Raw genomic sequence first — 72089 nt, 5'->3', positions numbered from 1 at the left:
AGATTACAAAACCGAGAGAAACGGAAAACCCGAAATGTTACACCGACCATATCTGAAAAGATACTCGTTATGCACATTTGAAAGGTGTCAGGGGCATTACACAAGCCAAAAGGAATTCGCCTAAATGAGAAAGTACCGTATGACACGTGAAAGTGGTCTTATGTTGATCATCGGGGTGGATAGCAATTTGATTGTACCCCGAGTAGCCATCTAAAAAGCAATAAAATTTCTGACCTGATAATTTTTCGATGAATTGGTCAATGAACAATAAAGGGAAATGGTCTTTAGATGTCACGGTGTTTAACTTTCGGTAGTCTTTTAAAAGAAAATTACACAACCGTTTTGTGATGACACTAAAATTTTTAATGAACCGTCGGTAAAATCCGGCATGTCCCAAAAATGACTGGATTACTTTAACATTTATAGGAGGTGGCAAATTAGATATGACATTAACTTTTGTCCGATCAACCTCAATCCCCCTGCTCGAGATGACGTGTCCTAAAACCGTTCCCTCTTGAACCATGAAATGACTCTTTTCCCAACTTAAGACCAGATTCGTTTTCACATATCTTTTTAAAACGTTTGTTAATTCGTTTAAACATGAATCAAAAGACGAGCCGAAAATAGAAAAATCATCCATAAAAAATTTCAAGTGATTCCCCGACCATATCTGAAAAGATACTCATCATGCACCTTTGAAAGGTGGCCGGGGCATTACACAAGCCAAAAGGAATTCGCCTAAATGCGAAAGTACTGTATGGACACGTGAAAGTGGTCTTGTGTTGATCATCGGGTTGGATAACAATTTGATTGTACCCCGAGTAGCCATCTAAAAAGCAATAAATTTCTGACGTGATAATTTTTCGATGATTTGGTCAATGAACAATAAAGGGAAATGGTCTTTAGATGTCGCGGTGTTTAACTTCCGGTAATCATCGCAAATACGCCACCCGGTCACCGGTCGGGCAACAATTTCTTCACCTTTTTCATTACGGGTTATCTGAATGCCCGCTTTCTTTGGAACCGCTTGCATTGGGCGTACCCAAGTACTATCCGAGATAGGGAAAATAATTCTCGCATCCAACAACTTCAAGACCTCTTTCTTCACAACTTCCCACATATTTGGATTTAACCGTCTTTGTGCATCATTTGCGGGTTTCACCTCGGGATCCGTGATAATCTTATGCATCACGATAGATAGACTAATTCCCTCAAGTACACAATCTTCCACCCAATTGCTGCTTTATGCTCTTTCAACACTTCCATTAAAGCCTTTTCTTGATTTTCTTCTAAATTTGAGGCGATGATGGCATGTAATGTGTTGTTGTCTCCCAAAAACACATATTTGAGGTGTTTTGGGAGTTCCTTCAACTCAATCGTTGGTGGACTCTCAAGTGTAGGCCTCAACTTGGAGCCAATGACGTACGATAGTTTCTCCACCTGTTGAGACCATGGCGGTTTACCGATACTTGCAGCATAAATTTCAACCTCTCTTTCTTCCTTCTCCAACTGATGTGAATGCTCAATTGCTGTCCTACAACACATAGCACACTCCTCTGTGGCATCTTCCTCATTTTTATGAGGATTCAACCCATCAATGATTTCAGCCTTGAAGCATTCATCACTCAGCAAAGGGTTAGACACGTTTGAAAAAATATTCAATCTAAGATTTTTATTTCCAAAATCCATGTCGACTACCTCGGTTCTACAGTTTATTAAAGCATTAGCGGTTGCCAAAAAGGGCCTACCAAGAATCACGTTCGGTTGACGTTTTGGGTCAACTATAACATAATCTAGAACAAGAAAGTCGACCGGGTAATAAAAATCCACGATCATAACAATCATATCAGTAACAATTCCCCTAGGAAGCTTAAGTGTCAAATCGGCTAACACCACGGTGGTGTCGGCTTTTCTAAGTGGACCAAAATCATTTTAGTCATATAAGCTTCCCGGGAGAATACTCACCCCCGCTCCAAGATCTAATAACACCCTCGTCATTTTAAAATCACCCACTTGAATAGGTATTATTGGCGTTCCCGGATCTTGTAACTTGGGTGGGATGATTCCCGTCAAAACCGAACTCACATTAGCCGTCAAATCGACCTGTTAGGGCATCTTGTGAGTTCGCTTTTGAGTACACAAGTCCTTCAAATACTTAGAATATGTGGAGACTTGTTTAATAGCATCAATGAGGGGTAGATTAATTTTTACTTGTTTAAAGACTTCCCACATTTCCTCCTGTCGCGGGCCCCGTTTTTTGGTGATAATGTTGCGGGATTCACCAATGCCTGAGAAAATGGAACAGTTTTACCCGTGGGCCCCGTCTCCTTGGTGATTGGTGTTCCTTTTTCTTTTACCGACTCCTTTAAATTTTTAGTTATTGACTTTTTCGGTTCATTTATTGGTATAATCTCCACCTCATCATCACGGTTCCCATTTTCCCCCAAATCTTTCACCATTCCTTCAACAAAGGAGGATGATGGATTTACCCTGTTATCATAAACCTTACCATTCCTAAAGGTACTTACCTGGTTAATGTAAGTATTCTTCCCACTTGAAGAACTATTATTCAGCTGGCTAGGATTCTTCAAAGTGTCACTCGGTAATTTGGATGGATTTCGCTTTCGGTTCGCCATTTCTTCAGCCAACTAACTCACCAATTTATCTCTTGCAGCATTTGCCTTCTCTTGAAGCTCCATTCTTCGACTAAGGTCTATCGACAACGTCATCTGATTTTTTTAACATTGTTAATACTTCTAAATCTTGAGCTGAATTTTGACCTTGCACTACTCCCTGACTTTGACCTTGCTGATAATTGTTTTGATAACCCTTTTTGTAACCCCCAGAATCTCTCTGATTGTACCTACCTTGACCATTGCTTGAACTGTTCCCATACTATTTCTGGTTTGACTGATAACATTTCTTCTGAGAACTGCCCTGAAAATTCGGGTTCTTTTGTGTGTTCAGGTTTCCATAACTAAAATTTGGATGATTTCTGAGGCACGGATGGTAGGTATTCAAACTCATGTTATTGTATTTCCTTTCACCATGCATATAATAAGAAGTGACCTCATCTTCCTCAGTTTATTCCTCTTGTGCAACCCCACAACTCGCAACCTCGTGCCCTAACTCACCACAACCTTCACATACCGGATATGTTTTTTCTGATTTCCCACTCCTTATACACCTGCAACCAACAGCCTATCCATCTTCTTTTCCTGTCTATCCATTCTGTCATCTGAACCATGACTTTCAACTGCTTTTACCACTGATCTTTTTGACATCCTGTTCGACTGTGTTTGTCTCTTTGAATTACTCGCATGTCTCTCCAAATGTCACGTTTTCATCATTTGCAAGAAAAGATCCATTTGTGGTGGCTTGGAGGTCACGAACATCATCATTTGAGAGGCTATCGTGGAATGCCTTTATCAATTCCCATAAGGCGATCCCATGATGCGGAAAGTCCTCAACAATCGTTTAAACCTTTAGAATGATTCATATAAAGTTTCGCCGGTGATTTGCTGAAAATTTCAAATGCTGTTGCGGGCCTCGGTTGTAACAACTTGGGTTTTCCAAATTAATACTTTTATTAAAATACCCGACTTGTTTCGATGTTCGGGTTATTTTATTTAAAATATTGTGTTTATCAAGTTATTTTTTATTATTTTAATTATATTTAATAATTCATATTATGTCTTTAATGTTATTACACTTTCTACCCAAAGTATAAGTTTCAATTATTTATGTATCCCATTTCAAACATCAGGGTCCAAATAGTAAATGATGTTATAACCCATTACCCTTATCTGGATAATCTGTTTACCCATATCATTATCTAAGTGGGTTTTCTTGAACCCGAATCCAATTAACAAATACTTGGACAATAATTTTCGTTTATTTGTAGAAATTGATCTTGCATATCTTTTGTTATTATCAATTTCGGCCTAAACCGACATCCTATACGAGTTAACAATATCAATTTTGATACGTTCTTCCATTATCAAACCGACAACCATAATCCCTAAATCTATATAAACGATAAAAAAATTTTCAATTAAATTCACACATACAATCTCAAAGTCGTCGCCTATCATAACCCTAAACTTAATTGCATAATCGTGTTCATTTGATCACTGTTTTTGACCTCCTCATCGCCGCCACTGTTCGGTTCAAATAACTTATCCCAAGACGTCGTTTGAGGTAAATGATTAGTGGGTTTTGATCGCACTATCTTGTAGATCAAAAGCCCTATGCTTAATTTGGTTAATTGTTACGGAATTAATTAATTCAATTTCTAGGGTTTATGTATTCATTTGTGAATGAACAGCTATTGTATATTAATTTTTGAAACAGTTCTTAACCAATTGTATATGGTAGCTCAGTTGGTAACGCACGTTCGTCAAAGGGGCAGGGGTCGTAGGTTCGACCCCCTGCGCCCGTTTTTTTGGAAAAATCTTTAATGTTATTCTTTTTAAGTAAAATTATAATTATATTAATAATAATAACAACTAAATAAGGTTATTTTAATAAACACCGGCTTTGTAATACTCGTTTAACGCTTGTTTTGCTCGTGTATATACGTTTAAACTCAGAGGTGTGTATATATATATATACTATAATTTAAATACTAATGTTTTTAATATGGTAACCTAATTTTATATATTTATAAAACTATAAATAATAATTATTAAGTTATGTTTTCATGGATCCGAATAATTATTTTACATAATAAAACCCTATATGTAATATTAAATTATTATAATATTGTTTATTTAGTGTTAATAATAAGTTCTTAACTTAGCGTTTTCGTTGGCTCTCGTTTCTCATTAGGCTTAACGTTCGCCGCGTGACCATTCTTGTTTTCTCATTATCTTAATCATCTTTTGTTCGTCTATCGAGATGAGTACCACATTCCCCTATTTTTCCTGTTTTTCATGTTTTGGGACATGTGCGTAAATTGTATTACTCTTATATACTTATACACAAAACTGAAACTTTGTCTTATGTGTTAACAACTTATACCTTACTTGTTTATGTGCTTATTTGCTTTGTATGCTTTCGCATTCGGAGAGGTCCAACATAATCTCAGTCTAGTATGATCATACGCCAGTCGTTATAGCTTTGTGTTTCTCGACATCTCAGTTATACTTGCTCATTTGGTTATTTTGTTATTCTCATATGACTTGTTGCAAATACATATTTTTATTTATACTTTGAACTGGTGTGTTGCTCACTCAACCTTGTGTTGACAAAACTATATTATTTTCAACGCATATGCAGGTATTCGTTTGATGTGAAGTACAAGATCACTTAAGGATTTATGCTAGGAGAATAACTTAATGAGACATGTTGTAATTGATTGATATATGTACTTGTGTATTTGAATTTTGTATAAATAATTGTTATTTGGAAATTTAATTAATAGATATCGATACTTTTAATAATGCATGATAGTAACCTTGAGAGCTGTGATAATCAGTTCATGCCCCGGCATTTCCGCCGTAGGTTGGGGTGTGACATCGGTGGTTCTCTGCGGAGTATAATACTCATCTAAAAAATGTTGTGCCAAGTCTCCCCAAGTGAAAATACTAGCTGATGACAACGATAGAAACCACTGTTTTGCCGCATCTTTCAAACTAATCTGGAAGACTACCATCTTTACCTCTTTCGTAGTAAAGCCTTGACTTGAGATAAGTGCGCATATCGAGTTAAAGTCACTCATGTGTATGTATGGTTCTTCTGTAGCCTTTCCATGAAATGTAGGTAACCCTGTCAAACTATTCTGCCTCACCGAAAAAGTCCTTCCACGTCTGGCTAGAACAATGATCGGTAGAGGATTCGTAGCCACTTGTGGGATGAAGTGGCTTTGAATCTCTTGAATGGTGGTGGAACAAATGCCATTGGGACTCCATCAGCGTGTCTTTGACGGTTTACTGGGGCAGATCTGATTGACAAGTTGTCATCCATGTTAAACTGCTTTTTGGGGTTACGGTTAACATCTCTTTGGTTGAACAGATTGTGGTTTCTGTCACGGTTAACGTTTTGGTTTTGTGGAACTGGTTGTTCTTGGTTATTTGGTTGGTAAACATTCAGGTCTCTTCTGTTTCGGGTACTCATGGTCTCTTCTTTTGGTGTTGTGACTTCAGGTATTCGGTTTAGTTTGGGTTTCTGAGCTTCTCGATTTCGCCTTTCTTTTTTCTCGATTTGTGGATCAAACTGTAACGGCTCTTTCTCACGGGAATACCGCGTATGCATCAACTTGTAAATTTATCTGCACAGACAAAAACACTAACACCCCGTGTAAAATCAATGAAGAAATAATTATAAACAAAAACTAAAAACTAAGCTAAACTAGCACTTTGAGCGTTGATTCCCAGGCAATGACGCCATTTTGATCGATGTCGAAAGGTCAATCAAAAACACTTATAAAATACCTTTACTAGCTAAGGCAAGTAAGGTGTCGAATCCACAGGGAATCAGTGGAAAGTGCAAGTGAAACTCAAATTTTATTATATAAATAATTAAAGTGGACAGGCGATGTCAAGCAGGTTTAGATGAGTAGTTTGTAAACAATGATATGAAAATAACCAGACTCTAGGGTTCGGGTTTTGAAACAAGTTAGGAAAATGATAAACTTCTTTGGACGGTTTCTTGTTAAAATATGTAAATCAAAAGACTTAACTATTGGCTATGTTGATTGTTAGAACTGAATCCGAACAATTGACACGACTTGATGAAAATCTAGTTGATAATCGGTTTTACTTGTCGCAACACAAAATCAATAATATGGTTAATGATAAACGGGTCAATGACAAAAGAACTTAATCCTAATTATTTATGACCACAAATCGATTAACTGACAAAAGATTAAGTAATCAATTAATAAAAACCGTTTAAGCACAAAGGCAAACACAAAGAATTGATCAACCGAATGATTAATCCAATCCAAATCCAAAGTTAAAGGTATAGAATATCAAAGCCTAGCATACAACTCAACCCTACACCCGGAGATGGTTATGAGGTCTTTAGCCTTGCATCTCAATCTTCATTCTCTTTATTATGACGTTGAAGAATGATTTCATCGATTAATCGTCTGATTAGAGTGTGTTATGGTGGTGTAAAGTGGCCTCCAAGAAGTCTCAAAATGGTGGTGAAAGAATAATTTCAACCTTAGGGTTTTATCTCTTTAAATATGGAAGAAAATAATCAAAACCCCTTTTTCCGTCAGACCCGGCTGTAGCTCCGTAAGCTACGACTGGTCTGCCATAGCCTACGACCAATGTAGTGTAGCTTACAGCTGAGCCGTAAGCTACGGATCTCATGTTCTGCCTTACGCCAACTGCCAGACCCAAAGCTACGGCCTGGAAGGCGTAGCTTACGGCTGGCCTTTCTCCAAAATTCCGTTTTCTCATTCTTTTTTATTCTCGATCGTCCGGTTAAGCTCCTGATCACCTCTCTTCGCATAATCTTGATTCTTCCATCCTTAAACACTCCAAATTAGCCCCAAATAAGCTCCATTAAGCTCCGCACACCTGTAACACAAACGCACTCAAAGTACTCGTGTTCACAATACTTAACTAATTCAAACACACGAAATTAAACGCTTAATGCACATACTTTTGCCCACACATCAAGTGCTCCCACAATGAGCAACCTAAATATAACTTTAGGGTCTAGATATACAAGTAATTGTGAATACAGATGACTCTTTTATTTATTTTTTATATCTCTAACTGGTGTAAAATATGATAACATGATGCTATAAAAATATTTATATATAACATTAAGATTATTCTTTCCTACATGTATTTACTCTTTGTTATGGGGGGCAACTCTATAGAACAGTAATCAAGTTTTGAAATTGTTTCAATTAGGTCACTCATATAATCTTTTATTCTAATCTGGTCACTAAAGTTTTCTTTATGTTCTAATCGTAGATATTTTACCTTGATAGCAGGTCATGTAGGTTTTTTATTTTATTTTTAAATAGTTTGACATTGCAAAACATTTTTTAAAAATTGAGAAAAAAAATTTTAAATTGTGAAAAATTGCAAAAGAAAAAAAATTAATAATCTGGAAAAATGCAAAAAAAAAAAAAGAAGGAAAAACTAAAAAATTGCAACAAAAAAAAGTTGGAAAATAATAAAAAAAACTTATTTTATTTTTTTCTTTTTTGCGAAAAATAATAATCTGGAAAATTGCAACAAAAAAAATGGAAAATTTGTTAAAATTTATTTAATTTTATTATTATTATTATTATTATTATTATTATTTATTTTGCATTTTTTCACAATTAATTTTTTTTCTCAAGTTTTACTAATTTTTTCACTTTAAAAAAAATATTTTACAATGTTAAACTATTTAAAAATAAAAAAAACAACAAAACCTACAATACAGGTAAAATATATAGGATTAAAACAAAAAAAAAATTTAGTAATCTAAATGAAATAAAATATTTTATAAGTGACCTGAATAGAACAATTTCAAAACTTGAATACTATTCAATAGAGTAATCACTTGTTATCGGTGACATAAAAGTGTTGGCACTATTTTTGAGTGAAAGATAGAAACGTTATCACTCCATTTATTATTATTTAAATAACTGGTGTAAATTCTCCTTGTATTAATTCCATGTCATCTTGTTTTATAATTTGGTGTTTAGCTTCGGCTAGCCTTTTTCTTGCATAATATAAAGTGTTATTTAAAAATGCATTCAGTCTTTGTTTTCTCTAAGAATGATGAACCTTTAGTTAAACCTTTGAAAAACTCTCAAGGGGGTCTGATATCACGAGACATGATCTACCTAGCGTTGCTTTACCCTAGAATATGAAACATTGCTTTACCCTAAAATATGAAACATGAGTGAGATTTGAATCCACATTATCATACAAACTAAACCGTTAGACGAGTAAGATTATTTTTTCCTACATCGTCTCATCTTATTCTTTATATTATTTTAGCATATCTAAAAAATATTCATTTTTATAAAAGTCATAATTACTTTATCAAAAAAAAAAATCAAAGGATTTTGGCGGCTATAAAAGCACAGCTCCATCTTTACACCTCCCCATTCCAAAACCTTCCAACTATATATCCAATGGCCACCAGTACTCTTGCTTCTCACCCTAACAATTACTATCTAATATATATCATCCTGTATATACGAAGAAGCATCAAGTCGATATGAAAACGAAGGCGATTTTGAACAACCGGAGGCTTAAGGAACTCACCACGGTCTTCCAATTCATGGAGACGTTTTTCTTCCTAGCTATCATCTCTAGGTTTTCCTCTCAGTTACCGTCCGCAGTCAAACTTACCGGAGATTACCTCCGAGAAAGCAGTTTCTCAATATTTAGCCCTAAGTTCGTCTTCGTTATCGGTAACGTAATAATATTGATTCTGTTTTTGAGATCTCTCAAGTCCCGTATCGATAATCAACACACAAACTAAACGAATAACTCTCGTTTATATTAATCAGAAAATATAACTCTAAAAACTGATTACAACTCTCAAACCCTAACTCGGTTTGACTCTTGATGAACCCTAACTCGGTTACATCTTGTGTGTGTTTCTTGGATGAACCCTAACTCGGTTACATCATACAACACATAATCTATAATGTCAAACCATGACATGTTTATATAGACTAACCTAACTTTCTAGCCAAAACATACCTATTATAATCACAATACAATTAGGAAACATATCATAACTGGGAAACATAACCAACTATGACTAGCTTGTTAACATTGGTCCCTCAAGTTCACCGACTTGTGACTTGGAGTACGAAATTATGTCCAACAATCATCCCCTAATTTCTGACTCGAAATATGTAGATCTTTGTCTCCAAACTTGTCTTCTTCACATGTCTGATTCGAACCATGACCTACCATCTTCCCCTTGATCTCCTCGGAACTTTTCTTGATCCACAGATGTGTTATTCGGTTCCCCCAAACTCGACTACCTCTGTGACCCTGTCCCCGACCATTCACTCGGCCGTATGAAAACGCATAACCACTCCTTTGGCTATGATTCCAGTCATCTAATCGAGCGAACAACAATCTTCCTTGATCTTCTTTTGTTCCCGAATCAAACACACGAGCACATCGTTCAAATCAAAATCTTACAAACTTGATTGCTTCACACAACCGACTCAATTTCTGATCAATCTGTCACAGATTGACAATTTTTTCTTCACCGGTATCACAACCCACCACCCGAGTCACTCAGGTAAACACCGGTATCACACTATACCACCCCGAATCGCTCAGGTAAATTTCACACCTCTCACAGGTGATCAATTTTTCACACAATCTGAATCGCTCAAATTGATGTCCCGTAGTTGCCTCGCACAACCCCCTTTACTCCACTTCGTTGGAACAATTAACAAACCAATCAATCCGTCCTGAACCTCTTTTCAAAACCAAACACGCTTGTTCAAACCTTGGTTAAAACCTAACTCGTTTAACCCGTATAAAGCAAACTCTAAATTGAACCTACTCGTTCAACCCAAATAAAACACAAACACCAGCCAAGCCACACTTGCTCAACCAAACTTGTTTGCTTGGAAACTTGTACTCCAAAGGTAATTAATTACTCAAAAATATTCTTTTCCTTTCTCCGTAATAAAAAATCGTAACTTTTCTTTGCAAAATAATTTCCCTTTTTATTCCTTTGACTTTGCAAAACCTAAGAGCCAATCAAAACAAGAATTCTTTTTCTCATTGCTTGCTGTTACCTCTCTTCACGAGAACCCAATTTCTTTTTTTTTTTAAATTCTATCGCAATATGTAGCAGACCACTATTCGGAAACCCAACTCGGTTCCGATACGCGTAGATTGATAGCTCCTCCTCAAGTCACCGTTCGCCGCTGACCGATTATCGATTTCTTGAACTTGGCTCTGATACCAATTCAAGTCCCGTATCGATAATCAACACACAAACTAAACGAATAACTCTCATTTATATTAATCAGAAAATATAACTCCAAAAACTGATTACAACTCTCAAACCCTAACTCGGTTTGACTCTTGATGAACCCTAACTCGGTTACATCTAGATGAACCCTAACTCGGTTACATCTCGTGTGTGTCTCTTGGATGAACCCTAACTCGGTTACATCACACAACACACAATCTATAATGTCAAACCATGACATGTTTATATAGACTAACCTAACTTTCTAGCCAAGACATACCTATTATAATCACAATACAATTAGGAAACATATCATAACTGGGAAACATAACCAACTATGACCAGCTTGTCAACATTGGTCCCTCAAGTTCACCGACTTGTGACTTGGAGTCTGAAATTATGTCCAACAATCTCGAGTCGTTGAAAACAACGAGGAGATCGGAAATGCCGATTTGTGTTACGAGTATGTTAAAACATGCAATCGAAGTTGTACTGATGTTGCTACGGACGAGAATATTGTTGTTAGTAGTGAACGGAGGATTTCGAGAAGCAACGGAGGATCCGGTAAGTGTGAAATGCAAAGAGGTTGAGAGTCGTCGGGAATTGAGGCGGTCGGTGATGGAGATAAGGAAAGCGGCGGTGGAGAAGAGTGAAGAGAGTTGTGAAGATTTCCGGCGAACGGTGGAGGCTTTTATTGCAAGAAGGCAGAAGATATTGAGGGATGAAGAGTTGTAATGTAAACCATGGTGTAGATGTTATAGTGTTTCTTTTATATTTTTGTGAAAAAGATATGAAAAAAAATATGTGTAATATCTTGTCGAAGGAATTCTGGATGTTAATGTGACCCTAATCTTCATTAGCAACAGGATAATGTATTAAATTGTCTAATTATTATTAGTTAAATATTTAGAATGCATGCATGCTATGTTAAAATGTGACTTGGAGTTGACTAAAAGTTTTAGTTGTATAAAAGGTGTTTAATAAAATAGCTATAGTTGATATTAAAATAAAAGCGTACAAGTATACATGTTAATAGATGCATGATTATTGTAAAGTGGATTGACCTTAATTAAGTGGGTGTTTCCTTCACTAGTGTTTGTTAAGAAATTAAATCGTTTTAATGGAATTGGAATTATTTACATGAAAAGTGGTCAAAGTAGTTGATTGATAATATAGGGGAAAAATGAATGTAAAAATCATACAAAATTGTCAATTAAATTTAATCAACCCTCTACCAATCTAATCTAACGACTCATTATTTCGTTAGAGCATCTCCATCGCTGGGATAGACGCGGATGAACCATGTCACCATCGAGTTTCTTTCGACTTCATCTTTTTAGTTGTGTTTTAAATTCATATTGTATTCGATCTAAGGTTTTGAATCATTGGTGTCTCTGATTGATGATTTCTTCAATCAGAATTATGCTAAATTCAGATTTTACAAGTAACCCGATAAATGAACCAACTAAAACAAAGTTACATGATTAAGCCTTTAAACTAATGGTGTTAATGTGTGTAAACCCTAACAATATGAAGTTATGATTTTAATAAGCCAATTACCCTAAACAATCTAATACTCATTTATGATCAGGATTGAATCTGAATATAATAATGTATTAGATAATTTTACAAAATATAATAAATAACACTTTGAAGTTATTAGAAGCATAAAAATATTGAAAATATAAATTGTTAGAAATGCAATTTAGTATTTGATATTTCATGTTGTTTTCTAGATGAATTTGAAGGGTTTCGGGTAATGGGCACATAAGATTATAAACGTATGGGTATACTTGGTACCTGCATGGTGACCCGATAAACTAGTTGATGATGAGTAAGAGGCACGCAACACGTATGAGACTGATTATGAAACCTAATTATACGATCCGTTTAGTACTAAAATTACCTAAGGTCCATAACTCTTGCCATATACCATCTAATCGTCTATTGGCATCCCTATAAGGCTATAATGGATGTGCAAGCAATTCATGCAACTTTAAAGCAAGACTATAGATACCAGACCCAAACAGAAAAAAAGGTATTATTATGTTACAACAACTTTTGACATAGGAATAGATAATGTTTTAAATTATTAAAGAAGATGCATTAATGCCTTTGCCAATACAAAGCATCCTGGAAACATAAAGTGAAAGTAGTTGGATCATAAAAATATGGCTACTGACCCTAACAGGCCTACACCAAGCCAACTTGTCATTGTTCCCTGTTGTACTTATGTTGTAATGTTCATACTTCCATACCAAGCCTTGTCCATTTTCCAAGAGAAAATGTATCTAATCCCATACAAACGAGCGGATTTGCATGAACCTTAAGGGTAATATACACTACGTTACACAACAAACTCGACTTTGGAAGACAACATAATCATGCATGTGTGTAAAATTGCAAAGGTTGTGTATCGTTAGACGGGTATGAAAGAATATAAAAAGTGAACCGATGCGTTTTCCATATTAAAAAAAAGTGATTATAGCACTAGATGGTGATGCTTTTAAACCTGAAAGGCAATAGAATTGATTCTGTACATTTATAGTTTGAAATGTGAATCCTTTATTCATGTAACTGCCACTAATGACAGTAAACGAATTTCAGTGGTCTTTGAATAATGTGGATTACACCAATGATATGCTTTGAAATATGAAATATCAAAGAAAGCATGAAATGAAAAGGGGATGCGAATAATTATTTTGCCCTACAAAAAAGTGCTAGAAAGCTCAAATGGGGACGGCTCAGGCGGGTCAAGCAAGTAGAAAGTTATCTAAAGTGAGTCATGTTATTCCAAACTTACGTTTTAAGCAATGCGTACAATCATGTTGTATTATGTATAAATAGTAAAACTGTATTATCAGGGCTGAACATGCAGTCACATTTACAAGAAGTATAAACAGACCATTAAAGGTTTGTCTTTTACACATGTTTTAGCTGGTTTAGGGCTAGTTTAGCCCTTTAGGGATGTTTCAAACCATTTTTATTTGTTTCAGACCGACTTTTTGCGGAACTTGGCCAAGCGTGAGTGCACTGACTACATAGATTAGTTTATCATTGTAAAAAACTAGCAGTATAGGTTTTAAACAAATGTAACACATCAATTATTTACAAAAAAAAAATTAAGAAAGTAAAGTGTACGTGGCTCGGCTTATCACGACAAGGCATATTGAACATATAAAAAGTACATATTTTGACATGTTACATGACACATCCATTTTACCACCTCTAGTAAAATTACAAGTTGAAATAAGAAGACAACCATACAAGACCACAAGGCGTAAATAAACGCTTTGATTTTGACAGAAAACAATTCATATTTGTCCTTACCAAAACCAGAAGATAGAAAACATCTCTAAACCGCCATTTTCATTTCTATTTTCTGGTGAGGATCATAACCAATAAGTTTAAAATCATCAGCCACAAAAGCATCTATATCCTTCTCAGCATTGATCTTCAAAATCTACAGCCAAATTTTCCACCTCTAAATTCAAGATAGAAGCAGCAAAATAATAAATACCATTAAAAATTATGTTACAAATGCTTACAGGAAAAGGTTTAGGCAACTTCTGAAGCTGGTCTTGCAAAGGTCTGACATGATTGCTATACACATGAGCATCACCAAGTACATGAACAAAATCACCCGGAACAAGATCTGCATATAAAGTATAATTTATTAAGAAGTAAAGAGCTGTATGTATTCTAAAAATTGTACCTAATCAATAACAAGTTTAAAATATACATACCACAAACATGCGCGATCATGCATGTTAATAAAGCATACGATGCTATGTTAAAAGGAACACCGAGACCCATATCTGCAGATCGTTGATACATTTGACAAGATAACTCTCCTTGATTTACATAAAACTGCAAAATATAACAGAACATGTTACTTTTAGTTTTAAAGTTTTTCTTTTTTCATTTTTTTTGTGTGTATGTGTACCTGTGCAAACATGTGACAAGGTGGAAGTGCCATTTGATTAAGATCAGAAGGGTTCCATGCTGATATTATTATTCGGCGATCGTTTGGATTGTTTTTTATCTTGTCGATAACATCTAGCAGTTGGTCAAATCCTTGACCAGTATAGTCAGCATGCATGTTGGTATATCTGTAATAATATCATTTTAGTGTTTGTTAAGTTGTTTATGAATCATTTTTAAGTGTAATAGATCTGACTGCAAACCTTGCACCAAAGTGTCTCCACTGAAACCCGTATACTGGTCCTAGATCACCTTCTTCTCTATCCACCAACCCGATACTGAAGCATAAATGCAGTATAAAATACATTAAAATAATAATAATAATAATTAATATAATAAAATTATGTCAGCTGCAAAAGGAGAGGACTTGCCTGTCTAGGTAGCTTCTGGATGCATTGCCATCCCATATACGAATGCCCTTATCTTGTAAAACCTAATAATCGAAACCGAACCAAAACCGGAACAACCCACTCATAATCAAAATGACCACTGATAACCGATATAACCAAACCGGTACTGGTTTTACATGTACCGAAAACCCAAAAGACCAAACCAAACCATACAAAGCAAAAAAACTGACTTTTATTATTGAATTAATGGATTGTCATTTTTATTTTTGAATTTTTATAAAATATTAACAAATGATATAGCCAAAAAATTTTAGACCCAAATGTTTGATAATCAACTAATCATTAATTAACATAGAAAAAATGGGCACAAAGTTTGAGGTCACAAATTTCAAGCACAAATGAAAAAACCGAACCAAAACCAATGAAAACCGAAAAACCTGAAACCAATGGTTTTCAAATGCTCAAAAACTGATATTTCGGTTTTTGGTTTGGTTTGGACCCAAAACGGACCCGTGTGATGAATTTTAGTATTTTACCTTGGCACTTGTTGACCCACTGATGAACCACAAAAGTTCTTCCACAACTCCATGCCAAAACACTTTCTGTAGAAACAAATAATAATTTATATGCGAGTGAATACATATTTACCCATCAAAAAAGCTCATCATCCAGTTTTATGTAATTAACAAGTTGTATACGGTTTAAACAAATGTGCATACCTTAGTTGTAAGAAGAGGAAAAGACTTTCTCAGATTGAACCGCATCTAATCACATATGGAAAAAAAACCCATTAATAACTACGGTTTGGATCAAATACAAATGACTTTTATCATGAGAAGTGTACAAATAACTAGAGTAATTATGTTAACACTAGAGTAAATATTATTACACTATTATTTTTATAACATAATTACTCTAGTTCAACACTATAATTACTCTAGTTATTTGTATGTTTAGTATGTTAATTTTATTTGTATCGGATCCCACCCCTTAATAACTATTAGTCTAACCATTTGAAAAAAAGAAACTTGAAACTACCTGACAACCGAATTTTGACAAGGTACCAGTTCCAGTACGGTCACCCTTCAAAGCACCATTAGAAATAATATCTTTCACCAGGTTCAAGTAAAGGTACTCTTCATGCTTTTCAAATATTATTTTGGGCAGGAAAGCAAACATCCTTGCATCAAAGCCATTAATATTATTATTGTTGTTGTTGACTGGTTCAACTCCAGGAGCCTTCACACGAACATAGGTAGTGAAACAATGTCGAATTCCATTCTCGATTTGTGGGAATGACGAGTACCATGGTTGGAATTGCGAAGTGTCAATAGCAGGGATAAAAGTGTCACAATCAATGTCGGTTTCGATTTCAGTAATATGGATAGCATCACATCCAGAACTGTTGAGAGACTCCCTGCAATAAAGCTGGTAGTTAAGTACAGATATTATACAAAGAAATAGGCCTGTAAAGAAACCAGACAAACACAAACGAAGCATGTTCATGTTCGTTTGTAACTTTTACCGAACAAACGGTCTAAAATGAACAATTAAACGAGCGTGGTTTTCTCGTTCGTCTTCATTCGTTAAGAAAATGGATGTGTTTAAGTTCGTTTATCTTCATTTGTTAAACGTAAACAGATGAACATAACTGAGCATACACACATTAAAACTAGACTAAATTGTGATGGGCCTAATACATATTAATGAATATACTAACAAACGATCGTAAACAAATATAAACGAACGTAAATGAACAAACATAACGAACTTAAATGAACAAACGTTCTCGAACATCAATAGACAAATATAATATGTGTTCATGTTCGTTCTTATAACAAAACGAACAAAAAAAATTGTTCATGTTCATTAATTAAAAAACGAACATAAATGAACCTTCCGCCGAACGGTTCCCTAACGTTCAGTTCATTTATAGCCTTACAGGCCAACCAAGAAACCTCAAAATAAATATAGTAGGGAATCTGTAAGGGTCGTTTTGAGCTCAAACAGAAAGTTAGGTTTTTGAGGTTTAAAAGACCTTTTATTTGGTTATTCATATTTGTCATTTGGGTTTGAAATTTCCGGTCCGAAAAAAGGCCCCAAATAATGAATTTGAACCTAAAACTTTTTGTTAACTAATAAATAAATGATTACTAAATGTTTAGGCCAAAAACTATGAGCTACATCAATTATTATTTTTTTATATATTAATTAACATTCCAAATGTTAATATTGTAATCCAAAAATTTGATAAAATAAGGTTGGTTTTTCAGTGTTTTCGGTTTCCACAGCATGCAAAACCAAAACCATAACTTGGTTTTTCAAAGGACATAGAAGATAAAGTCATAAAACCAAACAGTCTGTTTTGAATTGAGTTCAGTTGTTACTGTTTTGGTCATGTAAGTTATTTGGGCTACGGGGGTTGGTTACTTTGGTTTTGTGTACGCCCCTAATTAACATACAAGTAAACAACAACCTTTATACTAACCTTAAGACCTCACCACCACCTATAACAAAAACCTTCTCAATATAAAGACAATACGGAGACGATGCCAACATTTCCAAAGCAGAAACCAGACTCCCGCATGTCAAAACATCCTCAGTATTTGCAATGTCAAGACTCGTTGAACGAGTTAAAACAACATTGAGGCGACCAGTTAGTGGTCGATGTTTGATAGGTATGCTTTCCCAAGTTTTGCGTCCCATAATAATAGCATTCTTCTTTGCTGGATCTGATGTGGCCAAGGTGACATCTTTGAAAAACTTCATGTCAGAAGGCAACTTCCATGGCAGTTTTCCATCTTTACCGATTCCCATAGCACGAGTGGTAGCAACCACTACTTGATAAGTCCTAGGTGACATGCTGAGAGTATCGGTGCATGTCCCCGCAAGGGTTTCACCAGCCATGAATATATTATGAGTCTAGGATGGAATTAACAACAATAAGTGTCAAAAATCAAAACGCCTAGGGAAAAATATTGGCCATTACAAGTTAAACATAAAAAAATTCTAGCATTCTAAAATCTTCAAAGAGCAATTGTTTAAACCCAATAAAAACCCCTTTTACTCAAAGACCCAAATTTTTTTCTTTAAAAATCTTCAAAAAATCTTTCGATTGTTGTCGGCCCGAACTAAAAAAGATATATATATATATATATATTTTCTTTAAAAAGATGTATTCTTATTGTTTAAACTCAATTACTCAACTCATTTAAGCCCATTTTTATTAAAAAAAAAAAAAAAAAGTTGCACGACCCAAACCATAAACAAGTAAGCCAATTTAAAAAAGTTAATTGTTTAAACCCAATAAAAACCCCTTTTACTCAAAGGCCCAAATTTTGTTCGGAATTTTTAACGATTCTCAGAGACGCCCCGCTTATATTTATAGATCTAAATGACCAAGACATTACCATATTAATCATATTATAATTAGGAAGCTTAACCAACTTGATCGACTTGTCAGCCCTTCCATATTCACCGACTCGTGAGTCGTGAATATGGTCCGGAATTACCAACAATTGGCACACTGACACGAATAGAGAATAACTAGCAAATTAGTAACTTATAATATCAAACAACAAAATTTATATAACTAATCATCTTTAAAGTTCCACATAATCAGAAACAAGTTACACCTTAGGCTTCTGAATTCAGATCTGTGGTAAGTAAAGTGTGACGATCGGCGAACGGTGGAGGCCGGGCCGACGATCAACGGAGCAAGATCTCTTGTGTTGGTGCCTGCCGGCGAGTGCTGAGCAGGGGCAGCGTTTTTGGAGGGAAAATAAATGAGAGAGTTGGCGGGACAAAAACATCACAGATTTATCATTTTAGGCCATGTTTGTTAGTTGTTTACAAGATGGTATTTGAAGTATTATTTGACTTACGGTTTCAGTCCTTGACTTTATAATCTTTGGTTTTCGGTTTATACCTTCAAAACCTACAAACAGTTTTGGTCCACATTTAAAAATCATGTGCGACCTAGAGAGTCATACCAACATTCTCCGTGTGTAGAGTTAAATCTTATTTTAGAAAAACACTATATTATCATTTGAATACGGTCGGTTCTTACATCGAAAAGATTTTTTTAACCTATAACTTGAATTGTTATTCGGGCGTTGTGACGGAGCACGTTGGTTTCATCTTAAATGGCCCACAAACCATATGAAGATGCATGATAGTCTAACCGCGGACCATCACACCAAATCATTTCCTAAAAGTTTTAGAAGCGATTCGGTTAAGCGTCAAAATCACCAAGATCACCAGCATCACAAAATCATTTACTTGACAGTGGTATTGATATGTGTGATGCCTCTCCAGTCCACCAATAGCAGAAGAGATGTCACTATCGTTTTGTTAGGTGTCAAAATCATTAAGATCTCCTATAAGCCTATAAATAGGATTATTGCCAAGATCCCTGCAAACTAGTTGATCTAGGAGATGCACAAAGTTTTATGTGGTATTTTTACAAAACGGATGGCAGAGAAACTCATTTGTAAATGGTTGTTAGTTAATAGGGCTCAAATGTAATATTTGTTAATGAGGACTTGATTCCGAAGGCACTAACTGTTTGTGGTTAGTCGTTCTGACTAGTCTTTAAGTAGCTATCGTTCATAGGTAATAAACAGTTGATTAGTTGAGAATTCTTCTTCTATTTCTTGTCATCTTCTAATTGTAACAGGTATCCATGCCACAACTAGAATAGTTGGGGCAAAGTTAATGAACACCATATACTACTGCCCAATGATGCATGTTACTACATAAGAAGAAATCCAAAGATGTCAGAGCTGCCAAAGACGTGCTCCACAACCTCTAAGACCCAAAAATAATTTTGCCCCCGATAACATCATTGTGGCTCTTATGGGGGTTAAAAATTGTGAGGCGCGCCGCACCTAAATTGATATCCATGCAACATTGGAGGTGCTACACAAAACGGCTACGGTGGACATGGTTACTTTATCTGAACAACAAGTTGTAGATTGTGATAAATCCTTTAACTTTGATGGATGGAATGGTTGCAGCGTTGCACATGCTTACATGTTTATTTTGATAAATGATGGAGCTAGCTGTGACCATGACTACTCGTATACGGGTCGTAGAGGAAGATGTCATCGTATATTGGTCTTTATTTAATGCCACAAATGTTTTTTTATTTAAATTGCTTAACTTCATTTATTTATTTTGCTATCTTTTTGCAAAAGAAAAAATCTACACTAGCAATTGAGAGATTTCCTTCGTCCGTAAGAATGATGAGAAGGCATTGAAAGCAACGGTAACTAAACAACCTGTGACGTATATTGATCTCGCAATTCTACTTTAGATACACCATGGTATAAAATCTTATCTTATATTTCAAATGCTATGGATTTGTTTTTCGCTGAATAATAATAATCTTTTAATATTGTAGGGGATATGTGAAAGTGCAAGTTAATTTCAACAACAAAAAAACACCACCAGCTCGATCATGTCATTACCATTATAGGATATGGAAGTGAAGGTGGGATTGACTTTTGGTTTTGTTGAAACTCTTGGGTTCCTGAGTGGGAAGAAGATAGAAATTTCAAGTTTAAAAGAAATGTAAAAGATTGGTGGGGTGGGAGGAATCGCGATGTACCCTTGTTACCCCTTCAAGGAGGGGGTCAATGACCCTTATGACAAATGAAGAAGATTAGTTGTTTTTCTGTCATTGGACTGTTTGGATTAAGTTTGGGGAAACTGCTTTACTGGACTGTTTAACTACATTTCAAAACTACTTTATGTTGCTTTTGTTGGATTGGGTTAGCTACATTGAGGAGCTTCTTATGCTTTGGCAATGCAAGTTAGGGGTATTAATTTTGGTTACATGTTTGTTGCTACTTTTGTTCCAGGTAAGGGTCAGTCCAGGTTGGTTCTAGTATGCTTTTGCTCAAACCTATACTTTTCTATATCTATATTTATATATAAAGGAAGAGTGATGGGCAACCAAGGTAATTTCACAATTACACGACACGAATAAAATCGACATTTCATAATTGGGTATAAAAAGTAATTTGCTAACACTTGAATCCATTCTTAAGCATTTGGTACAACCAGATGAAGCTTTGGTCGTTGTGAAATCACTCTTCCGTCCTTTGGAGATACAAAAAGTTTATTGTCTTTTAGCTAATATTTAATAATAATTGCATTAACTACATATAAGAATGCATAAGTAATTAATTATATTATATTAAGTTCATATAATAATGCATTCTTAAAAATAATGATAGTGATAATTATTAGTAAATATAGATAGTAAAAATACCTACATATCTATATAATCTATCCATACATCTGTACTATAATATTATCATTATTATATTACATTATATTATATTATTATTATAAAGCATGAGATAATGATAGGGTAGTGTAAGAACCATTTTCTTAGAGTTTTACATGATATTTTATGCATGTTGTATAATTTTATGTAATGGTCTAAAAGGCAATCTATTGTGATGTGAGTTTGTTAGTTTTAGTGATAAAGATCGATATCCTTATTAGATCACATAAGTAGCACTCTATAAGAAGAAATGGTGGTGAAAAGGCATAAGGATTTTGTTCTAATTTTGAATTTTGAGAGTGGTAGGTTTGACTTTGACAACCTTGACGTGAAGTTAAAAATTTGATGTGATAATGTTTAGTTTGTATCAAGATTTATAACTCAACAAATTCATACATGAAGCAATTCAAAGTTTATATTATATAAAGTAAGTGCTTTACCTGTCAAACATGCTGGTTTCTACTTTCAAGGTTGGTGTGAATGATATATTGATGCAAAGATTGATTTCTGTCAAACCTAATGGCTCTAAATTCTAATAGGTTAAAAGTTTGTATCAAAATTTTGTTTTTAAAGTTTAAAACACCGATTTTGACTTTTACCAATACAATGGTGACTGAAGAGCAACCACATGCAATGTTGATACCCATAGAATATTTACTAATGGGGTATGGGCTTTATAGACCGAGCTCGTCTACTGGCAAACCGAGAAGCCTGTTAAGCCCATCATGCATCACCATAGAGCTTTTCTCTCCTGAAAGCATGGGATTAAAGCTAAAACCAATAAAGACCCGAGTGTAATCACCTAATTCTAATACCATCGGAAGGTAGAAATTGTTTTTCGTGTTAAAAAATAAAAGAAATCGATCACGATGCTCGCGTACACAGTTTGTTGGTAATTTTTGTCATTGGTTTGTATTTGTCATCAAATGTAGATATACACGTATCTAATATATGTAGATGTAGAGGAGAAATGGGACAAATATTTTTTTTGGAACATTGGACATATTCATATATTTGTAGGATTGGTGACCATAAAACAGAAACATTGTATTTGGTAAAAGGAATCATCATCATCATCATCATATCCCACCAATAGCAAAGCTATGGCAGGGTCTGAGGAGGGTAAGATGTAGACAACCTTACCTCTACCCCGTAGGAATAGAGAGGCTGCTTCCGATGAGACTCCCGGCTCGATAGTAGTTTTGCATCAGGCCTTGGACATGAAGGCACATAACACTCAACTATCGGGACACCGACCGATTGGTGCATGTACCATTGTATTTCGACTATCAACGCCACCACACGATGCCTGATTAACCTCCCACCACTTTTAACGTTATTTTCACAAGATTACTAAAATAACGTCAAAATTAGTGCAATTTCACTTTCGCCCACCCGAGAGTTTACACATATACATTATATGCGCGCACCGCAAGCAGGGCGTTTATTTATTTCGTTCATTTGGTAAAAGGAATATGATGCATTTATTCATTTCATTGTATTTGTTTATATATTTATTTTTTCTTTTGTATACTGTTAATGATATGTCATTTTGTTTGAGTGGAAAATATGGTAAAACTATATGAAACAAATTGAGTTCAAGGGTTTAACTCATGACATAATTAAAGAAGCAACTGCAAAAGGTTGCTAAACTTATGGTGAATGTACAAGCTGTTGTTTATGGAAGCGAAAATTGTGTTCTTGATCCGGTTTGGTTTTGTGAAGTGGTTGCTTATAAGGTTGCAAAACATCAGCAGTGGCAGAAGCTGGCAACTACTGACAGTGCTTGTGGCAACGGCAACGGTAGTTAGTTTTTTTGAGTTATCAATTAGTAAAATCTCCCACTTCATGTCAATTAGTAAAATACCCCACTTCGCTTTATAAAAAAAGTGAGAATTGTCATAATTGTATTGGAGTTTGTATAAAATGGTAACAAACATTCAGACAAAAGCTATAAAGTTACGTATTATATTTAAGCGATACGCATTAAAGTATTCAACTATGAATTGGATGGGTGCGCCAAGCCAATTAGTAGTAGTGCAACACCAAGGCTTGCTCAAACACCTCAACAGCAAGCTATTCTGAAGGAGTGAGCCAATGGTCTACGTATTACATATTGCTACACTTGATCTTAGTCTAAAGGCCGAGAAAGGTTTACCCTTATCTCTTTACATGTCATCTTTTAAATATGCAACCCTCTTAGTTTGTATTCTCCACTTAGTCAATGTGGGACTTTGATTTACTTTTGCTCATTTTGGTTGTTTTCTGTCAAAACTTTATTATATTTGATAAAACCTAGCCTTTAAATATTATAAAGTAATGTTGATTATTGTCCAGCTAACTGTAATGATATCAACATTCTTTCTAAAGGCATCTTAATGAAGTTTTGAAACTGGTTATGTTATTGCTAAAGGAAATTCAAGTGTGAGCATACAAATTACCAACTATAAACTAAATATTTTGCTAGGAAGACCGAATTAGTTTTTGTGATTTGCTTTTATAAGAACCTTTAAAGTTGGTTACATATAAACAGAATTTGTTAGTACTAGAGAAAATCAAAATCAAACATGGTAAAATATCATAACATACGTACTTGACATGTCTCTCAACTTCACTCATTTTATGTAAATTTAAAGAATAGTTATACATATTCCTCCTAATACAAAACCAATTACGTCATAAAAACGATCATTTTATTCTATTTAATTTGAGTATCGTATTGATATATTTTTTTAGTTTAAAATATTAACATGTTACCTATTATAACTGGCAACATGTCAAGTCGGGGAAGCTCGGGATGTGTAAAACTGATTAGGGTCGGAACAAGTCGAAAAAAAAGGGGTAAATTTGGTTCGGGTCGGGTTGGTACGGGTTTGAGTCGAAAGGAGTCAAATTAGAACAAGTTTCAGGTTAGAACAGTGTCGGGTCATAACGGGATTCGGGCCAAAATGGGTTACCTTAAAAAATTATACATTTGAAATTACTGTACATTTAAACTTTGCCTATTGATTTCGAAATGGTTACGCGGATGCCATTGTTTACATGTACCAGGGCAGATAAACATGTATCCAGCACCACGTAACTCAATCTTGGAAGTTGGAAAGTGCTCAACTCAATGCCCCGCACTAGATCAACGTTAATTACGGGTGCGGTGTCGGTTAAGCATGTTTAATGTTGGTAACGTGCATTCCGGTGTTGGTTATGCGTGTATAATCTTCCATTACACGCGTACTAGCTTTACATGAGTTACGCATACAATTTTGGGTTACGTGCGCACCGTCATCAGGTGACGCATGTAATGACACTTATTATGTGTTCAAAGTCGGGTTACGCGGGCACCCCGTTGCATCGCGGCACCCCGTTGCATCGCGCGGGTACCCATGTTTTCACAAACACGATGTAATCCCCGTAGAAAAAAAACATCCAACAAACCATATGCACATGCGGCAGCGCGTTGCATTCACATTGATAACCCATTATACACCACACCAAACTCTACATATCAATACGAGGGGATAATTTGTGCGGACTCGCGACACCGCGTGGGCACTTATGCTAGTTATATTATTAAGGAGGAGTTATGGACAAAGGGTAAGTTCACAATTTGAGCACGAGGACGAAAACGTCATTTCATAATAGGGCAAAAAAGTAATTTGCCATTATATCGTTTCGTTCTTCAAGCGTATTGTACAAGTTTATAAAGCGTCATGTTTTGTCTATTTACTGTTGTATCATCCGTGGCTTATATATCCTTTATCTATATTATATTATTATTATTAATTATCAATATAATAATAATTCATTCAGTTAAGCAGTTTCATGATTGTTGGGTTTGCTCACTAAATGTAGCATCTTCACTAAATGCATCATATGAAAGGTCGGGAGCTGTGATTAGAATTGATTAAACCAATAATGACACTAAAGGCGTTTAATGACTATATTTTGTTCTTAGTTCTTGCATCCAACTCAAAAGCCTCTTATCCACTATATAAACAATAGAGTTCTTGTTTGGAAGGATGCTTCCAAGATAATCAACTTACAACAAAATACAAACACTTGTGAAGCTTGTCACGCTTTTGTTTCTAATTCTTTATTTGAAGTTTCAAGTTTCAATTCAGGTGTTCGGTCTTCCTCGACAAACAAACTGCTTTGGCTGTTGTACCCTGGAAACAGACGGATTCTCTTGGGAGATCCGCAATCTATTCTAAGTGACTCATGTTGAACAAGAATCATCAGCCCCATTTAGTGTTTTATTTCATTTCCTTGTACTCATTTAATTAGTTGTAACTTTGATCAACACTTTTTGTTAGATATTCGTTTATAAAAGGGAAATTAGATGGGATGAAGAAAGTTTTGTCAAGAGAAAATAAAGTACGTGATTATTTTAATATGTTTGTGGTTATTTTAATGATGGTATTCATGATGGTGATGTAGAAAATGTCTGAAAACTGAATAATGTATCGGTTGGTATCAGTTTGCCATTAATATATAGTTCTTATTATTTGAAGATAGACAATAGTAATAGAAATAATATTGCATTTGAATTAGAAACGCTATAACACCAAGCTTCATAGTGAATATAAGGCGTTGCATTTTTTTAAAGAGAAATAATTTTCCAAAAATGATAGCTATATAAAACATTATTATAAAATAAGCACAAAAAACGTTGAAAAGTACCAAATAACAAAAATGATTATTTGATATTGTAATTAACTATCTTTTTTTAAACTATTGTATTTTACTTAATGAAAAATATTCACAAGGAGGATACCGTTTTTATTCATACTTAATCTAAATTCACAATTTCATTAAAATAGGGTTCCTTTTTTAATCAATTTGTACTTTAAGAAGATTATTATTATATTTGTAGAAACAAAAAAGTAATCTTATTTTAAATATTTGTTCTCAAGTTTTATTTTTTATAAACAGTATTTTCATTTACATTAGTAATTTCTAAAAGTCTTATGTTGACTTAAAATAACGGGGCATAAAAAATCATTAATTTAATAAAAAAGCATTCATTTTTCTATTAAAAAAATTAATTATAGCTATTGAATATGTTGTTAACATGTGTGGTCATGTTTTTTCATGAGAAATCCTTAAAGGTCATACAAACATCCAATTTATTGAAAACAAATTGTTTTAACATTGTTATTACAACTACTCAATTTCTTATTCGTCCTTTCATATGTAAAAACACATATTATTATTATTATTATATATCACGTGATTGGTGGTCAAACTTCTTATTTGCTTTTAATTTGTTTTAATTTTTCAAATTTGTGTCGGTTCGGTGCCGTAAAATACGAGTTTTTTTATCATTGATATCGTCAAATGATTCAGGCCAAATTCACGTGAGCTCGCGGTCGCAACTCAAAGTTCTTTTTCCCCGTGAGTTATTCTACGCCATCAATTCTGGACGAACTTGCATCAGGACAAGGCCACAACGCGCCTATATTTTTTTATTTTCGTTGTGGTCTTTTTATGTAAATATGTTAATTTGTTATACTTTGAGTGTGGGCGAATTAACTTATTGCTTTCATTTTGGAGTCGTAACCTAATACCAACCAAACCCGTGTCGGTTCACCACCACAGCACATGGTTTTCTGTGTACGATTTAGTCTCGACAACGTCGATTTTAACTGAATTTGCGTTAGTTCACAAATGCAACGTGTAGGGTTTTTATTATTATTTTTGTCCCTCGAGCCCATAATCAACGAATTCGTATCAGCTCGCAACTGCAACGTGCGTGTTTTTATCGTTCGCCACATTTTTAAAAATTTTAAATATGTTAAATTGTTGTATTTAAGATTGGAAGAATATATTGTTTGCTTTATTTTTTGGGTCGTAACAATATATCAACCGAAGTGCCATCGGTTCTTAACCGCAACACGTGTTTTGTTATGTTAATTTGTTGTAAATTTTGCGTTAACAAAGTTAACAAAGGTTTTTTTAAAGGGGGGGGGGGGTAATTACTGGTTTCGTAACCTGTCACCCATCGAATTCACCTCGACTCGCAGACGCACTGCATGATTTGATAAGTTATACGAATACGACTGTCAATAACATCAACCCAGCGCAACGCGTCATGAATTTTCCTAGTTATTACTAAATTTTCCAACAAAAAAATTATCCCTAATTCCTCAATAAGTAATTAACAAAAAATCTATACCAAAAGTTTCTAGTCTAACTTCATTAGTTTGGCCATTTGTTAGGTGCAAACATGAAATCAAAACCGAACCTAATTTCTTAATAAAACTAGGGTGAGCAAGAATCAGTTCAAAACCGTGATAACCGACACCGAACCGGTGTATCATAACCATCAAAGTGTGTTACATACGCTTTTTTCATTCTCAGTTTTTGCATTAAACGGTTCGCAGTTTAGTTCCCGGTAAATTTGAAGGCTCGAGACATGGAATCAAAGGACCAGACTATTAAAATTCAAAATCTCAATCCCTGTTTTTTTAATGAGTTTTTCATATTCACGAGCCAAAACAAAAAAAAATGATTTCTTAACAAACACCGATTGCCACCTAACTAAAACCCTAATCTAATATTCTCTTGCAAACTACTCGAACGCAAATTTTCGATTTTTTCAATCTCAAAGCGTACACAAGTCTTCATTTCTTGCTTAGTTGCTTTGAATGCAACTATTTAGATTTCTGTTAATATTGTTTGAACTTTAATGTTTGAATTTTAATTTTTGATTGCTACAATTAGCGAAGTTTGAATTTAATAATGATTTCCACAACCCATTTGATTAAAAGTTTAAAACTCAAGGCTCATTTGATACAAACTCAAAAGTCGTGGCCCATTTGATAACATAACCGATTCTGTCACATAACCAATTTTAATAGTTTTGGAATTAAACCGGTTTACTATGGTCTGGTTCCGATATACTTTTTAGTCATTTGTCGGTTCCAATTCCAGTCTGGTTATAACCATTACGATCCGTTGCGCAACCCTACATAAAACAATTATGACTTAAAAGAGAGAAAATATTATTCCGCCTCTAAAGGCATGCATGGGTACGTATAATAAGTTATAACAATTTCAATAATAATAATTGTAGCGCCAATTTCTCAAGGTTAACCATGATATTCATGGTCGGCCCGACACCTTTATAACATGAAAGAGAGTGGCTGGCTGCCATTTCCCAAATCTCTCTCTTTCTCTCTCTAGACTCCATTCCATGGTTTCCAAAAATATAGTCTTCTGGGGGACGAGATGAGATGAGATGATGACGAGAACATTATAGAATAACATTCTTCCCTTCTTCCCTCTGTTTCATCCTGCCATTGTTATTTTTGTCGCTGCTCGGTATACATATATTATTCTCCTGCAATTCCCTCGATTTTTGAACGATCAAATTGATATAAATTTATATGTAATGTTATTGCATGCATGTGTTTAGTTTTTTTATGAAATGTGAACGATTATTATTTTCTTAATATGTTCCGGAAATTGGTTAATGGTGTTTTGCATGTGATGTTTCCGTTATTAATGGATTAATGTTTACTTTATACATGAAAAAAAAATAAAATTTGCAGCTACGTTGAATGTACGATAGATATATGCTTTATGCTCATGTTTTGAATATGTATTGAATTTATTTGGTAATTGTGTTTTTGCTGCTCAAACTTGCAGGCATTTGGAAGGGCGATAAGATTCGGCACGGCTAACAAACATTGTTAATTTCAATCATGAGCGAGTCCGGACCTGAACGCCCTGGTAAGTATATACCCGCTTTTCGGATATTCTTCCATTTGTTCATTATTTGATTAATAGCATGATTTATTCGGTTAAAGCTTGGAAAATGGATGTATGAATTATGATTAAAGGTTTTATGTAAGTTCCGAAAAATTAGAGTTGGAGAACTCAGAGGAGGAAAAGAAGGCTAGGCGTAATTCTCTTAAACAGAAGGCGATCAATGCGTCAAACAAATTTAGGAACTCTTTCAGCAAGAAGAGCAGTAGTAGAGTGATGTCTGTTGTTGAGGATGAACATGATGCAGAGGAATTAAAGGCGGTTGAAGCTTTCCGACAAGCTTTGATCCCGGAAGACCTACTACCAGCTAAACATGATGATTACCACATGCTATTAAGGTTGATTAAACACAGTGATTACCCTTTGCAAATACTTTTAAAGGGAAAATTACTTAAATATTTCTCAACATTTATTTATTAACTAGGCATATCTAAAACCAATGAATCAAAACGAGACCAAATAAGCACACAACTGGCTAAGAATGAAATTTAGCCAATGCAAAAATCTTTGAAAAGTAAAATGGGGTTATAAATTTAGCCAACGCTAAATCATGGCCCGCTAGCTAGAATCTAGCTAACACTTTACACATGTTATTGTATTACTGGTTAATTTTGTGGACCCATTGTACTTTCCAAAGTTTTTTTTGTCGGCTAAATTTTTGTCTTCTTATCCAACCGTGCTTGTGTGGTCTTGTCTGGTTGATTGGTTTTGGATATGTTTTTACAAAATGCATGGTGTAACCAGTGGCGTAGCCACTTGTTAGTGAGGGGTGTCCTCCGTCCCCTGTGAATTTTTTTTAGTGTTAATATACCGAAAATTCCCGACCGACCCCTGTAAAATTTTGGCACCGACCCCTGTGAAACTTTGAAGCCGTACCATGTATAATTTCGAGACGTCCCCCATGATATTTTGAGACTAATCCTAACAAAAAATACAATGACAATTTTATAAATATAATTATATAAACGTTATATAAACAATTTTTCCTATTAGATTTTACTTTAATATTAACAAGTCCATTAGTCCAATATCAAATCCAATTTTTAAGCCCAAAACCCAATTCAAACCCTACTCAATTTTTAGCTCAAAACTCAATCTTATTCTAACTTCTAAAATTTATTTTTTTGACCGCCTCTGCTGCCTCACTTCGTCCTTTTCTCACCAATCAACGCCTCACCGGAATCGGAAATTCCGACCAATCTCACATCGTCCTTGACACCTTATCTTCTCACACAATCTCACGTCCACTACTGCACTACAAATTGTTTCCAAGTTTTCAACAGGCAACAACCCTCACGTCCACTAAAATTGTTTCCAGCCTTTCAGGTATAACATAATACATTCAATTTATGTTTAATTTAGCTTGGCTTTTAGATTTTTAGGTTTATGATATTTAGACTATGTAAAAAAACAAGCATGAAAATCACCACTATTATGAGTATGATTGCTTCAATGCGGTTCTAAATTTGCAAATCCAAGAGTTTGGGGACCGTTTTAACGAGGTAACATCCGACTTACTTGTTTCTTTGAGTTGTTTGACTCCCTGTGATAATTTTTGGGCATTTTCTATTCCAAAAATATTACGATTAGTCGAGTTATACCCATGTGATTTTGATGAAAGTGATAAAAGAAGACTCTCGGTTGAACTCGCGACATACATCGATAATTTGAAAGGAGATAAACGATTTTAAAACTTGAATGATTTAGCAAGTCTTGTTCAATTAATGGTTTAAACAAAGAAACACCATTCCTTTGCATTGTTGTATCGTTTATTAATAAAACATTGCAAGGTATGGGACTTGTCCCACATCGGTTGTATGGGCAACTGGTGTGGGGTTTATAAGCCAAATGAGTTCCCTCACCTATCAGACTAGTCTTTTGTGTTGAGTTCTTCTGTTTGGCTTGTAACATTTCTATTCCAAAAATATTACGATTAGTCGAGTTGTACCCATGTGATTTTGATGAAAGTGATAAAAGAAGACTCTCGGTTGAACTCGCGACATACATCGATAATTTGAAAGGAGATAAACGATTTTAAAACTTGAATGATTTAGCAAGTCTTGTTCAATTAATGATTTAAACAAAGAAACACCATTCCTTTGCATTGTTGTATCGTTTATTAAAGTTAGCTTTCGTATTACCCGTCGCAACCGCAACCGTTGAAAGATCCTTTTCGGCGATGAAGTATGTGAAGTCCGATTTGCGTAATCGAATGGGTGATGAAAATTTAAGCGACAGTTGTATTTGTTACATTGAGCAAGACTTGCTTGTCAATGTTAAAGTAGATGATGTAATGGTTAGATTTCAAAAAATGAAAACTCGTAGAGAACAACTTTAATATATTTGTTATCTAATATTTTGTTTGGTAATCCTTTTTTTATATATATGACCCGACCCGACCCGATTCGACCCGACAGTTGTCTTAGTATCGACCATAAAAATTCCCGACCCCTGTGAAAAAATTTTCTGGATCCGCCACCGGGTGTAACTGCCTATTTTCATGATTTTTCCCATTTTTTTTAATTGCTTTCAATTCTAAATTACTAATGAACTATCACTATAGGTTTTTGAAGGCCAGGAATTATGATCTTGAGAAAGCCAAGTTAATGTGGACTAATATGATCAGTTGGAGGAAAGAGTATGGAACAGACACCATCATGGAGGTATTTTTTAGCATATCATTAAATGGATTTAACTAACTACATATTTATTATTTAAAATATATATTGTTTTTGTGTCTAGGATTTTGATTTTAAGGAAAAAGAAGATGTGCTTCAGTATTATCCTCAAGGGCACCATGGAGTTGATAAAGATGGAAGACCTGTTTATATTGAGAGACTTGGTTTGGTTGATGCCACCAAGCTCATGCAAGCCACGAATCTCGAACGTTACATCAAGTACCACGTGATGGAGTTCGAAAGAACGTTTATTGATAAGTTCCCTGCATGCTCGATTGCTGCTAAAACACACGTTGATCAAAGTACCACGATTCTTGATGTTCAGGGTGTGGTGAGTTAGTTAATCTTTACTCGTTATAGTACCCGCTTAAACCACATTTTTAACTTTTGGTCAAACTAATTACATGGTTTTGAATTAGGGATTAAAAAGCATGAACAAATCTGCTAGGGATCTTATCCAATCTCTCCAGAACATTGATGGTAACAACTATCCTGAGGTATTATATTCTGTCATTTCAGTTACTGTTAAAAATATTTTCTATGAAAAACGTAACGTAGTTATTTATTTGCACGCTATTTGTAGACTCTATGCCGCATGTACATCATCAATGCAGGATCCGGCTTTAGGCTTTTGTGGAACACTGTTAAAACCTTTCTTGACCCGAAAACTACATCTAAGATTAATGTAAGTTCACATCTTTTTAACATATATAGTTATTAGTTTTATTTATTAGTGTAATCTTATTGACTAGGTTTTGAGCAACAAATTCCAAAGCAAACTCCTGGAAATCATTGAAGCCAGGTACTTATACCAAATATGCCTCAAAAACTTTTTTTCTAATATTGTCTTCAATTTTATGTATATTCATAATTTTTTACTGTGGCAGTGAACTCCCGGAATTCTTGGGTGGTACCTGCACATGTGCCGATAAAGGCGGTTGTATGCGTTCTGATAGGGGCCCATGGCAAGATCCAGATATCATGAAGGTCTGACTTTCTCTCTAACGGGTCAAATAAATATGTTTCAAAGTGTTCATCCATATGTTGTCAAACTCTAAAACTTATTAAAACCAATTAGACGTAATTATTTAAGAAATTCAAAGAAAATAATATAGAGTGTTCTGAATGTCATATTTATCTGTTAGATGGTTCGTAACGGTGAACACAAATGTTCGTCAAGATCTGACATGGCGGATGAGAGAACCATTGCTGAGGATCAGTCTTCTAACAAGGTATTTTACCTAAGAAACATGATAATATAAACATGGTAGTATAAATCTGTTTTAGAAGTTTCCATCATTATTAAAGCGTTTCCAAGTAGATTGCTAACACGAGCAGTTCTTTCAAGGCGGATGCGGAATCTTCTGGAATGCAAAAGGAGAACATCAAGCAACCACAACTCGCTCCTGTTCACGAAGAAGTAAGTTATCTTACTTATTTGTGTGTCTATAAATCTTCCTAACCGACTAAAAATCAGACATTCAAAAACACAAGATTACATGTGCGCCTTCTGACCATTTTGTATTATAAAAAGGAAACGCGTGCTCCTGCAAGCAAAAGCACCCCAACCACAAACGAACCCAGATTCCACACGCAGGTGGTTGAAAGGCCCGCTGATACAAGTTATGGCAGACAAATGCAGCAGGTTCCCGGGCCACAAGGTACCACCATCATCCAAATGTATATAATATTTTTTACATTTTTCATATTTAACGCGTTAGTTATTTGTAAACTTTGTTTTTGTCGATACAGATTTTTACAGTGTCACAGATGCTTACAAGGCAGCAAACGATGGGCTAGGAAACAACATCTTTACGGGTATGATGACTTTTATGATGGGCGTCATGACCATGGTGCGCATGACAAAAACCATGCCCCGAAAGATAGAAAACAACCACTACCATGGTCCCGTTTACGAAGAGCCGAGACAGAGGCCCGACCCGTACCAATTGCAGTCGCCTGGCATCTCTACAGCCGAGTATCTGTCAATGATGAAGCGGTTGGGGGATTTGGAAGAGAAAGTAATAATCCTCACCGACAAACCAATTGAAATGCCTCCCGAGAAAGAGGAAATGCTTAATAACGCTTTGAATCGCATCGAGTCTTTGGAGATTGAGCTTGCTGCTACCAAGAAGTCTCTTGGGGACACAATTAATCAACAAGAGTTTGCAGCTTACCTTGAAAAGAAGAAGAAAAAGAAAAGCATATTTGGTTTCTGAATTAGCAAGACAGACAATGTTGGTTGTTAGTTGTTTAAGGTAATGTAGAAACAAGGAAAAGGTGAGACTGGTGGCAGCCAGCAATAGCAATGTTCATTTTTTAAGGCTACATGCTCCGCTCTCTTCAGCTGTAACATTTTTGCTTTGTCAATAAAAACCTTACATTGACTGATGGCACCCAGATTGTACAGTAAATTGCTTTTAAGGCTAACTGTTTCTCTCCCATTTATTTGATTTGTGCATCCAATAACAATACGACACGTGGAAAAAGGGTAGAAGTTGAGAGAAAAGAACACATCACTAAGAAATCATCAAATGTATAAGAGTTGATTAAAACCATATTCAAAACCAAACACAACTCATGAGTCATAAACCAAACAAACAAAGAAACAAATCTCAAGGATTGATGAAGTATAATCTCACACACAATTGTTAAATCAAACAGCACAACACACACTATTAGAAAAAGAAACAAACAGAGCTGGCCTTCTGCCAATGCACTTCACCAGCAAAATCTCTTCTTCTGCAATTACATAAAACAAAAAAATATTAGTATTAAATATTTATATCTAACCACTTATTTATGAAACATATTAAAAAAAAAAAAGATCCAACTTTACCCTCATCTTTTTTTCCTCTTGACTGTCTATGTAAGCAAGCAATTCTTCCTGCCTCATCAGAGCCTCATGAAGTGCCTGCACAAAAAACAGCCATGTCACACAAATATTTTGCCAACAAGGATGCCACATCAGAAAGGAGGTCGACATTATTTTACCTTTTTGGTAGCAATGAGTTCGGCTTCCAAGGCATCAACCCGACACACAGCAGCATTTAGCAATTCCTCTTTCTCATAAGGCATCTCAGATGGTTTTGCTTTAAGTGTATCAACTTTATTTTCAAGTTCGCCTAGTCTTTTCAAAACAGAAGAAACAACTTCTGTCTCCACAACGGGAGGTGGTGTGGGCACGGCGCCAGATTCTTCCCGGACATCCTCAGACGAGACATGCCCGTCATTAAGTTTTTTAGTCACGCGGGTCATTGTCGAACGGAAGAGCGTGACAAGGGTCATTAAGAAAGCCATAATGAGCACCATGATTCCTGCATTGAGTCTTTCTGGTGCCACCTCAGCTACAGATTCAAGAGGCATCCCTAGATCAAGAACTCAGTAATTTATTATCTTGTAGCAATAAGATTGTAAAAAGTAAATCTAGACACAAAACGAAAAAACTAACCTTTTGGAGCCGATGGCGGCTTTGGCATTGATGCCTGCTTCTTCAATACAGAATCAACAGCCTTGTCAACCATGGGAACATACTCATCATATCCAGAAAATTGACCAGCATAACTTGTAGCTCCAACCACCTTAGCCTACATAATACCAAAACGAAAAGAAAAAACATTACTATTGTCATTTGTCATAACTATAATATACCAAAAAGAAAGAAGAAAAATCACATAATGGAGTAAATAGAAAACTCACTTCCTCACGAACAGGAGTCAACCTAAGATGGGAGTAATTCAATATTGCTTTTGGGGATGCAATGTCTTCAGCTTCTGATCCCGATTCAGCGGTTGATGTATCGCTGCTTCTTAGCTGCTCAACAGGAATAAAAGCAATCGTTCAAAAGTTTCTGGAGAAAATTAGTGTAGCTCCAAGCAAACAGCAACAGTTCAGAGTGTCTAACCATGGGTAACTGAGGCTTAGCATAAGCAACAATTTTGCCCTCACTGTTCAAAACTTTAACCACCTGTCTAGCACGCCTTGCTTCGCTATTAAGTGCCAGCTGAAACAAAAAGCAACCCAATTGAATAAAACCTTAATGATTTAACTGGTTAAGTTTATGAGATTTCAAAAAATAAAAACCTTCAAGATTTCAGGATTCTTCCATGGCCCTTTATCAGACAGAAGACAACCCCCTTGATCTGCACAGGTACATGTGCCACCCAGAAAGTCTGGTAATTCACTGCACAGTTTTTGCAGTAAACATATTCATTGAAAGGAATTCTTAAAAGAAATAGTTTTATATGGTAATTAGCCAACATAAAATATGAGCTACCTTGCATCGATGATCTCAAGCAGCTTATTCTGGTACTTGTTTCCAAGAACCTGTGAACAGAACAATAACAAACAAAAAGATATTTCCCAACAAACCTATACAGTAAAAATGCAATTCTTTTGAACATACATGGATCTTTGAAGTTGTTTTGGGGTCCAGAAATGACTTAACGGTATTCCAAAGCAATCGAAAACCAGGGCCCGCGTTAATGATAAGCATTTGATTGAGCGTCTGCAGAGTTTTTAGTGGCACTAAGTTAGTTAATAGCTGTAATAATATATATTATATAAAGCATGATGTAACTGTTTGATTAAGAAATTAATCTTACTTCAGGGTAGTTGTCACCATCTATTTTCTGGAGCCGCATTACTAGCTCCCGAGCACTTTTAGTGAAGTTCTTTAATCCCTGAAAAATCAAAAACCAAAGATTAATGATAAATCCACACCGTACAATAACATTCATATTCCAATATATATTTGCATAACGGGAAACATACCACGCCTTGAACATCCAAAATTGTTGTGCTTGAGTCTATGTGTCTTTTTGCAGCGATTGAACAGGCGGGAAACTTATAAGCAAAGCTTTTTTCAAACTCACGTACATGATATTTTATGTAACGGTCCATGCTTGTAACTTGCATGAGTTTGTTAGGATCAACTTTCCCAAGTCTTTCAATATAGACCGGTCTTCCCATTTTGTCTACTCCATGATTACCATGCGGGTAATACTTCAAAACATCAACCAACTCTTTAAACTCAAAGTCCTGATAACATTAAGTCATTAATATCAAATTAGATAGTTGATGCAAAACATTGATGACAACACCAATTTATGCTAATAACCTCAATGATTGTGTCAGCACCAAATTCCTTTCTCCACTGGATCATATCAGCCCACATATGCTTTGCTTTCTCAATATCAAACTTTCTTGCTTTCAGAAACCTATAAACACATATATAATCAAATCTTAAGCTACTTATAAAACATTAAAGATTAAACAAAAAAGAAAGGAGATAATATACCTCAACATCATATGATAATCATCAAGTTTTTCTGGTAGCAATTCATCAAGAACCAGGGCTTGTCTGAAAGCATCAACAGCCCTTAATTCCTCTGCATCTCGAATATCCTCAATAGAAACCGAGCTGACTCGACCATCACTCTTTCTCCTGCTGCTCTTTTTCTTGAGAGAATGTTTGAACTTGGTAGACGCATTAAGTGCTTTCTTTTTAAAAGAACTTATTCTTGTTCTCCTTTCATCCTCCGAATTCTCAAAATCCGACCTTCGTTCTCTTCTGTCTGACTTTTCATCATTGCCTGAAGATCCCTCAAAGCCTATGAAATAGCAAACATGTAAGAATGTAACTCAGGGGTGTGCAATACGGTCAGACCCGCATTCTTAGGCCCCGGGACCCGACTCTATTGTAAATAACCGGGTCTGGCCGGTTTGGGTCTCGCGGGTCTTACCCGATTTATGTAAAGAGAAAATGTCCGGATCCGCGAGACCCGACCTGAACCCGTTTAATGGTATTCTTAGGACCTGGGAGCCCACCCTATCGTAAATAACCGGGTCTTACCCGGTGTATGCTCTCACCCCTAGAATTTATAACTTTGTACCTAAGATCGTATGTAAATAACTATCATAACATACAGTGTGAAAATTTTAATAAGAATTCTTTAAGTTTCATATGAATAAGAACAAAAAAAGCAGCAAAAATTGAAACATCACAAATTCACAAGCTTCCAAAAATATTCACATTGACCAAATCTTGAATCTTGAAATTTCAATTCAAATTTCAAATAAAAAAGACCGACGCCAAGAAACCAAACCCTAACACTGATTAAAAAACCCCAAATTTACCAATTCGGATCAAATCACACGGTCCAACAAACCAACCAAACAAAAACCCTAACTTTAAATGAAAGAAGCAAAGACTTACAAGGCCTGGCGAATCGATCTAGCGGTCCAGACATGGGGTCAAAATTAGGGCAAACCAGTCAACAATCGGATCCACCGTCTTCGGTTAACAATCAATTGAGAAAGAAGAGCTGCATTGCCATCAAAACCCCTAAAATTTAGCTGAATTAACCTAATCTCAAAAATATCTCAAAATATCAGAAACCCAGAAGTTAGGTTACCTAATTGGAACAACCCAGTAAGCAGATCTTGACGGCGGTTAGTAAAATCGAACGGTGAGGTTGTAACGGAGTTAGACGGCGTTAGCATTCATGGCGGATGGATTTGGAGTGTGAGAGAAAAGAAAAAGAAAAAGAAAAAGAGAGAGGGTTTTTGGGTGAGAATAAAGGGAGCTGGTGGGACCGGGTGGTATTGTTGGGGATCCACGTGGCAGTAAAGAAAGAATGTGATGTTACGCGTGATGGGTGGCAACTGACTTCTGCCGGAGCGGTGATGATGATTCGGTCACCGACAGTGAAGCGGTTTGTTTTAGTTTCAGTACGCACGTGCTGTTTGTTACTTTACTCATGGACTTGTATTTTATGTATATTTTAAGCTGATATTTGTTTTATATGACTCACATGGGCTGATTCTGTCATGAAGTCGATGGCAGCGACAGAGAGGGTTCGTAATTAGGGTTTCTTTGCCAACATCGAACTATTGCTACAATACCACTGCTTTACTTTTGTTTTTCTACAGCGAGCCACACATTCCAACCCCAATCGTCCATTAGTATTCCAGATCACGACCCTTCATCGGTGGCTGACGCGGGTTACTTCAAACTTCCTTTCGCCCTCTTTGCACTGAAAAACAACGGCAAAGAAATCTCAAAATCGAGTGCAGAGTGTCTGTAGCTTAATTGCGATTTTCACTTGCCCTTTTTGTTTCCAGGTTTGGGTTTACTGTTGGGTTTTGAAGAAACAAAAATCCACAGTTCACAATAAGTATTCAACTCTATACTTAATTTCTTATTGTGATTGATTATTTTTATGCTTTTTTTCCATTAGGGATTGTATTATGCTTATGAGATAATTAGTTTGTTAGGTTTACGGGCCTGCCATTTTTACTGATTTCTAAGTAATTTCTGTTTTTGCGCCATATTCTTGATCAATTAGGAGAGAGATCGAGTATGATAGTTATGCGATGATTAGTTCGTTAGGGTTGGTAATTCGCTTTATTTTGGCCTATGCTTTTATTGATTAGGGGATTACCATGGTTAGGCTTATGTGAATATTGAGTTTATGATTTTTTGTAGTTTCTAAGTTACCTCTGTCGTTTGAATTTCATTGAAGATCACCAAAAAGGAAAATTTTTTTTAAAACAAGCTATTATACCTATGCTCATTTACGGGCAGCAACGGACACTGCTTTTTCAAACCTCATTGGATCCTCAATGGGAGTGGGTAATGTGGCAAGCTTGGTTTTTTTATTACATCTATGATTGACATTCATTTCAATGGGATTTGATGTCAGTTTTAGTTTTTTTCGTTGCCTTTTTTATTAGTCACTGTTATTTGGTAATTTTATAGAGTTATTGGAAATTTAAGATAGTCGTCGCCTTTCGGTATAGGTTAGCAGTTACCTTAGAGGAAACTATTTTAGCCGCAAGCAGAAATTTCTGCAGTAATGCTAGGTTATCTATAAGATTTGTTTGTAAGAATTCAAATTTTAACTAAGGTATATGTAAGTGATGATTGGATTTAAAATGTAAATTATGATCAGTAGTAATCCTTTAACGCTCGAGATTCTTATGCCCATTCATTTTTATTCATCATATTATGTTACAAAGTTAACACATTTGAATTATAGATTTGTTATTTCTATATTGGAATACAAAATATAACATATATAAAACAAGTGCGTTTTCTTTTGTTTTATGATGATGAAAATACAATAAAGTAAGGTAATATTTAATAACATTTTGATTTACAATTATATTATAACTTGATTTTCCTTTTGTGTATGAACCCTCACCAGAGCAGGCCCAGTTAATACACCACCTGCTGCACTAGCAATCACAAAATAGAATTGCGCAATTGGAACAAAAAGAAAACTCACATTTTAGGGCCGAGGTATAAAATTTCAACATATATAGCAAATCAAATGATCCGTTGGATAACTAAGCAATAAACATATTTTGCAGGTGTAAGCGTGTCAGGAAGCTAGAGATCCAGATGAGACTAGTTTCAAGAAAGGTTTTTGTGATCCACCTCAAACGCAGTCTGCTTTTGAAATCGCCATGAAGTGAACATCTTTTGTATGTACAGGAGGCAAAATAACGCTTTTGTAAAATACCGCTAAAAAGGATACAAAATGTACAACTCGACAGACTCGGCGCAACGCGCTGAGGGTCATCTAATTATATTTATAGATCTTGATTCTTGAGGTTATAATACTTACTATACATAATTTGTTAGACTCGGCTAAGTAATTCACAGTCTTAGACACGAGAAAATCGAACGAATCTAATGTAAATGGTATAAACACGTGTTGATTTGTCGATGCACATTTTGTTGTTGTTATTATTATTATTATTATTACTATTGTGTGTGTGTACGCTCACGCTTGATCACTTTGTGCGCAACAACTTTTAACACGGCATGTTCCTTATAAGATTCACACATGCTTATTTCTTTCACATCCATCTAAAGACAAAAATGTTAGTTGGTATGCGTGTTTTGAATTAGAGTTATGAAACTAAAATTTTAGCTTTCTGAATTGAATTAGCGTTGTAACCTAATTTGAATTCGAATTTATAAAAAAATTAATCAACTCGACCGTAATATTTGAATTTGAACTATATATGTTTTATTATTCTTTTGTAAAAAACATATATTATTTATGTTTTATACCTTTTTTTCTCATAATTTAGAATTCTCGAATATACCCAATCAAATACAAATTGGTTTTTGAATTTGAATTTAGTTTTAATAAATTTAAATTCGAGTCCAATAAGCACCCCTACGGTCTAGCCCAGTATATAATAATTGGTTTGTTGCCCATGTCCAGTCTAAGTAGTCTTTAGTGGTGGGCTCGTATATATTTAATAATTTGATATATTTGTTTGATTTCATAATCAAATTGAATATGGCTCTGGTAAACCTAAAATTTATTTCATCTAATACTATTTTATCTGGGCTGCTAGATAACAAAATGAGTAGCCCAAAATGCGGTTTATGGGAATTTTAATGCACGTATCTAGGCATGTTCAAAACGGTTTGGGACTAGGAACAGGAACCGGTTCCTAACCGGTTCCTATATTCAAAACCCCCTTTTAAACCGGTTCCAGGCTCGAACCGGTTAGGGAACCGAACCGGTTCTCCCACCCTCGGACCCCTAACCTATCTAACCGGTTCTTACCGGTTCCTAACCCGGTTCCTGTACCGTAACCGGTCAAAAAACGGCTATTTTTGATCCCAACGGTCAAAAAACGGCCAAAAAAAACGGTTAGGAACCGGTTCCGGTTCCAGAACCGGTTCCGGTTCGGTTCCGGTTCGGTTCCGGTTCCTACCCGCCCCCACTCAGAAATGCAAGAACCGGTCACGGATCATCGGGTTGAATCAGATAGGGTCCGGTTCCTACAAAAAACGGGTAGGAACCGGTTCGGGTCCGGTTCGGGTCCACCGGTTCGGTTCCAGGAACCGGTTTCGTTGAACATCTCTACACGTATCTGTTAATCATTATCCACCACCACAACTTAGTACGTGACGCTACATGTGGTGGATTTTTCGCAGGTATGATCTATGTGGTGATCATTTTTTGCAATTGACTTTGCCGTCAAGTCAAACATTTAAGATTTCAAATATATTTGTGGTTTATATTGATTTTTCGCACTTCTCATGCTAAGATGATTTTTCGCGTGAACAATCTCCTATAAGTTTAACCATATGAGCTTTAACTTTAATATTTTTATATGATATTTTTATATTTTCATTCACGTGTGTTTGTGTTTATTAGTAGATGTAAAAAAAATTTTTGACGCTTTCCAAAAATTTACTAAAGCGAGAAAGAGAAAAGTGAGTTTGATAATAATATTTTATGTATTGCTATTTTTAATTACACATTTAATTCTATATTTATATTTGTTATTTCAACTAACTATTGTTTATTTTATAAAACACATATTCTATTTTTAAATTTCAACCTGGGGAACTCTTTTGTGTCACAAAAAGAAATATTCAATATCCTCATTTCTCTAACCGTGTGATCATATTATGCACATTCGAAACCTACACGCCAGACATGCTCTTAGTTTTAATAAAATCTAAAAGACATGTGTTTGAAAATACAAAAGCATCCACAATACAAAGCCACAAACACCCAAAAACGTTGTATATCTCCTTCGTGACTCCACACACTCACGTTTAAACTTTGTAATCATTTGTAAAAACAAATGAGTTTCTACTACTCTATCTTACGTCATCACTTTCTCCATCATATAGGCTTCACCTCACTATGAACGCGTCAGTCGGAAATGTTCTCAACTCTAATAGTGTAGCATTAATACAAAAAGAAAATTGTAAATACTAAGTCATAATAAATCTCTCAAAGTTGGGAATTAAAAAGTAAGTTTAACCATAACAAGACTTAAAAAGAACATGCAACCCGATTTAGATTTTATTCAAGTCATTTATATAATAAATCGAATTAAAAAACCGTACTTAAGCTGTAGTAATTTAAGTTTTTTTAACGGCCAACCAAAATTTTATTATAAACTGTTGTTACAAGCAAGGCATTAGCAACGACCAAAACACAAAACAAACCCCATATGTGTAATACCGCAACCAACCCAGCACAAATAAAACAAAAGCGACTCGAACACTCTTACTACAAGAAATTAAAGCCACGCTATTCTCCGACATAAGTCTCGTATTCTTTCCCCAGTTCTTTACTCCCGTAAAACTAAGCACCTTAATCTCACCAACCATTATTAAGGTTAGTCGGTTTACCCTAAAAAATTAAAGCATTACATGAACACCAAATGCACCAAATTGTCGTCATGCACACCGCATTAAAAGCTTTTGCTTTCGTTTTTGGAAAATGGAGGAACCTATGCAAACCCAACAAATCTTTGACTGAAAAAGCAAATATAGAAGGAACCTTACACCACGAAGATATTACGCTCCATAATGTTTGAGCGAACCGACACGAAATCATCAAGTGTTCCGCCGACTCCAACTCATCTTCACAAATCGGGCACACCGTTGTTCTCACCGAAATGCCTCTTTTAACAAGCTCGAACAAAATCGGGATCCTACCCATTTCCACTTTCCACGCGTGAATACCAACCTTTTTTGGTTCCATTCCATCACTTAATTTCCATAGGGTGGTTTAATATCATGGAGCCCGTTTTTTAGAACCTCACCGAGAAACCATCACCATCATCAAAACCCCACACCAAATGGTCCGGTCCCCCACCCAACACCACATGTTGACAACATTGCAACAAAAGTCTTTGTTCACCCCAACAGGCTGTCTGCAACGTCCCCATCTACCACAAATTGCCCCCTCATACATCAGAAGCCTATCTGAGACCAAACAACCTTCCATGGTCTCAAGTGCAAACAATAACGGGAATTTCTCAAAAAATGGCATATCACCCCACAAAAAAAAAGTATTTTCCCCATTTTTCACCTCCTTTCTTAGCATCTTTGACAAATCAAGTCCAAGTTCATTAAGTTCTCTATTTGTATTCACTATATGATTCCATGGGCCCGGAATTGACACTTGGAATAAAAGACCACGATTTGTCCGAATGATGAATCACCCACAAGATTTTCCTCCGAAGTTCATCTTTTTCGGATTTAAATCTCCACCACCACTTTTCGAGTAAGGTCAAGTTCGTTTCTTTTAGCGACCCAAGCCCGAGCCCCATTTACGAATCGGAGCAGTCACATGTTTCCATGCTACCCAATTGATTTTTGATTCCTCCTCTGAACCTCTCTAAAAAAACACTCTTCTTAACCTTTCAAGATTTTCAATAACCCCCCCCCCCCCCCCGGGGCTTTATACAAGGAAAGATAGAATGTTGGAAGTGAATTCAGAACCACCTGATGACCGTCACCCTACCTCCTATCGGCAACTTTTTTTCTTTCCAAATCGAGAGTCGCTTCCTAAATGTTTATGACATTTTCCTTTTCCCACTCCTCAATAAACACAACATCGTCCGCATAAAGAAAGTGGGAAGCCTTTGGACCCCCAGCCCCACACCCCAGTCCATTATATAACCTGACCCTTTCCGCCTTTTTCATAAATCCGGTTAATGTCTCCATTGCCAGGACAAACAGAAACGGTGAAAGCGAATCACCTTGGCGGAGACCTATTAAACTCCGGTGTCGGCGAACCATTCACGAGCACCGAGGCCTGCCACCTTCCATAATGGACCGAACCCACCACCTCCATTTACATGGAAAGTTCATTTGTTCAAGTACCGACAATAGAAATTCCCAATTCAAGGAATCATAGGCTTTCTCAATATCAAGCTACCAATTCGTTAAGAATTAGTGGGCCCTCAAGGATAGTGCGATTAGCTAAGAGGTCGTTTGTTCCACCGAAACTAGTTTCCAAATAACTTTCTTCAACCGACTGACTAGCAACTTCGAGATCACCTTATTTAAACATCAAATAAGTTATTTTACAAAATGAGACAAAAATTAAAATGATATGTAGTAAAAAACCCTCAAAAAATAATAAAAAATTAACTAAAAAAATCAAAACTCAAAATTTAATAAAAAAAGTAAACACGCAAAAATTTTTCCACGGTCTTCCTTGTTCTACAAACAAAAAAGTTGAGGAAAAAAATCATTGCATCTTTTTATTTATCATTGTGTTTTTTGTTTATTTTCGTCATTGAATGAGTTTTTTTCCGTATATTGTTTTTTTTCTTGATATTATGTTATATTACTTAACATTGTGTTATATTATTTTCTACATTGTGTTATATTTTACGATCTATTGTGTCTTTTTTTATTTATCAATGTGTTTTTTGTTATTTTCTTCATTGTGTATTTTTTTTGGATTGTGTCTTTTTGTTGTTTTTTTAACCTGAATGACTAGCGAAACATTTTAGTTTTTAATTTTTTTGTTTTTATTTATATTTTAAATTATGATTTTTTTTAACTTTTTCTTGTTGTTAATATATCTAATTTAGTTAGGCACTTAGGCAACAAAACTAAAGATTATGAACCTTAACTTTAATAAAAGCATTTTGGATTTTTCTTTTAATAAGCTTTTTCTACGGATTGGACTTAAAACTAAAGCATATGTGTGTACTGTGTAGCCACCCTCGTGTGGAAAGCTTGATGCTTTTTTTTTTTTTGATAATTTAATAATGTTTTATTTAATTAAAAATTATTATATAAAAAATACAGTAAGTATAAGTCATAATATAAATTTAAGCATATGCTGTGGATTTTGGTTATTTTATCATATGCATATTTTAATTAAAAAAATATCAACTTTCACGTACAGTATTTTTATGTTCTTGAGAACGCATATGCATGCTACATTTAGCTATGCGTATTACATTTATTTATAAGGCTGTTTGATTTGAATTAGGTTGTTTAATAGCTTCTTAATTATTTTTGTGTCATCTCCACAGTGGTACAGTGATAGGAAGTTTGGGTTTCAAGTTCAATTCTCATTTGCAACACTTTGGGGGTACATTGGTGGCTGAATGAAGGAAGACTGGGATCTTTGTGATCTCCAGTTCGATCCTGAGGGCATTCGGGTTTTACCACCAATGAGCCTTCGAGCGGATGAGTTTTCTCCGGTTCTTGAGATAACTTGAAGGCGATTAAGGGTTCCGCACGGCTGGATTAGGACAACTGGCGGTGGCATTTAGCCATTGAGTTGCCTCGTATGAAGTACATGGGAATTTTATGTTTCGTTCAAAAAATATAATTACCACTCTTCTTTACGATATATCTCTTGTTTTTTTTTTCTAAATTTCAGTTTTACATATTACAACTTTTTATGGTTGAGAAAAACAGGTCTTATCATGTAAAACAGGTTAAAAGACGGTACACTTTATACAAGTATCAAACATGAATATGACTCGTTTAACTACTTTATATCTCATGTCTATAACAAAGTTCAAGTTTCATGTACCATTAAGAAAAAATAATTGAGCCTAGCCTACTAATTTTAACTATTTAAAAAGCTTAAAAATTCACACACTGTACTTTTTTAATAACTGGTTTAGTCGCGTCTTAAACGGATACCCAATTAATAGCCCTAAAACTTCGAAAACATGTAATCTAGGTTTGTCCCATAGTAAACGCCACTTGTTGCTATAAGCCTATAACACTAATGTGGCTTATTAAGGGTTCAAGGATATCCTTAGCTCAGAGCTGATAAGAAAAACAACACATTAGGGTATCCTACAGTCAGCCTATAACATGAGACTATGAGAGTAAGCTACTACTTTGAAAGGTAGTAGGGGAATTCCTTTTATAGACGGAGTGGGAGCTTCCTCACATTAGTTAGGCTTCTATAAGCTAGGGGTAAATGGAAATCTCCTCTTTTGACTTGTGTAGACGAGTTATCCCTCTTTAGTGAAAGGTGCAATCCTACTTTTAGCAGACTTCTACTTTAAGTCACATTTACACTAACTTTTCGGAGTTTGGTTACTGCAGTGTTACTATTGCAAGACGCTACTAAGCTTATAATCTTGTAAGTCGTGATGGTGTTCTTAGCTTCTGGATTTCGTGCTTAGAAGTTAGTACTTGTAGCTTCTTGGATTCTTAGTCTTATCCTTTTTTCCAAGTTTTTATTACATAAGTGTGTTGGAAGCAGTGTTTTAAAAACCGGTTCAAACCAGATTTCGCACAGCAAGCCGGTATTTTGAGTCCGTATTTTTTAGCCGGTTGCTAGAACATCGTACCAACGGTTTTTGTCTAAAATACCGATTTTTACAGGCAAACCGGTTCTATGTCCGAGAAATTTTTTATATTTGCGGCCCATATTTTTTCAAAATTACTTTTAACCCAACAATTAATATTCAAACGTCTAAACTTAGGACTATTTTTTTAAAAATTGGGTGCTTTTGGATTAAAGTTACATTTATAGGAAATTATAAGGTAAATTATTCAACCAGTTGAACCTTCCGGTACAACCCGGTTCAACCGGTTGTTCTATTTCTTAATCTAATCCGGTACAAGTAAAATAAGGGTTTTTAAAACATTGGTAGAAAGTTTTAAAGAGTGTGAATAAAGTCTTAATAAGGAAGTTGTGAAAATTGTCCTACATCGTATTGGAAACAAAATAAAGAGTGGTATATAAGGTAGAACCTTTACCACTCATTTGAATCTTTATCATATGTTTTACCACAAGTCCTGCACGGGCGGACCCGCGGACACGAATGCAGCTCCAAAAACTCGGGCCCACGTGAGACAATATTTTGAATTCGTTTTTGAGATTCAAAATCTGTTGGTCTGGTCAATATAATTAATGATCATTATGATAATGATTATTATTTTCTGTTTTCAAATCTGCACTAATGGCCATTATTTGAATATTATTACAATTTAATGGTTATTGATGTGCGAAAATGTGTCTATGAAAACTACGACTCACAACTAAGCTTTAAATTAAAATGGAATATCCTAACTTAAGTTCACACAACCGACAAGTGTACCGATCGTATGTAGTAAAGACTAAGGAATTCCGAGTATCGAACACAAAGACACGAAATTAGCTAGAAAATAATATATTTGTTTAACTTATACATCTAAACTAACTTAACTAACTTAACTTAAAGGAACTAACGGAAATATATAACGGGATTTAACGATAATGAGAAAGTGAATCACCTAGGTAAGATGACTTACGGGTGTAGGATGGCTCAGGTGCTAACAAGTGTTTGAAACCGGCTTCTAAAGATGAACTAAGATAGATGGAATCAAGGCAACTGGGTCTCTACGGTCAGTTTTACCAGAAAACCCTAACAACGTCTATTTAGCTTTTAATTTATGGTTGTTTATTTACGTACCCTAATGATTTATTACTTGGTCCGTATCAAAATCACAATCCTCACTAAGGCTCGAGCTACAAACCTAGGAAGAGAGGGGTAATTCAATAATAAGGATAAAATAACTCAACTTACAAACTAACCTAGTCGATAGCTAGAAAACCGCACGTGATCTCGCAACGGGTAACTAAATCAACTAAAGCAGAGAGATAAGCTAACCCCTAAGGTTTTGGTCCAACTCAAAGAGGATGATCCTACTGACCTAAATGATTCAAGAAACATAACCCCTAATGGCACGCGTCTACCATAATCAATCAACACACTCAGTATTAACCGAACTAGCAATTAAAGACTACACGAAACAAATTCATGCAATAATCAATTACTCAGGGCTCGTGCAACCTAAAATACATCTAATGTCAGCAAGGTTCATGGAATAATATTACAAATTATGAACTTTACAATAACTAAACAATCCGAAAAGTGATAAATCAACCGTCAAACATCAAACCTAGGTGATTCGAACAAGTTTAGCCAAGCATAGTGAATGAACAGCAGATAAAATAGATGAATATGATAATCATGTTCATTATAATCGGATTACAACTTGTTTGAATGTCTAAAACTCAAAAACGAACTCACAATCGTTAAAATACTCAAAACCGACAACCAGGTGATGAAATAACGAACCGGCTCCTCCTCCTCCTTGGTATTTCGTTTGGAACAACTATTTTGTGGCTGGAAGGGTGATTAATTTTGTTCATAGGGTATAAACCCTTTATATATGTGTTTAAACACCCCTTTTCTAATATAAAATAGGTTAAAACAAGTTCACAAGGCCCACTAGAAGACAAAATAGACGAGGTAGCTGATTCTTGAACATTCTTGGCGGCCTTGGGGACATTTGGGATGCCATGTAGCGCGACTAGAAAGGCCCACCTGGTCGTGTAATGAGGCCAGGCCTTCAGGTTTTCGTTTTTCGTTATTCACTTATTTTACTCGTTAAAACTCGTATACGCGCATCGTCTTCGATCCAATCCCCGGGTGAACGATATCCTTCAATTTAAGACATATTTTCCATGCTCTCTTCACCCATGATCCTATATCAAACATAAAAAATGTAAACACCATCGAAAACGGATAAACAAATGCTAAAACGCAATGAAAATTATAACAAAACAAGCTCGAATATGTGTTTATTTCATAGCACATTAGTCATCTTCAGTTTAGACACACCAATACATACTTCTTCTTATTCATCTTTGCTACAACAACATTGTTACGGTTTTGTTTCATACAAGTGATCAAGTCCGGCAATGCTACGAATCTGCTTCGAACCGGAGTACCCTGGGTACATACCGCGAATGTGTCAAACACAATCCCGGTTCATTGTTTCATGTTTACTTATGTTTTTCTTTCAGATTTATTATACAAGATTACTAACAAACTTAAACAGATTACTTATTATACTTGTGATTTTGTTTCAGAATGGAATCCCAACCCATGACTACTGTCGTCTCTGCAATCGTGACTTCTGTTGTTGCTGTCACAACCGGTTTGGTTGCTCCGCTGCCTACTATAGTCACGTCTCATCCTGAGAAACCGGCAGAGTTCACCGGTGTGAATTTCAAACAGTGACAGCAAAAGATGTTCTTTTATCTGACCACTTTGAACCTCGAGAGGTTCTTGACTGAAACCGTTCCCCAAGTTGATGAAGGGGCAATGGATGCGCAATCATTGAGCACGGTTCAGGCTTGGAATCATTCGGATTACTTGTTCCAGATTTATGTTTTGAATGGCATGGTGGATTCACTATATAACGTGTATTGTAAGGCCAAGACTACCAAAGAATTATGGGAGTCTTTGGACCGCAAATACAAAACGGAAGATGCCAGTACTAAAAAACTCGTGCTGGCTAAGTTCTTGGACTTTAAAATGATAGACTCAAAAATTGTTATGAGTCAAGTCCAAGAGTTGCAAGTTATTCTTCATGATATTCATGCGGAAGGAATGTCGCTTAGCGAGACATTCCAAGTTGCTTGTATTATTGAAAAGCTACCACCAAGTTGGGTCAATTTCAAGAATTATCTCAAGCATAAGCGAAAGGAGATGACCATTGAAGATCTTGTTGTTCATCTTCGTATTAAAGAAGATAACAAAATTGCACTAAAAGGAATTGACGGTCCCGGAACAACAAAGGTCAATGTCGTTGAACATGGCCAATCTTCAAAGGGTAATAAAAACGGTGGAAAGAGGAATCATGGAAAAATTCCAACCTTGGTCCTAAGGGGGGAGTTGGGAAGAAAAATAAGTTCCAAGGAACATGTTATAATTTTGGAAAGCAAGGCATAGGGCCAATGAATGCAAGCTTCCAAAGAAAGAAAATGCCCGACAAGTAAACATGGTTTGTGAGGTTGAGAACCTTGTTGTGGTGGTCACGGACCTCTCGATTATGGTCACCGAAGTTAACTTTGTTGGGCAAAATAATAAAGATTGGCGGGTCGATACAGGGGCTACCCGTCATGTGTGATTTGACAAAAGTCTTTTTAGCACTTTCAAGGAGGTGACTAATGGAGAAAAAGTATTTATGGGATACTCCGCTACGGCCGAAGTCAAAGGTGAGGGGAATGTGTTTTTGAAGATAACTTCGGGAAAGGAACTCACTTTGTCAAATGTGTTGTATGTTCCCGAAATTCATAAGAATCTTGTGTCGGGATGGCAGTTGAACAAGTTTAGTTTCAAAATGGTGATTGAGTCTGATAAGGTCTTGTTGACCAAAAATGGTTTGTATGTTGGTAAGGGCTATGCCCTCAATGGTATGTTCAAGTTGAATGTAACTGTGTTTAAGGGAATGAATGAAAACACTACTAGTTCTGCTTATATGCTTGAGTCTTCTAATGCCTGGCATCGTAGACTAGGTCATGCTAATTATGTCTTGAACTTGATACCCAATACGAAGAAAGATATAACGCCATATGAATTATGGACGGGAAATAAACCATCATTTAAATACTTTCGAGTGTGGGGGTGCATAGACAAGGTAGTGGTGACTCCATCGAAATGCCTACTAATAGGACCCAAAACCGTGGATTGTGTCTTTTTAGGATATACCCGTCCTAGTAGTGCATTTCGATTTCTTGTGCATGATTCCAAGAACCCTGGAATAAACAATGGCACCATAATAGAATCAAAGGATGCATCATTGTTTGAACATATGTTCCCATGTTAGGGTAAAGGAAAACCAAGCTATTCTAGACCGGTTGAGGAAACTATTCTAGAGAACGAGACAAGAGATGAACCTCGGGAACAATCTGAGACATAGGAGGTTGAAATCAGAAAGAGTAAACGGAAAAGGACTGAAAAATCCTTCGGCTCTGATTTCCTTACCTACATGGTAGAGGAGGAACCTCAAACGTACCGACAAGCGGCGAATTCCGCAGAAGGACCTCAGTTGAGGGAGGTCATCAAATGTGAGATAGATTCTATCTTACAAAATCATACATGGGAACTAGTGGATCTTCCTCAAGGATGTAAACCACTAGGATATTGATAGATCTTCAAGAAGAAGATGAAACCTGATGGCATCATCGATAAGTATAAGGCAAAGCTGGTGATTAAAGGATATAAACAACGAGAATGTTTAGATTACTTTGATACGTATTCGCCAGTTACGCGAATAACCTCTATTAGGTTGGTGATTGCCATTGCCGCCATTAGAAATGGATGTAAAAACAGCGTTCTTGAATGGAAATCTTGAGGAAGAGATTTACATGGAACAACCTTATGGCTTCATAGTCATTGGGCAAGAAAAGAAAGTGCGTAAACTTGCGAAATTCTTGTATGGATTGAAACAAGCTCCTAAACAATGGCACCAAAAGTTTGATCATGTCATGCTTGATGCTGGGTTCAAAATCAATGAATGTGACAAATGTGTATACATGAAGGACACATCCGATGGATATGTCATTTTGTGTCTATACGTAGATGATATGTTCATTGCTGGAAGTGATGACAAGATCATAACGTCCACAAAGAAGACATGGGTTTTGCGGATGTGATTTTGGGAGTTAAAATCTCACTAACCCAAAATGGAAGTCAATCTCACTACGTGAGCAAAATTCTTGAGAAGTTTAATGCGAATGACTCTAATGTAGCTAGAACTCCCATTGACACAAGTCAACATCTAGCTAAAAAATAGAGGTGAACCCGTTAACCAGTTGGAATACTTAAGAATTATTGGCAGCTTGATGTATCTTATGAGTTGCACTAGACCTGACTTAGCATATGCTGTGAGCAAGTAATCGATGTTGAAAGGTCAATCAAAAACATTTGTAAAATACCTTTACTAGCTAGGGCAATTAAGGTGTCGAATCCACAGGGAATCAGTGGAAAGTGCAAGTGAAACTCAAATTTTATTATAAAAATAATTAAAGTGGACAAATGATGTCAAGCGGTTTAAATGAGTAGTTTGTAAACAATGATATGAAAATAACCAAACTCCATGGTTCGGGGTTTGTAACAAGTTAGGAAAATGATAAACTTCTTTGGACGGTTTCTTGTTAAAATATGTAAATAAAAGACTTAACGATTGGCTATGTTGATCGTCATAACTGAATCCGAACAATTGACAAGGCTTAATGAAAATATAATTGATAATCGGTTTTACTTGTTGAAACACAAAATCAATAATATGGTTAATGATAAACGGGTCAATGAAGAAAGAACCTAATCCTAATTATTGATGACCACAAATCAATAACTGACAAAAGATGAAGCAATCAATTAATAAAAACAATTTAAGCATAATAGCAAACACAAAGAACTGATCAACCGAATGATTACTCAATTCCAAATCCAAAGTTAAAGTATAGAATATCAAAACCTAACATGCAACTCAACCCTACACCCGGAGATGGTTATGAAGTCTTTAGCCTTGCATCTCGATCTTCATTCTCTTGATTATGATGTTGGAGAAGGAATTCAAGGATCAATCGTGTGATTAGGATGCGTGTTGATGGTGTAAGATGGCCTCCAAGAAGTCCCAAAACTGATGGTGAATGAATCATTTTGACCTTAGGTTTTTTCCCTTTAAATATGGCATGAAAAACACCTAAAAGTCAATTTTCCATTAGACCCTGCTGTAAGCTACGGCCATGCCACTGTAGCTTACGAATGGCTGCCGTAGCTTACGGCTACTGGGGCGTAGATTACGGCTAAGTCGTAAGCTACAGAGCTCACATTCTGCCTTTCGTCACTACCAGGCCAAAACGATGTTTTCTTCATAAAATCTTCAATTCAACTTCGTTTTTCTTCCCGTTTGTGGCCACGTCTTCGTATTTCAATTCACTATCATATAATATATCATTAATTTCATTTCCACTCCATCATGAATGCTCCAAATTCGCTCCGTTAAGCTCTTTTAAGATTCGATCACCTGTAAACATAAAACCAATCAAAGTACTTGTGTTTGATACATATAAACAAGTAAAACACACAATATAAAACACTTAAAGCACGTTCTTTCATCCTTACATCACATCCCCACACTTACCATTTGTTTGCCCTCAAGCAAACTATCATGAAACACATACACCTCGATTGATGGTTCATCAATTATCAGTATTAATACTAGTGAGGCATAAGGTCATACCCAATTCCCAAGAACTAACACTGTGTAACATTAATCCAAACAAACTTAGGGCTTTTGATCTACATAAACTCGCGATCAAAACCCTATAATCAATTACCTTGAAAGCTATTGTATGGTGGCTTAAACTGGACGGACAAACAGCGATCAAGAACAGTCACGAACGGATAGGAAATCGATGTTGATAACTCAATTAAGTATAGGGTTAATGACAGCTAGGGTTAGGTGATCGTGTACGCAAGTTTAATTGAATTTATTTGATCGTTTACATGCATAATAAGTTACGATTAGGGTCGGCGAGTTATAAACGAGATACGAATCATTTTCTGATCTAATTCCCGTAATTAGGATGTCGGTTACACTGATTAAGGAAGGAATAACACAAACTTGATCCCATTTCCTTATTAGGGACGAGAATTGGGGAGCAAGTCAAGAAGCGGGTTTATGGTTCCTTATACGGGTCATGGGTAAATGGGTATGGATCTTGGATAACGGGTTGACGGGTTATAATATCATAAAAATGCAGAACTTGCAATAATGTCCTTGGAGCTCAGTTTTGGGATCACTTTGAGGTCAAAGTTTGGTTTCGGGTTAAAACATATATATTTCAAAGTAATTATATATATATTAAATATAATAAACAATTAAATAAAATATTAGTTACTCGATAAACGTGATAAAATTTCCCGAACATCGAATCGGGTTGGGTATATAATAAAAATATTAACTCGAAAAGTTCGAGTTGTTACAGTAAAGTTGGAAGATCAAAATTATTCCCTAAAATAAGTGTTGGGAAATTTTAAATAAACAAAACAAGATCATTCTATAAGAAAATAAAAATATTCAATTGATATGATCTAAAATATACATGTTATTATATAAATATTTCCTATACTTTTAGGTTGTTTTGAATTGGTTTTCATTTAATAATACTTCTTGTTTATTCATATTGAGATTTTAAAGCTTTCAGGTAAAAAAAAAGCTAAAATGATTTAACATAGTATCTGATTGTTTTATGTTATACTCAGTTTAATAATTATTAAATATATTAATACTATTATGAGGTATACTTCTTTAATTATTATCTGTTACGCTTTGTAGGTCATGAAAGATGAGGCAGTGATTTATTTCAAAGTTCATAATGTGAACACTAATAATTCTTGATGAAATTAAGTTGGTGATGGCAATTAAAAAGAAAACATCTACGTGGGTTTTTGTTTTGGACTCCAATACTTGGATTCAAAGATTTAATTGTTCAAAAATATATTTATTATCAAGCCCAACGTTGGTACTTGATGGTTAACCCGTCGGACTTCATCGAGAATAAAAGAAAATAAATGGGGCTAAATTTTGGACAGCAAGGCAGAAGCGGGTTTATGGTTCGTTATACGGGTCATGGGTAAATGGGTATGGATCTTGGATAACGGGTTAGCGGGTTATAATACCATAAAAACGCAGAACTTGCAATAAGGTCCTTGGAGCTTAGGTTTGGGATCACTTTGAGGTCAAAGTTTGGTTTCAGGTTAAAACATATATATTTCAAAGTAGTTATATATATATATATTAAATATAATAAACAATTAAATAAAATATTAGTTACTCGATAAACATGATAAAATTTCCTGAACATCGAATCGGGTCGGGTATATAATAAAAATATTAACTCGAAAAGTCCGAGTTGTTACAGTCTCCCCTACTTTAGGGAATTTCGTCCCAAAATTAAGGAAACCATTAGATTTTGAGAAAACAAAACAATATTAAATAAACTTTAAAAATATTTTTTTTTATCATAGTACAGAACTTTGAATAGTTATAATAACGCTTCAAAAGCAAATCCGATAAGGGCACTTATATATAGGATGTACCAGCGGCGTATCCACCATGTCCTTATCATCTTTACATTTGTACCGTTATCCTAACTATTTTCCATTCTATATTATGACACACAACTTTACGCTTCATGATTTTCATGCGAGGACTTCGATAATTATGTTCCGGACCATAATTATTGTTATCGTCGGATGGTCCACATGATTTGTCTCATTGTGTGGGTTTACAAAACGTTTGATTAAAACATGACATTTGAAGGAACAAAATTTTTAAGGAGTTTTAAGTTAGAAACCATCAATGTATAAAATAATTCTAAAAGTTGCAGTGTAATTTTGTTAAGACATTGAATCCAAGTATTTGAAGAAGATATCACTTATGAAGGTAAATAAATAGGATAAAAGTAAACTTTAATAAACAATGTATTGGACCAAAAAGAAAGTTTATTCATAAAATAGATTATAAAAGATAAATAGTTCAAATGAAAAATAATCCAAAGCCATAAAGAGGCATTACAATAATTAAGAAAAAGACAAAATGATCAAGATAGATAAAGGGAATGACAAAAGTCTTCACGGTCGTTGAGTAATTTAATTGACGTGTCTTGAGGCACTATGAGGAGTTGCAGGAGTAGGAGCAATTGAGATAGGTTGATTCGGCGTTGCTTGGAAAACTGGAGCTTGAACGGTTTGCAAGAGAGTTGTTTGGTGGAAATATGTCTGGTAAACTTGAGCTTGTGGTTGCGAGGTTTGGCAGTGTTGGGTTAAGTAAGGATTACCTTGATTGATGGGAGGAGCTTGAGAGACTTGAGGTTGATAGGTTTGAGCTTGGTAAGCATGGGTCGAGTAGTATGGTGTAGTCGTGGATTGTGCTTCATGAGCTTGGGTAAGTTGAGGGCACGCATTACGGAGGTGATCTGGGTTTCCATAATGGTAGCAAGCACGGGTATTAGGAACTCCAGGTTGAGCATCAGGGGTAGGTTGTTGCGGAACAACCTGTTCAGTAGGCGGGGCACGAAAGGTGTTAGCAAGATGACCATAACGGTTACATTGGATGCAGCGACAGCAAAAGAATCTAACCGAGTGATGATAGTTACAAATGGAATATGACGGAAAATGACCGATGTAAGGTTTCTTGTTTGAGGAGACTTGCTGGTGGGTAGGATTTGTTGCAGCAAGATTCTTACGTTTCTTGTTTGGAGGATGAGTGGGGGTAGATGGTTTGTAGTCACTAGTAGAGGAATTAGTGAGAAAAGTTTAATCGGTTGCATTGATGTTTTGAATTTGTGTCACTATCTTAGGGATTGCAGCAGCTATCTCTTTGGTGATACAGGAAGCTATATGGTGGTCGTGAGAATCAAAGGATTGATGTCGAGGATAGCGTTGGTTTATTGAATGAGACATTCTATAGGGACCAAAAATAAAGATTATAAGACAAAGGATAAGTTGAGGAAAATATTTAGAATAATAAAATGTTTAATTATGAGATGACTTATGCAACGTGGCCTTAAGATGTAAGAGGAATTGCGTCTTGAAGATTAAAAGTAAAAGTTTATAAGATGAGGGGGGGGGGGTACATTACGTAAATAGTTGTTAAGTGATGTAGTCAATAAGATTAATGTGTGATGACTATATGAGGAGTTAAGTCGGTTTAAAATTTAAATTATTAAGTTAACAATAAACTAACGAGATATAAATTGTGGGTGTTGTTCTCCCATGAGCTTTCCATGGAAATTTGAATGGCCCAACGAACTAACGAAAAACAACTGAGTTGGACAGTCCATGAGCGTTACATGGTAATTTGATTGTCCCAACTAATTAACGAATTAACAATGCAATGAAGTTTGTTGGCCCAATGAGCATTACACGGCGTTTTAACCGACCAAACTAAATAACGAACTATCGAAATAAATATGGGTAGTCGGAGAATATTGTGAATCACCACGTTGATTACTCCAACAAAAATACGAAATCAAGTTAAGAAATGAATAGTAGGAGTGCCCATGGGTTCCATGGATTTTTCGCCCAACTAACCATTTAAATAACGGAACACAATAATCGGGAAACCGAGTTTAGCCACGAATCACCGTGAATTCGGTTAAAATCAACCAAAGGTGTCGGTCATATGGCATTTATGGGTCTCGCTCGGGTCCATAGGGTTGAGTACTGTGGTCAGGTTATCACCTAGGTAAGGAATAGCGTCTTACCTTTGGTTCTTGGAACCGTTTTGCTAGTGCCCAACTCACAGTTTATCTTCCCTTTTCATTTATCGTAGGGACATGCCACATAACCTAGCCTTAAGGTGTACGAGTGAAAACAACAGGTGGGAATTCTTAAGGAATTTCCCGTAAATAAAAGCAATCTACTTTTTGAAAAGTTTTATTTGAATGTTGAGGCATAGCCTCGGAGTTTGTGTGTGTGTGTGTGTGTGTGTGCATAACAATACAATAGATAATAAATAATAATTATCTAAGAAAGCTGTAACAATTAAAAATTGAACACATAAAGGTAAACAGATAGGCACGTATAGGGTTCCTAAATATGTGTCTAAGGCAATTTCTAACGACCTATCTTAAACCTTCGGCTCTGATACCAATCTATCACACCCCAACATACGGCGGAAATGCCGGGGCGCGAACTGATTGCCACAGCTCTCAAGGTACTATCAAGCAATATTTATATGACAATATCTATTAATTTTATTCAATTTCCAAATAAATCAAATACAAAATACAAATCATTAAACAAACAATAAACACAATTTAATTCTTGATTTTATCTTTTCTAACATAATTCTTCGCTAAATCTTCACAAAGTCTTGCAACTAATTCAAACGATAACCTGCATATACGTATAAAATAGAATTTTGTCAACAACACATGTTGAGTGAGCAACACACCAGTTTAGTTGTACATATAGTATATATAACAAAAATATGTAGCTGCAATAAGTCATATGAGAATAACAAAATAACCAAATGAGCAAGTATAACTGAGATGTCGAGAAGCACAAGGCTATAACCACTGGTGTATGATCATACTAGACTGAAATTATGTTGGACCTCTCCGAATGCGAAAACATGCAAAGAAAATAAGCACATAAACAAGTAAAGTATAAGTTGTTAATACAAAAGACAAAGTTGCAGTTTTAAGTATAAGTATATATGAAAAGTAAATTTACGCATATGTCCCCAAAACGTGAGAAAACGAGTAAAAAGAGGGGAATGTGGTACTCACCTCGATAGACGAACAAAGGAAGATTAAGATAACAACAAGACGGAAAAAGTCACACGCGAACGTTAAAGCCTAAAAGAAACGAGAGAAAACGAATACGCTAAATAACGGATTTATTATGAACACTAGTTAAACAATATTATAATAATTTAGTATTATATATCCAAAATTTATTATATAAAATAATTATTATACTTTATAAAAAAACATAACTTAATCATTATTATTTGTAGTTTAAGTATAAAATTAGTTTACTTGATTTTTATATATTAAAACATTAGTATTTAATTTATAACATACTTTATATACATATATATATATACACACACATATACGAACGAAAACGTGAGAAAACAAGTACTAATAAGTCGGTTTTTAATAAAGTAATTTATTTAATTATTATTATTATTATTATTATACTAAATAAGAATGATTTTAATTAATATTTGCCAAAAATAAAAGAAAAACGGGATGGCAGAGGTTCGAACTCGCGACCTGCCATCCCCTAACCCATGTATTAACCCGCTGGGCTAACCAGCAATATAAAACATGGATCAGGTTTTTTTCAAATTAAAAACAGTTGATTAAACATGATTTTAAGAACAAACCCTAAGAATTACAGTTGATCTATCAGTGTAACATTAATCCAAACAAACTTAGGGCTTTTGATCTACATAAACTCGCGATCAAAACCCTATAATCAATTACCTTGAAAGCTGTTGTATGGTGGCTTAAACTGGACAGATAAACGGCGATCAAGAACAGTCACGAACGGATAGGAAATCGATGTTAATAACTCAATTAAGTATAGGGTTAATGACGGCTAGGGTTAGGTGATCATGTACGCAAGTTTAATTGAATTTATTTGATCGTTTACATGCATAATAAGTTACGATTAGGGTCGGCGAGTTATAAATGAGATACGAATCACTTTCTGATCTAATTCCCGTAATTAGGATGTCGGTTACACTGATTAAGGAAGGAATAACACAAACTTGATCCCATTTCCTTATTAGGGACGAGAATTGGGGAGCAAGTCAAGAAGCGGGTTTATGGTTCCTTATACGGGTCATGGGTAAATGGGTATGGATCTTGGATAACGGGTTGACGGGTTATAATATCATAAAAATGCAGAACTTGTAATAAGGTCCTTGGAGCATAGGTATGGGATCACTTTGAGGTCAAAGTTTGGTTTCGGGTTAAAACATATATATTTCAAAGTAGTTATATATATTAAATATAATAAACAATTAAATAAAATATTAGTTACTCGATAAACGTGATAAAATTTCTCGAACATCGAATCGGGTCGGGTATATAATAAAAATATTAACTCGAAAAGTTCGAGTTGTTACAGTAAAGTTGGAGGATCAAAATTATTCCCTAAAATAAGTGTTGGGAAAATTTAAATAAACAAAACAAGATCATTCTATAAGGAAATAAAAATATTCCATTGATATGATCTAAAATATACATATTATTATATAAATATTTCCTACACTTTTAGATTGTTTTGAATTGGTTTTCATTTAATAATACTTCTTGTTTATTCATATTGAGATTTTAAAGCTTTTAGGTAAAAAAAAAAAAGCTAAAATGATTTTACATAGTATCTGATTGTTTTATGTTATACTCAGTTTAATAATTATTAAATATATTAATACTATTATGAGGTATACTTCTTTAATTATTATCTGTTACGCTTTGTAGGTCATGAAAGATGAGGCAGTGATTTATTTCAAAGTTCATAATGTGAACACTAATAATTCTTGATGAAATTAAGTTGGTGATGGCAATTAAAAAGAAAACATCTACGTGGGTTTTTGTTTTGGACTCCAACACTTGGATTCAAAGATTTAATTGTTCAAAAATATATTTATTATCAAGCCCACGTGGGTACTTGATGGTTAACCCATCGGACTTCATCGAGAATAAAAGAAAATAAATGGAGCTAGTCTTGGACAGCAAGGCAGAAGAGGGTTTTGGTAATTAAATATAAAAGGAAGGCAACACATAGAAGAAAAAGGGGATTCTGGGAGACAGAAACCTAGACGGAGGAATTAGGGCGTGTTGGTGAGAGCCCTACGGACGGAAAAAGGGCAACGCAAGGAGAGAAAGAGAAGGCCACCTTGGTTCGAGTGGAAAGCTTTTGGGTTCAACTCCTACTCATCCAAACATCATTATTAGTTGGTTTCAATTTATTGTTTTCTTTATGAATTCAGTTTTTGAACTTTATTTATTTGGTTTGTTCTTGAGTATGGTTGTTGGCTAAACCCTTATACCGCCTAGGCTTATGATGAACCATTGTTTGAAGTTTTATTTTGTTTGGAATTTGCTTTTCTTTATGGTTTTATGATTCAGTAAATTGTTTGGTTTATTTGATTGATGCGTATGTGTACTTGGTTTTGGTTGTTCTAGTTTTATTATTCCACAAAATTCTTGGTGATTGTTTCATATGATAGGATTTTGTTAGGTCATCTACTGTGTGTTCTTGACTAGTTTATGGTTGATTTGCAATAAAACTATAGGAATAATATTATTAGACAAAGGAATAAAAGTGATAGGTTATTGTTTGATCTTTGTTGATTAAGATTGCTAGATTTAGTTCTTCGTAAGTAGTCCGTCTAGGTTTGATTAATTAACCTTGTCTAGCGAGTCAATTGAGTTTATTAAATTACCTTTGATTTCCGCGCTGTAAGGTAGGATTTCACTATAAAGGTACTCTATCATAATTAATTAGATAACAGTAAGGATGTCTAATATTAAAACTGGTGTTTTTAAGAACTTAATTGAAGCTCATAGGTGTCTTCTTGAAGGGTCAGGGGTCCTGTTCGGGTTTTCTTTTAAATGTCTATTTTACGATCCCAGTTCCATAACTATTATTTTCCAACTATTTGATAACTGAAAATTTGGGGATTCTAGCCTAGGTGGTTTTTCATCATCATCTGAATCAATCAAACTTGTTTGTCTTGTGTTTCATTAATCGTCTTTAATTAATTAGTTTGTTTTATTTGTTTAATATAATATAGTTTAAACCCCCCCCCCCCTTTAATAATAATAAATAAATAGTCGTGTCTGCAGTGAAGTCTAATTCAGCTAGTTTACGTAATTAAAAGAGTCTCGTGGGTTCGATAACCGGACTTGCTTAGCTGTACTAGAGTCGACCGGTTCACTTGCCGGTTAGTAGTTTTAGTTAAGTTCAGAGTCTAGAATTATTACTTAGTGTCTAGATTAGCTTATTTTTAGTTAATAATTATTTGACTACTTTTAGCACATCAAGTTATAAATAAAGTTATTTTATGTTAAGGATATGGAATAAGGAGATTCCATCCCACATGGAAAGATGTAAGAAAATGAAAACATTTCACATGGGTATAAATAAGGAAGTTAAAAGCCCATCCCACATGGAAAGTTGTAAAGAAATGGAAGCTCTTTATAAGGAAGAGAGTTTCCATTATAATATTCTTATATGCCTAGCATGCACCAGTGGTCCTAGCGGAGGGTGCAAAGCACCCGACGCGTATGCGCACGCGCACGGGCTTGGGCTCGGGCTCGGGTGAAGGGTGTTGGGCACAATGTGGCGCTTTGATGGCGCACTTTGCACTTCGCACGCTCGCATCTCCGAGAGCCGCCTTGGTATTTTTGGACAAAAGGAGTTAAACCGGAAGTGACAAGCTAACAAAAGACAAGGGACTAAAAGTGAAAAAATGATTTCAGGGACCCATCGCGCTACGCGATGAGTCCAGGGCACAGGTCATCGCGTATCGCGATGGACCTTGATGAGTCAGCAGACACGTGTCAGCCTCTAGTATGGCGGCGTAAAATATACGGCGCCGCGATATGCGACGAGATCACCAAGAGCAATTGCGTACTGCGACGGGTTGCAAGACCAGCCTATAAATAGGGGTTCGTGGCACCTCATTTTCTCACACCCAAAATCCTTTCTCTCTCTAGATCACTCTCTCACTACCTCGGTTTCCGTGCCCCGACCCAACAATCATCACCTCGTAATCCGTGCCATATACCAACGATACCTCGTAGTGCGTGCCACCCGAAAATAACCCGACAATCTATCTCGAAGTACGTGCACGACACGACGGCCACCGTATGTCGCCTCGTTTTGTGTGCCAAGTATCATAGTGTGTGCCAAGCTCTGAGGTTCCGGCAGTCTAAGCTCTAGAACGCGATATAGAGTGGAAGTGATGCTCGATCAATCTTAGTAATAGAACTTTGAATACTCGTGTAAGGTAGGGGTTCTGCCTAAGTCAATATTTTATTATTATAATACATGGCTTAGACAATAGTTAGGGATATAGCCCAAACCTTGATCATAATTATGTTTACATAAGTTTTAAACATACAAAGGATTATAATAATGTTTCTTTACAATTAAGAAACACATGTTTTTCATTCATAAGGATATAGTCTAAGATATAGTTTTTTAACGATTAAGAAACATAGCATTTCATACACAAGGAATATAGTAAAAACATTGTTTCTTTATGATTATGAATAATAAGATTTTACATTCAATACTAGCAGTCAATGAATGTTTCTTCTTGAAAAAGAAACAGATTATAGATGTTTCCTCATGAAGAAGAAACTCAACATATGATTTAGTAATTAAACAAAAAGACTACAAGTCTAAATATTTCATTCAAACAAATGATCAATCAAGGTTTTAAGCTATCAAAACCAGACTAAGGGTCTGTAGCCGGATCAGATGACGATTCAGATATTTATATAAACCTATTTTATAATAGGTTAATCAATCAATCATTCACAGTCAAGGTTTCAAACGAGATCACCATATCAATCAGAACAGACAGTCATAGGTGAATACGTTAACCTTTTCAATCAATCAAAACATATTTATACTCGATAAGATGAACGGGTGTTTGTCTTAACAAGTCAGTCAATGTTTACATGAAATTACGTGATCTTTAAAACATTATAATACATTATAGACAATAAAAGCAACTCAGACCGAGTAAACATGTGTCTGGATCCAAACATAACTGTTCAGTCCATCAATCAATGGCCAGTGTGACCGCGGGCTAACGGTCATAACTAGTTCTCCTTGCAGGGGCTATACGCATATAGTTCGGGGGAACAATTGTGTATATGTAGGGGAGTGGTACAAAGCCCAGATGTGGTAGTGCATCTGCTGAGTGTACAGAGAACTATCATTGTATTGTAATCGTCATTCAAAATATTTTATAGAGTCATACGTGTTCACCAGCATATAGCTGACGTATTTTTTCCCACATTTCAGGAAAACAGATTAGCACAAGTAGCAAGGAATATTTATTATCCGAGATTAGCTTACGCACAGACCCGGCCGTAAGCTACGCACACCCAAAAGTCGTAAGCTAATCTCGGAGGAATATTTATTATCCGAGATTAGCTTACGCACACCCAAAAGTCAATTTTCCATTAGACCCGGCCGTAAGCTACGGCCAGGACACCGTAGCTTACGGCTGGCTTCCGTAGATTACGGCTACTGGGGCGTAGATTCGGCTAAGCCGCAAGCTACGGAGCTCACATTCTGCCTTACGCCACTGCTAGGCCAAAACACCGTTTTCTTCATAAAATCTTCATTTCGACTCCGTTTTCCTCCCCGTTTGCGGCCACGTCTTCGTATTTCAATTCTCTATCATATAATATATCATTACTTTCATTTCCATTCCATCATGAATGCTCCAAATTCGCTCCTTTAAGCTTTTTTAAGCTCCGATCACCTGTAAGCATAAAACCATTCAAAGTACTTGTGTTTGATACATATAAACAAGTAAAACACATAATATAAAACACTTAAAGCACCTTCTTTCATCCTTACATCAGCAAGCTAAGTAGATACACAAGCAACCCAAGTTCAACTCATTGGAACTATGTAATTTGGTTGCTTCGGTACCTAAGATACACTAGGGAATACATAGTTACATTATAATAGACATCCAACAGTTATCGAATGACACTGTGATGCAAATTAGATATCTGACACGAATGATTCCAGAGCAACAAGTGGGTATGTATTCATACTTGGAGGTGCTGCTATATCGTTTAAATCGTCAAAGCAAACGGTTATAGCTAGTTCCACGATGGAATCAGAATTCATCGCCCTAGATAAAGCGAGCGAAGAGGCAGAATGGTTACGTCAATATGTTGAGGATATACCAAGATGGCATAAGCCGGCATTGGCCATCTCTATACATTGTGATAGCCAATCGGCAACTGGGAGAGCTCATAGCACAATGTATAACGGTAAGAATAGACGTATTAGACGTAGACATAATACGGTACGACAACTAATATCTACTGAAATTATCTCTGTTGACTACGTGAAGTCAAAGGATAATATTGCGGATCCGCTAACAAAAGGCCTAAGTAGAGAGTTAGTTCAGAAGTCGTCCATGGGAATGGGACTGAAGCCCTTGAAAAATTAGAGTTCATACGAAGAAAACCTAACTCAACAGATTGGAGATCCCAAAAATTGAGTTCAATAGAAAAACCTAATTGTATGAATTAGTGTGGTCACTGTGTGTTGGGGGGGGGAGGATAACCCTACAATTTAATAGGGAGTTTACTACATAGCTAGGTAACCTTCCTAGTCCATTCCTAAAGTGACAAGTGTGAGGCTAAGCATATGGCTTTTAATGATTCGACCAAGGTAGTTATACATGGTGAATCATCTATGTGAGAGAGAAGTGGGGTCACTTCGAAGGGTGTTCGTTGGGCACAATACTTAATAGCTTTTGCAGAACCAGGCTCATGTTCATGACCATAGCAAACATAATTATGAGGACTTGACTTTGTCAGGGAGAGTCTTGTGTGAAGTTTATTGTCGTCTACACAAACGGAAGACGAGTTCAAATACATCGCTATCTACTCAGAGCTAGTGGGCTAAGTATGCTTCATAAGCAAAGGTTCAAAGGATAACACCTACCTATTGTATGCAAGATTCAACTACTAAAATCTAATCAGAATAATGTTGTTTCAACCTTCATTCTTGTGGGGGATTGTTGGAAGTTTTAAAGTGTGTGAATGAAGTCTTAATAAGAAAGTGGTGAAAGTTGTCCCACATCGGATTGGAAACAAAATAAAGAGCGGTATATAAGGTAGAGCATTTACCACTCATTTGAATCTTTATGACATGCTTTACCACAATTCCTACGTGCGTGCAGGGGGGAGTGAAAATTTGGGTATCTGGACTAGAAATTCTTCGAACTCGTGCGTGGCCGCACATCTCATGGACACGAATGCAGCTCCAAAAACCCCGGCCCGTGTGAGGCAATTTTTTAAATTCGTTTTTGAGATTCAAAATATGTTGGTCTGGTCAATATCATTATGATAATGATTATTATTTTCGGTTTCAAATCTGCACTAATGGCCATTATTTGAATATTATTACAATTTAATGGTCAATATCAGTATTGATTATGATTTTATGAGTATATAACCAGGACCAACTCTTCAATTTAGACACACCAATACACACTTCTTCTTCTTCCTCTTTGCTGCAACAACATTGTTACAGTTTTGTTTCAGGCAAGTGATCAAGTCCAATAGTGCTACGTTTGTGCTTCGAACTCGAGTACCCTGAGAACAGATTGTGAATCTGTTTAAGGGAATTGTGTCAACACAATCCCGGTTCGTTGTTTCATGTTTACTTCTGTTCTTCTTTCAGATTTTATTATACAAGATTACTAACAAGTGGTCCGGTACCCCAAGTCATCATAACCCATCTAAATTTAAGCATATATATTAAATATGAAATTTCATTCGTTTAGGAGTTAGGACAACTCTAAGCCATCATTTGTGTTTTCTCTTTTTTCATCGGAACCGTATATACTAGAGTGTTCATTTTAAAATCACAATTGGTGTTCACCTCACAATCACAATTAGTCAATTTGGTTAAAAACTCACGATTACATTCAAAACCACATAATAATAAATCTACATAATACTTCACTTGTCGATTTATAGTTAATTAAATTATGTTAAAAAAAGGACAAAACTAGCATAATAAATTCTCTCTCTACCACTTCTCTTTTTCTTTTTTACTCTCCTCTCTCGCAGCTTCTTTTAAGAAAACAACAATAGACACGTATGTATGCAAGGATGAGTGTTATACTCGCCCCACACCAAGTCGGGTGCTCACGTGAATTAAAGGTGTCGAGCTGGAACATTGTGCCTTTATATATGGCACCACGACTTCCCATGTCTCATCCTCGCCGGTGTAACAACGACACGAGAAAACCCCTTCTCTTATTTGTCGACAATTGTTAGCGGTTAAAGTAACCAGAAGTTTGTTTTTATGATGATAAAATTAAGTACAATACTTACCTTCTATAAATACTACTTTAAACTCCAACTTTTATACAAGTATTTTAATTTTTATTATTATAAACTTAAAATTCTCACTAAAAAAATCCAAACCAATCATTTTCACTAGGGCCAGCCTAGACCTCATCCTGGGCTCGGCAACCGTTTAGGACACGGTTTCGGTGAATGGCACAAAATTTTTATGTTTTTTAAATATATATGCATAGATTTCTGTTTATTTAAGCATTAACAAGTGAAATTAGGAGAAAAGAAAATGTAAAAAGGATAAACAAAGAGAAAGAAATGTTGTTGAAAAAGCCGATATCAAGTTGTTGTGGCCAAAAGGAAATGAACTTGAAGTAGACAAGAAATATAATATTATATAGGATTTACTTTTTACTTTCTGCACACATTCTCTCTTTTCATATTTTGACTTTTATTTTTCTATCTTTCTTTTATTTATTTATAAATAATTCAAATTGAAATAGGGCTTGATAATTTAAATTGGAATTATGTCTAGAGCCATTTTAAACCAACCCAATTATAATCGTTTTCCATATATAATCATGTACTCCATGATCACAGATTAATATCATTAGGGTGCCTTGATTCGTTTAGCTTTTTTTTCTTTATCACTTAGCTTTATTTATGTTTGTGTACGTTATTGCTACCATAACTTTGTTTTATTTATTGTTTTTACAATTATCGATCTTTCGAAAAGAAAAATAATTATTTAAGGTCCATCTTTTATACTCGTTTGGGCACTCGAAGTCTCGAAGACGGCCCTGATTTTCACGTGGAATGTTTGGAAGATTGCAGTCTTCCCAAACATGTGCTGGGAAAGTTGATTATTACACGAGTTTGCACGACTATTCTAATGATGATTGCAATTGCCTTTTAAAAAACTATTGTTAGCATCTGTAATAACTTACATAATGGGTGAAACACGTTACAAGATCACTTTGAGATGTTGCTGGGGTGACTTACAAATGAGCGGTAAGCTTTACGTTCTCCTCCCGGACAGCCCGCGCCCGAGCTACTTCTTGAAGACGAGCTGCTTTTAACTTGTCGTTTTCACGACAAAGCAGCTCGACGCGCGACTGCATCCGGGCCAGGAGAACCCGAAGCTCATTGGTTAGCCTACCCTCCTGGTAGCTAGCCATGGCTTCCCCCAACGCACCACTGGGAGCAGCGTGACGAGCCCACTCCACGCACTCCACAGGGGTGCGAAGGGTTGTTCCTCGGCGAATGTTCCATCGTGGAACATACACTTCATTGGAATCCGACACTGCAAAAAACATAAAGCAGTTAGGAAAAGATGATAAAAATATATAAAATAGGCCAAAAGAACCCTACGCACCTGTAGGGTCAATAACAGGCCGATAGCCGCCAAACCCATCACCTGAACCCAAGGGAAATCCATCCAAGAGGTCAGGCAGATGGGAAGGAGGCAGAGGTTGGCGAAAAGCCCCATGCATACCTGACGGATCGGCCGTCGTTGCCGATGACGGAGGCATGGTAGAAGCCGCCGCGGTCGCCGCCGCGGAATCCGCAGCAAAAGTAACCGCCGGCTCAGTAAAAGATGCGGTAAATATCGCACTGACGGCCGGCGGTGACGTCATCACAACTGGAACAGTCGGCTCAACGGAGTGAGCAACTGAACCAGTGGAAGCAGGCGCAGGCGCAGCCGCCTGGGTCGTCGCCTCAGGTAGGCTGACCGGGCCTACCGTCATTAGCCGAGAGGTACTACTCTGCGCTCCACCCTGGAATGCGTCAACATCCACGCCTGCACAAAGAAAAGCATTAATGATGGAAAACTATGAAGTTAAAGATAAAGGAAGTTTGTACTTACGGGTTTTCTTGAGCCTGAAAGTGTGGACGGGCGGGGATGAACCCGATGGAGCCGGCCTCTTCACGCCGCTCACCATTGTCATCCTGGGCTCTCCGGTGACAGTTGTCACAGCCTCCGGAATGGTCTTATCACCACCGGGATTCCCCGCCACCTCTTCGCTCTCGGTCTCCGAGTCAGACCGAGGAACCGGATCGGCAGTGGAGGCCACCTTCTCCTTCCCCTTCCCGCCGGCAGCCTTCTTCTTCCGCACCAACGGAGGACCATCTGCGGATTCCTCATCAGAACATACGATTAGAGGAATTCCAGCAGAGGTTTCAACATTGAGGGGTCGAGGGTCGAATAGCGCCTTACCTGGCCGCCTGGCGCTAAGGATCTCGTGGCCTAGCGGATAGACCTCCACGAACCGATCCGCCGTTTGTTCTAGGATGGGCAACTCGTTCTCGTCTAGAGCGCGAGTACCCATCCGAGCGGGACCATCAGCCTCCCGCGGGTACATGAGCGACTGCAAGTCGTTCCCCTCTGAAATAAACAGGAAAGAAGTTGGAAGAAATTCTAAATTAACAAAAGGAAACAGAGCATACCGTAAGGAACAGAGTTCGAACCGTATTCAAGGACGATTGGGATCTTTTGCGCATCCGCATCCTTCCACACCCGGCTCATCCCCAACATCACCATCCCGGACTCCGCAAACCGGTAAACCGGAGATTGGACTCGGGATATCTTCGAAAACCATTCCGCCTCCTGGTAGTTGGAGGCGTGAAGGCTGGGAAGTGCTTGCCCATTCTTGAATTTCATGGCAAGGGGGATGGCGCGAGCCGAAATGTAGAAGAACTCCCGCTTCCACGAGCGAAGACTGCGCTCGGTTGCGCAAATCTTCAAACCCTTAATCCGGGTTATCAACGTGTACCACCCCTGGATGCACCTCCAGGAGTAGAAGGTCATCAGGCGGTCGACGAAGGGCTCAATGCCCAGTATCCGGCACACCCACTCGAAGTGGCGAACCTTGGCAATCGCCATCGGATGCACCTCGGTCAGGTGCACACCGTGCCTCTCAAGGACACGGTAAACAAACTTTGTCAATGGGAACCTAAGATTCCCATAGACAAAGAATGCAGCATAAACCCCGATCTTGCCTCTGGGGGCATCATACACCGTCTGGTGGGGTTCAGGAAACTCAGGCTCGAGAGACTCGAGCATGAACTTCCTGACGATGTACTGATACAGATCGACAGGCAGAGCACACTGGCACTCGCCAGCAGTACTCTTGTCATCGGCTGTAGATTCGAGATCACGTGAAGACATCTTGCAGAAAGAAGAAAACGATTTCAAGAGAATGCTTGCCTGAAAAGGTGAGTATTCGCCGGAAATCGTTTAGAAGATGAAGAGAAAAGTGAAAAGTGTGGATTACAAAGAACCTTCTCCCCCTTTATATACTAATCGCAATTAATGCGATGAATTTAATGCGGAGGAGAGAGAAATCGAAGGTGCAGTGAAACTATGACACGTGGCGAAAAGCAAGCTGGCAACAGCTGTTGAAAGGACGCGTACCATTAATTTCGCGGCCACGCGCCCGAAAAATCGCGCCCACGCGCCTGAAAAAGCGTCTGGAATGACCATGTACTGTCACGTCACCATAACTTCCTGCACGTCCTGACACAGTCAGAAGAAACCGTCGCACGACGTTTCAGAGGTTTGGACTGTTCTTATCCTTTCACCAACCTTTCGAATTTCAAAATTCAAAAAGATTCAAAAGTAAGCGGGAAAATACCCCTTACCTTGGCAATCAAGTAACCATAAGACGGGTGCGGGTACAGTGTAAAGGCAAAACCCTTCACATACCTAGCACCCGCAGGGAATTGAAGCCAAGAATACCTTGGCAACCAAGTAACCATAAGACGGGTGCGGGTACAGTGTAAAGGCAAAACCCTTCACATACCTAGCACCCGCAGGGAATTGAAGCCAAGAATACCTTGGCAATCAAGTAACCATAAGACGGGTGCGGGTACAGTGTAAAGGCAAAACCCTTCACATACCTAGCGCTCCGCTGGGAATTGTAACCAAGAAGGATCTTCTGGGCAATGCTTGCGGAAACGGAAATAACATCCCCGCATAGCGGGAACGTCGAGAACTACATTTTTTGAAGCTCCAGGATGGAATTGGTGGTTTTAACATAATTGATCACTATGTTCAAAACTACCAAAACCTCATGGAGAATCCACACAAGCGGGACTCAACGCTCCTGACTTGCGAGGAGGTTACAGACCTATCCGCATCATACCCAAAGATCAAGCAGGAAAGTCGGGAATTTCTGCAAGTGACAAGGACTTCCGCGGGAAGAATCCCCATGGAAAACCTTAAAAAACCCTTTTCAAAACCCTTTGCTTAAGTCCAAAAGTTCACCTCACTTTATTAAACATTCATGAGAAGAACATTGGACTGGGGGGACTTGAAGAGGTAGGTCCCAGCAGAGCCCGGTTGGACCCGCAAGACTCACCTTGAAGAGGGACGTCTGCGCAGAAACCAACTGGATCCGCAGGACCCACCATGCTCAGAGACGTGACGTCCTTACGCGCAGTACGCAAGCTGTTCCCGCAGGAAATGCCTCCCAATGGTGAAGGACTCTGCCTGTTCCCGCAGCTGCGGATAAAGCCATCAGGGAAGGCCACCCGCGCAGCAAGGCTACACGCACAAGGCACTTAGCTCTCAATCACTCAGTGTCACCTGAAGGAATGAGCAAAGCCGGGAACAATCCCGCACAAGGGCGGGAGGGGGAATACTCCCGCCCAAATAAGCCAGTCCGTACGATACGGGAAGATCTTCTGTACTGTACCTGACGAGGTATGGGCAAAAGATCTGACTAAAGATACGACAGCTTATTGACAACAGTATGGCGAGCAGCATGCTCCTGTACTGTATGTCACTATTAGCCGCTGCCTACTCACCAACTCCTGTCATACCACGTGCATAGCCGGCAGTTGGTGGAAAAGGAATAGTACACAGCAGGCCTGGTCA

At 36.3% G+C, this 72089-nt stretch overlaps 3 protein-coding genes and 1 pseudogene across 4 annotated transcripts; 1 reads left to right on the top strand and 3 right to left on the bottom strand.

Annotated features, from left to right (window-relative positions):
• Positions 1-14123: 14123 nt before the first annotated feature.
• Positions 14124-18158, bottom strand: LOC143554567 (bifunctional dihydrofolate reductase-thymidylate synthase 1-like). The gene is made up of 10 exons (XM_077044289.1): positions 17740-18158; positions 16290-16668; positions 15971-16015; positions 15788-15853; positions 15273-15334; positions 15105-15179; positions 14864-15029; positions 14664-14787; positions 14466-14572; positions 14124-14380 (listed from the first exon to the last, which is right to left on the bottom strand). Exons 1-10 carry the CDS (start codon positions 18156-18158, stop codon positions 14273-14275), a joined length of 1551 nt encoding a protein of 516 aa, XP_076900404.1. The 3' UTR covers positions 14124-14272.
• A 5401-nt stretch (positions 18159-23559) lies between these two features.
• LOC143554578 (U2 spliceosomal RNA) lies at positions 23560-23701 on the bottom strand (annotated as a pseudogene).
• A 5548-nt stretch (positions 23702-29249) lies between these two features.
• LOC143554577 (phosphatidylinositol/phosphatidylcholine transfer protein SFH12-like) lies at positions 29250-34373 on the top strand. Of its 2 annotated transcripts, XM_077044298.1 has the most exons (12): positions 29250-29281; positions 29388-29651; positions 31877-31976; positions 32056-32322; positions 32411-32488; positions 32575-32676; positions 32744-32793; positions 32879-32978; positions 33137-33223; positions 33340-33411; positions 33526-33652; positions 33744-34373. In XM_077044298.1, exons 1-12 carry the CDS (start codon positions 29250-29252, stop codon positions 34208-34210), a joined length of 1746 nt encoding a protein of 581 aa, XP_076900413.1. In that variant the 3' UTR covers positions 34211-34373. The 2 variants fall into 2 exon arrangements, with proteins under 2 accessions (XP_076900413.1, XP_076900414.1); XM_077044299.1 differs by lacking the exons at positions 29250-29281; positions 33526-33652 and having other exon boundaries at positions 29515-29651; positions 33370-33411; positions 33713-34373.
• Positions 34374-34552: 179 nt separating this feature from the next.
• Positions 34553-38654, bottom strand: LOC143554576 (phosphatidylinositol/phosphatidylcholine transfer protein SFH8-like). Its single transcript, XM_077044296.1, has 15 exons — positions 38408-38654; positions 38209-38317; positions 37291-37603; positions 37111-37210; positions 36765-37031; positions 36596-36673; positions 36397-36498; positions 36268-36317; positions 36075-36174; positions 35896-35994; positions 35691-35804; positions 35443-35578; positions 34986-35359; positions 34831-34905; positions 34553-34733 (listed from the first exon to the last, which is right to left on the bottom strand). Exons 2-15 carry the CDS (start codon positions 38240-38242, stop codon positions 34713-34715), a joined length of 1863 nt encoding a protein of 620 aa, XP_076900411.1. The 5' UTR covers positions 38243-38317; positions 38408-38654; the 3' UTR covers positions 34553-34712.
• Between the last annotated feature and the right edge of the window lie 33435 nt (positions 38655-72089).

Source organism: Bidens hawaiensis, unplaced genomic scaffold (genome assembly GCF_021521415.1).
Source record: "Bidens hawaiensis isolate Kalapana, Puna unplaced genomic scaffold, B.hawaiensis_p1.1 tig00017761_1, whole genome shotgun sequence".
Lineage (NCBI taxonomy): Eukaryota > Viridiplantae > Streptophyta > Magnoliopsida > Asterales > Asteraceae > Bidens > Bidens hawaiensis.
This window is presented reverse-complemented; position numbering and strand designations above follow the sequence as displayed.

Excerpts from the sequence above, each read along its gene's own strand:
- LOC143554567 (XM_077044289.1), bottom strand. The coding sequence starts at position 18,158 with ATGGCTGGTGAAACCCTTGCGGGGACATGCACCGATACTCTCAGCATG. Across the intron at positions 14,788-14,863 it reads CTTGTCACATGTTTGCACAG|TTTTATGTAAATCAAGGAGA; the intron begins GTACACATACAC and ends TATATTTTGCAG. Across the intron at positions 14,573-14,663 it reads CATGATCGCGCATGTTTGTG|ATCTTGTTCCGGGTGATTTT; the intron begins GTATGTATATTT and ends CTTTATATGCAG.
- LOC143554577 (XM_077044298.1), top strand. The coding sequence starts at position 29,250 with ATGAGCGAGTCCGGACCTGAACGCCCTGGTAA. Across the intron at positions 33,224-33,339 it reads AGGATCAGTCTTCTAACAAG|GCGGATGCGGAATCTTCTGG; the intron begins GTATTTTACCTA and ends AGTTCTTTCAAG. Across the intron at positions 33,412-33,525 it reads TCGCTCCTGTTCACGAAGAA|GAAACGCGTGCTCCTGCAAG; the intron begins GTAAGTTATCTT and ends TATTATAAAAAG.
- LOC143554576 (XM_077044296.1), bottom strand. The coding sequence starts at position 38,242 with ATGTCTGGACCGCTAGATCGATTCGCCAGGCCTT. Across the intron at positions 37,604-38,208 it reads AGATCGATTCGCCAGGCCTT|GCTTTGAGGGATCTTCAGGC; the intron begins GTAAGTCTTTGC and ends GCTATTTCATAG. Across the intron at positions 34,906-34,985 it reads AACTCATTGCTACCAAAAAG|GCACTTCATGAGGCTCTGAT; the intron begins GTAAAATAATGT and ends TTTTTTGTGCAG.